The following is a 71,349-nucleotide window of genomic DNA, read 5'->3' as shown; positions in this document are numbered from 1 at the left end:
GCCAGCAGCTGCTTCTCTTCCTGTGTGGGAGCTGTCACCTTGTAGCTCTCAGTCTGTGGAAACAGAACACAGGGCTGAGTGTCAGAAGAGGAGCACTTGGGCAACAAAGTCCTGTGCTCCTGGGCCAGGGAGTTCGGAGGGCCCTCTTCTTAAGGTCTCATCATTTTGGCTTATGGCATGGGATGCTGCGCTTGAAAGAAATCAAGGCCTTCTTGGAAAGGCCACCTGATGAAAGGTGGAGAAGATGGCCCTCCCACTTGCTGGTCTCAGCAGCTGGAAGCCAGGGGACTGCAAAGGGCCCAGAGCTGCCGGCAGCAGGGCTGCCTTTGGGAGGGTGTGGGGAGCGGCGTCTCTGTGCGAGTGAGCGCCCTGCGCTGCTTTTGTCTTTCAGGGAGCATTGTGAGTCCGGGCCAGCCAATGAGCAAATACACGGCATTTGAAGAACTGGGACGAGGGTAAGCGTGGCGTTGGCTCCTTTTACAAAACTGTGGGCCAGGTCTTTGGCTGGTGCAATATCAAGCGTGAAGTCAGGCAAGCTCCAATCACAGTCAGGCTCTGGCTTTACCTCCTGTCGCCTGCCTGGACTGCTGGGGCAGAGCAATCCGAAGGCCTCATCAAAGACAAGTTGATGCTGGCATTGTCTTGCTTGCAGCAAGGAGGAGCAGGAGCTGGGAAACCCTCTGCCCCTGCTGCTTTCTGGCCTGAAAGAGCACCTTGCCATTCAAGAAATGTCAGATTCTCAAGGACAGTCTTCTGACTCTAATTGTTCTCACTCTTTTGACACACACATGCATGCACACCCGCACAAGGAGGACTGTTCCCCTTAGGTTTGGAAATAACCTGGCTGGGCGTGCGCCTTGGAGATTTCCAGCGGCCCTCGGTCTTTATGCTGCACCTTAGTGTTCCCTTGGACAGGCTGCCCCGCAGGGCAGAGGGCTCACGGGCCGACGTGCTGTTGGCCGAAGAGACGCCGCAGCCAGGCGTTTTCTAAGGAAGGCGTGCAGGCAGCCTGGGGAGATCTGCTGCCTAGGCTTGATTTCAGTGCCAAGGGATAAAGGGCTCTTTCTGCTGCTTTTGTCTTTCCAGGGGCTTTGGAGCTGTTTATAAAGCCCTTGACACCAGCAGCGGACAACAGGTAAAGTGCCAACAGCCCCATGCCATTTTGCAGCTCTGGAGCGCTTTCCCCGCTGCTGTGAGCCCTGCCTGGAGGTTTGGGTGGCAGCTCCATGTCTGCAGCAGAGGCTGTTCCTCTGAAGTACACTCTAGGCTCAGGGGGCAGAATGCATTTGGGATGGCCTTTGGTGCTTGTGCTAAGCTCTGCTGTCTAGTGACAAGGCCCTTTGGCCCAGCCCGCTGCCTCATTGCAGCAGCACTCGCTCCGTGCTGCTTGTGATCTCGAGCAGGGGGCGTCTTCTCAAGGTAAACGGTGGCCAATGTCATTTCAGGTGGCAATCAAGATCATGTCGCTTGAGGAGGAGATGTCCGAGGAGCTGGCTGCCAATGAAATCCTGGCCATGAGGGACAACAGGAGTCCCAATATCGTTACCTACTTAGACAGGTTGGCGTATTCTCCTGTCAATGGAGCTTTAGCTAGTGCAAGCCCGAAGAGACGATGCCCTTTGGTCACTGCCAGAGAAGGGAGCTGGTGGTGATTTCTGTGCTGGTCTCCAGAGCGTGGCAGGAGGTGGAGCTGGTGATCATGAATCTCTTGTGGCACACGTAGCTTGGAGAGCAGTTGCTAAAACCTGGCTCGGGCCCTCAGCTGACTGAGGCTGTGCCCATTGCTGTCTCTCCATGCCGTGGTTTTCTTCTTTCAGCTACCTGGTGGATGCGGAGCTCTGGCTGGCCATGGAGTTCATGGACAGCGGCACCTTGTTTGATGTGCTCAGCGCAGTGTACCCGGAGGAAGGACAGATAGGCGCTGTCTGTCGGGAGGTGAGGGATCCCGCTTGTGCTTCCCCAAGCCTGCCCAGGATGCTGCTTGCCAGCTGGAGGTTAAGGACAGCCGGGATTTCTTGCTCTCACCTTTCTTTGCTGCTGCTGCTGCTGCTGCTGCTGTCACCACACACAGGAGAAGAGCGAGCATAGGAAGTGAACTGCCTGCCGCTGTGCCCGCACTCCTCAGGCTCTGTTCTTGCACTCTTCCATCCTGTCTGTCCTCTGGCACTGGTGCTGGCTCACTCGCTTGGTTTCACTTGCTTCCTCTTCTCAGCTTTGCCTGGGAATGTTAGCCTGGAGCCTGTCTGTCTGTCCTACATTCCTTGCCACGGGAAGGCAGCATGCAGGCGGCAGAATTTCAAGCTAAGGGCAAAGAGCCGTCCTCAGCTGCAAAGGATAGCATTGCAGCCCGCATGGCGATGGATTCTGGAACAGCTCTAAGGTGCTGCTTCCTCCTCTGCTGCCACTAGGCTTCCCCAAAAATCTTTGCCGTGCCGCCTCCCAGCCAAAGGTGACGCGCTTCCTACCCAAGGCCGGCAGAACTTTTGGGAGCCCGGATGCCTTCGCTTGGAAATCGAGAAAAAACTTCCAAGAGTGTTGAAGCAGCAAGCTCTTCTTCGTGACAGCACCATGATGCTGCACCCTCGCTCACAATTCTCTGAGAAAGCCGTCAATCCCGTTGAGCTCTTTCCTTTCTGGTGGGATGAAATCTGATCCTGCACGTTAACTTTCCCTCCCTCCTTTTTCTCTCTCAGTGCCTGCAAGGACTGCATTTCCTTCATTCCCGCCAAGTCATCCACAGAGATATCAAAAGCAACAACGTCCTTGTGGGCATGGATGGATCTGTCAAGTTGGGTGGGTATCCCTGCTGGGCTGCAGCATTTCCAGAACCTGCCGTGCGCTTGCATTTTGGTGACTGCCACTTGGGCAGAAGCGCCGCTTGGCCAGTGCGTGAATGGTGAGGGTGTTGTGGAAGTGGCCGATGCCTTCTTTGCCTAGCTCCAGGCACGTGGAAGGAGAGCTCAGCTGCTTTTTCAGCTCGATTCAGCATGGCCTGGTCAGGCTTGGAGTGGGCAATGGTTTTGGCCGCTTTGCCAGTGGGAGCTGGCTTTGACAGGCTTTGTTTTTGGCCTCAGGTGACTTTGGCCTCTGTGCTCAGCTCAGCCCTGAGCGCAGCAAGCGCAGCTCCAGCGTCGGCACTCCCAGCTGGATGGCACCGGAGGTGGTGAGAGGAGAAGCCTACGGCCCCAAAGTGGACATCTGGTCCCTGGGCATCATGGGGCTGGAAATGGTGGAAGGGGAAGCTCCTTACGAGCGGGAAGCCCGTCTCAGGGTAAGGTGCAGCTTAGCAAGAGGGCTCTGTGTGGAGAGAGCTGATGTGGCTAGCAAAGGAGCAGGTGCAGTGTCCTCTTGCATCCATGTGCTGTAGGTTTTTGAACTGATAGAAAGGAACGGGCCCCCAAAACTGCAGAACCCCAGGCACCACTCGGCTCTCCTGCATGACTTCCTCCGCTGCTGCCTGCAGGCAGACGAGGACAGGCGCTGGTCTGCCCAGGAGCTCCTGCAGGTAAGAAAAAGCAAAGGGGCAAAAAGCCCTGTCAGCTGAGGACACCTGCATGAAGGCATGAGGAGGAGTGTGGGCCATGTGGCACAGGCAGCTGCCAGCACAGGAAGGCGCAGGGGGACATGCTGCCCTCGGTGCTCTTTGTGTGTCTTCCTGGTAGCCAGGGAATCCTGCTTGAGCCCGTGAGGATGGGATCCTGGAAAGTAAGAGTTCCTTTCTTTGTTCTTTTTCCTCTGGGCAGCATCCCTTTGTTACCTCCGGCGATCCTGCCTCCAGCCTGGCTGCTCTGATCACCTCAGCCAAGCAAGTGCAGGAAGACTGGAGAGGAGACACCTGCGCCTGAGGAGGCCCTTATGCCCCGCCAGCCGAGAGGAGGGAAAAGGGGATGTGTCATCTTTGGGCAGAGCTCCAGCCATCCCCCGCGTATTAAGAGGAGCTGTGCCATAGATAGGAAATATGATTTTTTTCGTATTTGCTCAGTATAGGTGTTTGGTTAGGTAAGGTAAGGTAAGGTTAGGTTAGGTTAGGTTAGGGTAGGTTAGGTTAGGTTTGGTTAGGTGTGTGCTAGGTTCAATTTAAAGCTCTGTTGTTTTTTCTTTCTCAAAGAGATGAAAGTTTAAAAGAATTAGGATATATAGGGATCAACATTGAAGGGCTATGGAACATAGATAGCTTAGATAATAGAGGATTGTTTAGCTTAGAATAGAGTGTTGTTAATTTAGGCAAGCTCTGAGGTATCTTTGAAGTAGAAATGAAAGAATTGTCATAAGAAGAATTAAGCTGTGAGAGGAAAAGCTGGGCTGCAGCCGAACTGGAGCCTGCAGGCGCTCCAAGCTGTCAGCCTGAACAGGCCACCTGCAGGACAGAAGGATGAAGATGGAGAAGTAGCGAGGGGATCCTTTGTTTCAGCCCGAGTGAGAATAAAAGTCTAAAATATCCAGAGTGTTGTAAGACTCCCTTCCTTGCCAGGCTGTAGCTAAGTGGACGGTCCCCTTCAGAGGCCCAAAGAACATAGTGAGGTAAGCAGCTTTGCTTGCCTGAAGCGTGGAATGCCCACGGGAAGCTGCCAGACTTGCGGGTAATGAACGCCAGGTAATGAGCTCCCATTCGGGACAACACCAGGAGGCAGATGTGCACTCCTTTCTGGGCCTCTTGTCGTGAAGATGTCAGGGTGATCAGCGGGAATGACCATTTTGTTCCCAGCCTCCTCTCACTATGTCCCCTATGGGATGGAATGGCATTCTCATAGCGGCATCTGGCCCTTCCTCCCGGCTTCTCTTTTCCCCCCTTTTCAGCCCAGAGCCCCAGGGACCATCTGGGCCAGCCTGATCCCCCACAGCTGTGTGCAACCACCAGGGCCTCCTGCACAGCCCCATTGCCACTCTGCTGCCTCCTTGGCCTTTTCCCACATCTGGGCCAGCCGGCTCTTGCCAGCTGTTGGGCACACACACACACAGCATACCGCACCTGTCAGGGAGCAATTTGATGCAGGAGCCCCTGCTAAGCACGGCTCACCAGCCCGGCACTTTTCCCACCGAGCTGTGGCTCCATTTGGACTCCATCTGCAGGGATACCCACTGTGAGGGACCGCTCAGGGACTGGATGCTCCTTGACTGGTGCCCACAGGCCTGATTTCCACGCCTCCCCATTCCTCCTAGCCCTAAGGCTGCCTCAGCCTTCTAAACACAATTTTTCTTACTCTAATGCCTTCCTGTGCTTTACTTCATACTCTAAGCAGGAGTACACAGTTTTGATGGTCTTTATTCTAGAATTAAGAACAATAAGTTGGAAGTGCTGCTAGAGTTTGTCATTTTGAACTTGAAGCAACTGCAAAAAGTAGAGAAGCTTTCGCTGCAGCTTTTCAGTTAATTTGAAGTCTCCTTCCTCTTCACTCAGTTTCAGCATATCTGTTGATTTTCCTCTGCTGTCATCTTTTAAGCTTCATCACTTGTCTACGGATCTGTAAAAAACCCCTGTCAACCCAGCGCAAATTTACTAGCCTTTGTATTTTTCCTCCTCTGGAAAAGCTGAGGCTCCTGTGATCTTCTCCTGTGATCTAGACTTTGATTCCCGCCTTGGCTCTGGCTAAGAGCAGAACTAATGGAATTTATTCCCTGCTAGTAAGATCTGCTAGCAAAGGTCGCAGTTAGAGCTAAGCATAAGGCTTCTCCTCCTCCGCCGAATACACATCTTTGTGTCTAGGCCTGGCGATTTCCAGGAGCACCTGGAAGCTACTGCCAAGGACAAAAGTCTCACTCTTGCTGGTTTTGACACGGAGTTTTTGGTAGGATTTTGATCTACATCTACAGTCATCTACAGGAACTGGATTTTTAGATACAAAGTGCCTTCAAGCAACATTTCTAAGCATAGTGGGCAAGGAAGTCCAGATACTAATGAGTTGTGGTTGGTTTTAACTCTGTGGAACATCTGGTACAATATCCCACAACGTGTTATTTTTGACTGTTTCAGGCATTTAAAACTCAGGCTTATTCTTGTCAACACTTTTCTTTCCTCCCTTCAGAAATCTGCATGCCCAGGTACTCAATTCTTTCTCAGTTTGTTGACAAGCTACCTGTCAGACAATACTTGTCTCTTGACCCAGAGATGGGCAACTGTCACCATTAACCAGGGTTAATTTCAAACAAAAGATATGGTCAAAGGCCTTTTTCCATGCTTTATTTTCCTCAGTTATTATTAGAATTCACAACTATCCCATTGTCGATGTCCACACATTTCGCATTCGCAAGTACACACTTCGCCTGTTTGTACCTGACACCAAACACAGCTTTGCATCTCACACCCTCAGCAAGTCTGCAGACAAAACAAAGCTGGCAGGAGCAGCTGAGAGCCCAAATGATTGCACCATTCAGAGGGACCTCGGCAGGCTAAAGAACTGGCCTGAGGGGAATCTGATGGAGTTCAAGGATGGGAAATGAGAAGTCTGGGACCTGGGCAGGAATAAGCGCAGGCATCAAGAGCTGCAGGAGGCTGACTGCGAGAGAAGCGGCTGTTTTCTCTTCCTTGTCTTGCTGGTTGGGGGTTGTAGCGCAGGGCCAAGGCAGAAGGATGCCTGCAGGCAGAGAAAGAGGGGGTTGGCAGCTGGCCCTGCCGAGCCGAGCGCGGCCAGCCCCGGAGCCGCCCCGCCCGCGCTGTGCCCGCAGCCCCGGCTCTGCCGCGCTCGTCCCCGCCAAGTCCGGCCCGCGCCGGGGCCGCGCTGGGCGCGCGCGGGCCCGAGCGCAGCGCCCCCCTCAGGCCGCGCGCCGCCGGCACAGCCGCGGCCGTTGCTCTGCGGGCGTTGTGGCCACAGTCGGCGATGGACGCCATGGCGGAGCTGCCGCTGCCCGCCGGGCTCAGCGCCGGCACCTTCCCCGCCAAGCTCTGGCGCCTGGTGAACAGCCCCCGCGTCCGCTCCGTGCGCTGGGACAGCCGCGCCCAGGGGCTGCTCATCGACCGCTGCCTCTTGGAGCGAGAGCTGCTCAGCTCGGGCCACGCCCACAGGGGCCGTGGCCATGGGCCGGCCCCGGTGCCGCACACCTTCAGGGCCACGCAGTTCCGCAGCTTCGTGCGGCAGCTCTACCGCTACGGCTTCCGCAAGGTGCCGGGCTGGGTGGGCTCGGCTGCGCCGGGCGATGCCGGGGCCTGGCTCCACTACTGCAACCCCTGCTTTCGCCGCGACCGCCCCGACCTCCTGCTCCGCATCAAGCGCCGCAGCGCGGCCAACAGGCAGCGGCCGGCGGCGGGCCGGGAGGGCCGCAGGCGCCCGCCCTGCGGCTCCCGGCAGCTCCCCGGGCCGCGGCCGCTGCCGGCCGGGCGGCGCGGGCGCGGTCGCTTCCAGCCGCTGCCCAGGGAGCGGCCGCCGCTGCCGGCCGGGCGCCCGCCCAGCGGCTTCCTCCTGCTGCACAGGGAGCGGACGCTGCCGGACGGGCGGGAGCTGCGCAGCCCCCGGCCCGGCCGCCTCCAGCAGCCCCCCGGCGAGCGGCCGCTGCTCGCCCGGCGCCCGCCCTGCGGCTTCCACCTGCTGCACAGGGAGCGGCCGCTGCCGGCCCGGCGGGAGGGGCCGAGCCGCTTCCAGGAGCTCTACGGGGAGCGGCCGCCGCCCGCCGAGCGGGAGGTGCTCGGCATCCCGCCCTGCCACTTCCTCGGGCTCCACGGGCAGCGGCCGCTGCCGCTCGGGCGGGAGGGGCCCCGCAGCCGCTCGCAGGAGCTCTACGGGGAGCAGCTGCCTCCGGCCGAGCGGGAGGTGCTCGGGCTCCAGCCCTGCAGCTTCCAGCAGCTCCACAGGGAGCAGCAGCCCCCAGCCTACGACGCCCGAGGTAGGAAAAGAGCTGTAGCCTTGTTTTTCCGAAAGGTCATTTAAAGTGACCGTTTCAAGTCGTTTTCCACAAGGCTCTGTCATTCTCGGCCAGAGGCTGTCAAGCCTACTAGCAAGGGGCACCTAGGAGGCCGAAAGATTCTCTGCCTGCTTTGCCTGTGTGCTTCCCGTGATGTTTGATCCACAGCAGCACCAGAGCTCAGTGTCCCACAGCCACGTTGTGGAGCCTGACCAATGTGTTTGGATTCTTGCAGCCAGCCCGGGCACTTCAGGGCCCAGCGCTCCCGCTGGCAGTGCAGCTTGTGCAGCATGGACGGCCTCCAGCTCAGCACAGAACGCGCCTGGGGAGGAGGAGGAATGGCCACCAGCAGATCTAGGCCTTGCCGTAGAGAAAATGATTCGGGAGATCAGGAGGTCCCTGTCTGAAAGATCTCCCTCTGCTCGGGTAATTCCATTGGATGGGGATCAAAGGGGCTGGACTGAGAGCTTTTGAACCTTGTGACACGGTTGAGAAGCAAAGGCTTCTTTAATTGAACTTATTTCATTATTATTTAGTTATTGAATTATTCTCGGTTAAGAAAGATTTCTAAAAGAGGGGATGAAGAAGAAATGAAGAAGAGATTTTACTTGCTGGGAAAGAGGAGAAGAGTGTTTGGAGAATTGGCACTGAAGGCCAAGTGTCCCGTGCAGGGAGGGGCATGCCAGAGGTGCCTCTGTCCCAGCTGCAGCAGATGTGGGCTGTGCCTCTTTTGGGTGGGAAGGCCAAGGCAAAGCAAGGGCTGGGCTGCAGCTGCTGCTGCTGTTGTTAGCGTTCAAAAACACACAATCACATAAGCGATTATATGCGGTGCTTTTTATTTAAGAGCTCTGGGAATCGGGGTAGTTTCCACCCAAATCTGATTCCGACCATACATTCGAGGTGAACGTGTTTTATACTCTATCGTTATATAACTTTCGTGTTAATTATTAAACTTATATTGTTCTATTGTATGCACAGATTTCAGCTAAACATAGCTTCTCATGGTTCCCCCTTAAATTTCTAACATAGTTTCTCCTGATTCTTCTTATGATTATACAATAATTATATTTAGTTAGTAAACAATCATCACATCTAACAATTATATCATTTATCCTACTGCTTACGCAGGTGCAGTGATCTGAGAAAACACAAAGCCCAACATTTTCAAAGTCTATCTTTAACATTTTCCAGGGCTCCACTATCACTGTGTGAGCCCTGCCGTGCGTGTAGGCACTCCCAGAGCCGTGGCTGGGGCTGGGCTGCAGCTGCAGCTCTCTGTCCTTTTGCACATTATGACACGTGTTGGCCAAAGAATGTCTCTCTTTCTGTTGATGTGCTGACCCATTGCCTGCAGTACATTTGTGATTATGACTCAAGGGGGGAGTGGGATTTTTGGATTTACCAGTACCTTATTCTCAAGTGGCATGACTTTTGTCTTCTGTAAAGTCACACATAGCAGTTTAGAGAAGCATTTTATTCCATAAGAAAAGGAAACATTGCAGGCTCTGAACCATCTTTAGAATCTTTAGGGTTCTGATGGATGAGCTATGGCAGAAGAGATGAATATTCTGAAACTGGTCATAGTGAGAATATCTTTGTGACCAAAGGTAATTTGCTTCATTGTGGACACTTACTTCCTCAGTGGAATAGAAACACTACTTGGTTGTCTGGCTTTTCCTGTCTTTTGGGTTGTTTTTTTTTTCCCTACCCTAACAATGTACAGATTTTTGCCACTGATCCCAAATGTGATCCTGGCAATACCCAAGGTGCATAAATGTTTGCCTGGATGACACCCGTGGGGCAGCAGCAGAGGGCTCCGAGAAGCAGCACCTTGTGATGGGTTGTGTGAGCGGTTGGCTGCGGGTGCTGAGACTCCCAGGCAGAAATGTGTGCTTTGCCTGTGGGTTTGCAGCACACAGCCCTGGGCAGGGCTGGGAGTGAGCTCTGCCCTTGCTGGCAGCCGTGCTGGCAGCAAGGAGAGCCCCTGGCTTTGTGCTGGCTGATTTCTCACAGCTCTGGGATAAGGCAGGCTCAGAGCGTGGGGGCACGTCCCCTCACTTGGTGTCTTCTGGTTTGCTGTGTTCATGTTTTGTCTCAAAGGTCATTTTGGAAGAGCTTCAGTTTCACCTTGGCCCCCTGAATCCTGAGTTTAAAAGGCTTGTCATGTGAACCGTGGGGGCAGTGTTCCCTCCTCTGTGCTCCATGTCCTTTGGGAGTGGAGAAGGAGAGTTATTGTATCTCTGATATGATTCCAGCAAAATAGTCAGTGATCTTTGGGTTCCTTTCTTTCTGTTTTTCTGCTCAGGACAATGTTGGTGCTGCCCCTGATTCTTCAGGAGGGGAGCCTGTGAACAGAGCTGCAGCAGAGGAAGCTTCATCTGGCACTGAGAGCTGCAGGAACAGTTCCCAGGAGCCCCAGGAGCCTGGTAAGGACAGAGCCCACACTGATTTAGAGAGCTGTGAGATGGCTGCTCTGAGCAGGGTTGGTGCTTCCTGGTGCCTTGAGTTCAAATCCTGCACTGGCACAACCTCCCTGAGCCCTGCCCTCCACGCTTCTCCAGAGGCTCTGACACTGAGTCCTCTGCTGTGGCAAGAGAGCAGGGAATAAACCCGACCTTGTGGGAGTTGTGTCACCAAGCCGGGTGTCCCAGTTTTGTGCTGAAGTGGGTGGATAAATTTGCTGCAGGGTGCCAGGGGAGGCCAGGCTGAGCGACTCTTGAAGGAACAGGGGGAAAAAAGAGCAAAAAGTCAGGGTAGAAGTCCAAATCACTGACTAAATGTAATACCAGTCTGCTGGTATTGGGCCTGACCCACAAGATAAACAAGGAGCACAACATCAGAGGCCAACCAATAGAAAAATCACAGTAACTCCAGTATCAGAAGGAAAAGCTGGAATGCCCCCTGATTAGGGAGGCCTAAGAGGAGAGAGGGAGCACTGTGGATCCATTCCTTAGCCAAGCTGGTTCAGCCTGCAGGCCTCGTAGGGAGCTCTGTCCCTCCCAGCCCTTCCTGCCAGAGCTGATGGTCGAGTTGGAGCAGCTGCTGCTCACTGCAGAGGGCAGTTTGTAGATGCCAGGTAATGGAGCTGGTTCATGACTCAGCTCCCAGCACCTTCAGCTTCAGCCATTTCAGTGAAGACTGAGGTCTCTCTGTCAGCACAGAGAAAGAACAAGGCTGGGCTTCCTTGTGGCAGCTGGGACTGTCTGTGTTTCAAGCTCTCCTGGGTGTCCTTTGCACTGTGGGGGCTGAGACTTTATCAAGATACTTCAGTGTTTTGAAACACACTTTTGAACACTTGGAATGGTCCCTGTTCTTTTAAGGGCAGATTGCTTCAAATTGCCAAGTGAGAGTCTGCCTTTCAGGCCATCTTTGACAGCCCCTGGTCGAAGGACAATTGCTGCCCAAGGGAAAGGGGCAGAAGGGCCAATATTGACTGAGCGTTGCCTTTGCTTCCCAGACGCCATCTGACCAACATCTCCAGGAGGGTTGCCCTGCATGGCAGGAAGAGACAGGGGAGAGCCTGTGACCATCGGGCAGGTAGAACTCCTCTGTTTGTAGATATGTTTATAGATTTCTATGGTTCTGCTTATTAGTGGTTATAGTTCCATTTATAGATGATAGTGTTCTATTTATATGGACATAGCTTGATAGATCTGTATAGTTAAATGTGGATATGTATAATAGATGTGATATATTTTATTATACATTTACATTTATAGATTTTCAGAGTTAGTTTTTTATATGTGTAGAGTAAAATATTTATATATATATATATACACATATGTATGAAATTACACTTATGAATGTGTATAGTTATCTAGTAAGAGCAATAGGAATGTTTAGGTGGAGAGATTGATGGATAGATTGCTGTTTGTGTAGGCCTAGGCTGCATTTTTAGCTCTTTGCCCCCTCGGCTGCCTTTTTCACCTCTTGCTTTTGCCCCGGTGCCCCCTGTGTCCCCTGTCCCTGTGCTGGGTCCGAGCTGGCGGCCGGGCCGGGCGGAGCAGCACTTCCAGCCCCGGCTGTCCCTGGAGCGGTGGGAGCTGCCACTGGCCCCAGGCACTGTCCCCTGAGGAGCTGCTGAAGGACGGTGAGACAGAGGGGGCTCAGGGGGCGCTGAAGGGACGGTGACCCTGAGCTGCTGCTGGGGCTGAGGGCTGTGGGGCAGCCGAGGGCCATGGTGGTACTGAGGTGACAGGCAAGTGGCACAGGCTGGCAGGGTGGTGGGTCTCAGGGGACGGGATGGGTCAGAAGGGACTGAGGGGGGTGAGAGGACTGTGAGGGGCTGAAGAAACTGAAGGGGGCTGGGGCTTCACCGAGAGCATGGCGGGGCTGAGGGGATGGAGGGGGCCAGCAGGGAGCACAGAGGGCTCTGGGACTGCAGCTCTGCCAGGCCTTGGAAGCAATTCCAGAGCCTCCACTTTTGCCACAGCTGCCATGAAGACCTTGAGGACAGCCAGAGACTGACGGGAGCCAGCAGGGAGGAGCTGAAGGCCAGCAGCAAGAGCAGTGAACGGGGACCTGCTGCTGCCAGCCTGGAGAGAGCCCGGGTGAGGCCACAGGCCCGAGGAGGCAGGTGGGGCTGAGGGTGCCGTGGGCTGTGGCCGTGGGCACTGCCCGGCGGGGCAGGAGCAGGCCCTGCCCGTGCTGGGGCTGCTCAGCGCAGCTGCCCCGGCCGGCACAGGGGCTGTCCTTGGGCAAGGCAGCTGTGCCGGCAGGGCCGGGAGCTGTGCCGGCTCTGCCGGGCTGCCGGGGCTGCGGGACAGTCCCGCCGCGGCTGCGCTCACCACAGCCTGGCCCGCTCGGCTGCTTTCTCTTTCTGACCCCCCTGGGAGGCTCTGACATTTCCTCTTCCCTGATGGAAGTGCAGCTGCTGCCAAGGGAAACGTCCCCATACTCACTCCGTGTTCCCTTTGCTTGCCAGGTGTTCCATCTGCTGTCGCTGTCCAGGAGAGCCTGCTCTGCACGGGAGGAGGAGATCGAGCGAGAGGCTTTGAAGATGGGGCAGCTGGGGTCCCTCTGCTTCGAGTGCTCTTTAAAGATACACAGACTCGAACGTAGCCACAGTTTATTATATGTGTATTTCTATATGTGGACTGCTATTTGTATGTGTTAATTTCCATGTGTATATTCTTATATTTATGTATATTTATTTTGTTATGAATGTATGCTATGTATATATATATATATATATATTTGAAATTACATATCTGTGTATAAATTTATCTATGTAGACATGGATATTGTTATATCTGTGTTAATTTCTGTTTCCTGTGGGTAAAGTTGTGTAGGTATCTCTTTTGATACAATTTTTTTTATATGGCTTTTAAAATAGGAATACTGGTATTTGTATAGGTATATGGGTCTATTTTTAAATGCATACTTATCTGTTTCTGGATGTAATTCTATTTACATATCTATGGAGATTTTTTTGTATTCCTAGATGGGCTTAATCCTTGTAGCAATATGTAATAAATTAAGCTGTTAAACACCTAATTGATCTTTGTGTATAGTGCGTTGTTGTGGAGGTTGGCAATAAAGTAACTGAAGTTGGTATTTGTATATTATTACATAGAAAGGTTGTAATAATAGAATAAATTCCCGTTTTTAACCTAAATTGAGATTTGTATAGTTCTGTATTGTCGGCGTGGGTGTAGCACGTTGTAATAAATGACATTTTTCAGCTGCAATTGATTCTCGTGTATTTGTGGATCAGCAGTGCGGCTGTAGCAATCTGCAAGAAATGCCATTTGTCAGCTGCGATGGGTGTTGTGTGATTTGTGCTACCCAAAGCCATGAGCAGATGGAAATGCTGGAGGATTTTGGCCATGCAAGTCTCCGGCCATGCCCAGCACATGCCCCACCTGCACTCAGGCTGGGCAGGGGAAGCGCAGATTTGGGCTGGCAGCAGAGCCCCACCTTGGCTCAGAACTCGCTGCAGAGGCCTGCTGAGAAAATTCCGGGGCTCCACTGAGAGCAGAACTCCAAGCAGGAGCAACCCTGGCAGGAGAAATCATTCACAATGAACAAAAGAGAGAAAATGTGGCCAAGCAGATGTGGGGATACTCTGTGAGGCTGATAAAATGCTCTGAATCACCCCTGCCTGGGCACGTCTTCTGCAAAAATGTTTTGTTAAAAACTGAACACCTCCCATGAAATACAGATTGCACTTTCCCCTTCACTTACCTTGCTGAGTGAGTGGAGACACTCTCTCCTTAGCACTGAGAATTTTTGCCCTTCAGCACCTCACATTTAATCAAAGATGGTGTACTACCACTTGGCACCATCAATGAAAACAGCCCTGCCCTCGTGGCAGCGTTTGCAAAGTCTTCCCTCCTCCTGTCCCCACATCTGACAGACGGAACCATCCCCTCCTGTCCCAACTGTGCCTGAGCTGAGTGAGGGCTCCAGGAGCTCAGGAGGCTGCAGGAGCACCGCACGGGGGAAGGTTTTGCAAAGCTTCCTAAGCACCAGTAACCTCTGGGTTTGCCAGTCTTCCCCTGCAATATTGTCCTACTCAAGAATGATCCTGGAGGACACTGTGCCTCCAGCTCACTCAAGTGAAGTTTGTTTTCTTCAAGGCTTGAAAAGAGGAAAATGAAACTTGTGGTTTTTAGAGTGAAATTTGGGGGTTGGTGCGGCTGGGTTTGCTCCACTATTTGCTGTGGAAAGTAGGGTAAAAGCTTTAAATTGCCAGCAGAAGCTGACTACCAGCCCACACAGAGCTGAATGAGGCCCAGGTGGGCTTGCTGCATGCTGGTCCAAGGGAAAAGCTGGAACAAAGTCCCCTTTTATTGCAGATGGAGTCTGTACTGGTGTCTCCAGGGCTGTCTGTGGTAAGACACAGCAATCCAGCCAGAAACTGTGGATAGGAGAGTTCCAACAGCAACCTGCTTCTCCAGGGTGAGGGACGAGGCCAGCCCAAAAGCCTGGAAGGTGCTCTGGGCACTGGAGAAGGCCAGGCTGTCCTTGTGCAGGGACGGCCTTCAAAGGGCACCTCACACCTAGTGCTGCTGACCAAGGGCAGCTGGTGGCCTTCCACAAAATGCTTCTTTTGTCCAGCTCTTGGAAAAGTTCCAGCCAGCAACAATTCCTGCTGCTCACACCAGCCCTTTCCAAGCAGGAGGAATTTCAGCAGCAGCCTGACAGCTTAGTGGCAGGAGAATAAAATAACTGAGCGTTATCAACTCTCTGTCAGAAGCCACATCCTCAGCCCCTCATCTCCTCCAGTTGTCTCAGACGTGGAGGAAGCAGCAGGAAATCTCTGATCCTGGAAGGGAAAGCAGAAGGAGGAGAGGCAGTGGCTGGTCCCTGGGGCCTTGGGAGCAGTGAGAGCCATCCAAAACAGGATCTCTGCTGGGCTGTGGAGATAAGAGTGACCAACCAGCAATGCTCTGTGCGAGACTGGAGCCAGATTACCAGAAGCAGTTACACTGATTATTGAGCTCCACAATTAGAAATGCACAACAACCACTTAGGTGACTTCATCTGGCCATGATCTTTAGCTGCAATGCCAAAATCTCATCAAATATGTTGCTATCCTTTAAACAAGGAAGGAGAGCACAAATACCAACAATTCTCATCAGCCTTCTGGCTTAGAAAGACCATTTAATTTATGCTCCCTTAGCTGTCAGCCTAAACTCTGCTGTGCAAACCTTAGGTCTCTGTTGGACCTCATAAACTTCTTGAGCATCAACTTAGGTACAAACCTGCTACAAAACCCTTCAGGCACCACACTGATTTAGAGTGGCAGGACTTCACTGTTCCAGCAGAGAATTTTATTTACTTGCTCCTGCAAGTCATTTCCAGAGTGGAACTGAAATCAGTGCCTTGCTATCTGGATGTGATAGGATTTTCCTCCTGTCCCAAGAGACAACAGGGGAAAAGATTTGTTTCTATTATACCATTACATCTAAATCTTTGGTTTGAGAGCAAACGGAAAACGTTCCTTTAAGAAGTAAGTTCTGCCTGGGCTTTTTGGCATGAGGACAAACTGGGGTGTGCTGGCAGGAGCAGCACTGTCCCTGTGGGTGCAAACCCCCTGAAGGATGAACAGGCTGCTGTCACAGGGGCCACACCTGCAGCATGAAAAGCCACCGTGCCATTAACTCGATGCAAACTAAACACAAGTGACACAGCTCTGCATCCTCAGCAAGGACTTGCCTCTGCAGAGATGTTGCTGACAGACTCAGCTCTTGTTTGCAAGTGCTGTTAAATTGTCACACAAATCAACCACCCCTCCCTCTCTTGTCCTTCTTGGCGTCCGGCTGCTGAGCTGCTGCTGAGAAAGAAGAGGCAGAGTCCTTCAGGGCAAACGGGGACTTTGCAATGGGCAGAAACTTCCTCCTTCCTTTTGTTTTCAGTGACAACAGAGGGGTTTGTCTTCAGTGCCTGTGTCAGCAGGGAAACTGTGCCTGCCCGTCACACCTAGGATCTGAACAACCTGGATTTTTATTGGTGTAAAACCCACAGTGACCTGACCTTCTGCAGGAATATGGAGAGAAGAGTCAAAAGGGATTCCTGGAATGTTGCAATAAGCAGATAGTGGTCTTAAACATATATAGATAAAAAGGCATAAAAGCTCATAAAAGCATATGGAACTGATGCAAACCTAATAAAAAGTAGCATTTCATTGTAATAAAGAGTGAGGGTTGCAGACCACAGTGTGAGAAATAGCTACTCACTTTTCATAGTTTAGGAAGGTTTATTAAACCTTATCAAAAATACAACAGAAGACTGAATAAAGAAAAAAGGTTACAGCACCAGCAGCAAAAGATTTTCCTCGCCATGTGCTCAGCCCCCTCGCGCTGGAGGCTTTCCCTTTTGAACCCTTTAAGCCCTCCCAAAGTTCTGTCCATCAACCCCTTCTTCGCTGTCCAGTGGTGGAGATCTCTTCCTCAAATTCTGATTGGGGCTCAGGTGTCACCATAGTGACAAGCCAGCCCTCCCAGATGTCCCAACCCCAGTTTTCCCTTGATAACCAGGGCATGGGGTGCAGCATAACTATAAATCTATAAAACTTTCCTTAACTTATATACATGATATTTGTCTATTACTTGTGAGAGTCAATCATCACATTACTCATCTGTCACAACAGGAAAGGAAGTTTCTGGTGGGAGGAACACTGGTTTTCAAGGTAGGACCAGCTGTTGAGGTTTGATTTGTTCCCTCTTTAGATTACAAGGAAGTCATGGTGTTCCAGAGTAGAAGCTGGTGCCAAAAGTTTGAGAACAGGGTGTGATAAGATCACCAGAGTATTTTATCTGTATCTAGGAAGAAGCCCTGCAGAGCTTCTCTTTGGCTTGGACTGAAAGTAGAAGTCCTGTTTTTTCCAAGAATTTTGATCTCTTGGTGTTTTGGAGAAAGAAAAAGAAAGCCCCAAACCACCTGAAGTCTGCATTGAGGTGAGGTGTATCACAGAGGGCTGAGGGCTCAGCAAGGCAAGAGACCCTCCTGTAATTTAAACTGTTCGTTCAATAATAACAATAATTTCTCAGGACATGTTGATTTCAGCAGGCACCAGATTCCCTCTTCTTGTTCTGGCCTTTCACATATCACTAAGGAAAGGTGAGGCTGTGTCATTCCCATTTGGATTTTTAATTCTTCAGAAGTCAAAACTGAATTCAAGTCAGGTTCATTAACACTGCAATTTACATACTTCTAAAATCTTGTAGTCTTTTATATTTGCCTGGAGATTTCAGCTTGTTCCTTGACAAGAAGAAAAGACTACATATGGTAATAATCCTTTTTTGTTATGAAACAGTTTTCAACAGAAAACAGGGGAAAATGGCATTGAACACATCATGACTTGGAAGAAAGGTGGCTGCTGCAGCAAATACTTACCAGGACAAAAAGGCATGAGCTGTCATTCTTTATGTTATTGTGTGTGCATGAAATACTGTTACTAAGCCTCTGTTTTCAAGAGTATAAAACACACAGTGCAATGAGAATCTCTATTTAATCTCCTCACCAGTACAACTTGTGCTAGATACTGAGAGCCCTGTTTAATTACTTTAATGCTTTGACCATTCCTGTCAATGTTCAAAAGCCATTAACCATAGCATTCAGTCTCTGGCAGATATTTGGTCTTGAAGGAAAACTTTTTACTAATTCTTTTCCTCTCTCTTTTAAAACTCACTGGGCTCAGTTAATATCAAGAGCTAGAAAGCCAAAGCCTGTGGGAAAGCACTATTTATTGTAGCAAACATCTATGTTGTCAGAAAATGTCCTTTAGATCAAATCAGAATTTCCAAGGCCTCGATCCTCTCCCTCTCTCCCTTTCTCTTTCCTTTTCCTCTTTTTTGACCTTTCCCTTCCCCTTTCTCATTCCCTCCTCACTCCTATTGTCTCTTCTTTTCACAGAGAGAGGTTTTTATGACCCGTCCCCTTCAGAGGGATTTACCAGCCCTTCATTAACTCTGCCAGATGCTGTTCTAAGGTGTTCTCTGCGTTCTCTGAGAGGCATCTCTGCACCATCCTGCCCCTGCAGATGCTCTTGCTTGGTGGCAGAGGCTGCCACAGCAGTGCCAACAGCAACTGTGCAGCCAGAGCTGCAGAATTTGTCACTGCTGGCCTGAAAGTGCCAGCCCTGGATGGAAATATCAGTAGGAGCTCACGCTCTGCCTCCCCGTGCTGACAAATCCCTGGGATCCCTCCTGCTGGGCTCTGTGGCAGCACTGCCAGGGGAGGCAGAGGATGTGACAAATCCTCAGGGACCCCTCGGGCTGGCTCTGGGCAGCAGCACCTTCCCTTGGCCCATGGTCAGTTCTGCAGGCAGGTGCGGCCCCGCTCCTCAAAACACTCCTTGCTTTTTGGGGGAAATCCCTTCAGCTTCAGTCATTCAAGGCTCTGAAAGGGCCCAAAGACTCAACCCTCTTTTTCTGAAAAAGCAGATGATGGGCAGCTCTTCTGCCCATGGAATTAAAAAGAAATTCTTTTGACCCAAGTAGCCTCCAAGCACATATTTTGTGAGGGAATTACTTTGCCACACATGGTGCACTTTCCCTCTTTCACTGCTAACAAGATCCCAGTGTTTGATGCAAACAGCCCCAGAGTATTTTCATGAATAGCTCACAAAATTGCTCACAATCAACCTCTGGAGAAAAGCAAAGTGTGTTTTCTAATGTAACCAATTAGTTTGAGTTTTGAATGTTTTGCATTTGCAGCTGAGGCCCTGTAAGCAATTCTAATTGTTGTCAGTAGGTGAGGTACTTCTCAACAAAGAAATAAGTTTTACATGGCATTTCCTAATGGATAATGGTCATAAAAAAGAATGGATGTTTGGAGAGTCTGTTAGTACAATGTGGTATGTTCAAGGTGTCACACACACACTACAACATCTCTTCTTTATACTTCTGTTTTATAAATACATAGGCCTAAGAATTTATAACTTTTATTTGGCTTAAAAGGTCAAAGACTCAGTAGTAAACACCTGTCTCGCCTCCTGGACCTCCGTTCTGGCCATCCAGGGCCATAGGGTGCCACTTCAAAAGGTATTTTCCAGTCAACAGTAGCAGACATAGGCCCCAAGGCACCAACCTGCCCTCTTTGTGTATCATCAGCAATAGAAATTAGTGCCTTCCAGTTCCCAAATGTCAAAATGTATGTATTTTTGCATGGAAACTATGATGACTTTTGCTGATGTTTGTAACATTTCACAGGGCCAAAGATGATTAAGATTTCTGAAGTTTTACAAAAGAGAGATGCAAATGTCACAGCAAGCATAGCAAGGATGAAGGTTTAATCAGCCTGAAAAAACCCTCTCTTGCTGAAGTCTCCATAGAATCACAGCTTGATGCAGAGTGCACGGGTACCACCTCACCCTGTCCATGGGCCATCCTGGAAATGCAGAGATGCCAGCCCCAAGTCTGGTCCTGTGCCCGTTCTTATGCACAATTGTCTCCAAAATCTGCAGCAGCATGTTAGGAAAATTAATCCACAAACACCAGAGGTTTATGTCTAAAAAAGGAGACAGAGGAGTCCTTTTACTTTATTTGAATAAAGGGAGAGGCCATGGGGCATTCCCCTGGGATCTCTCGAATTTTTGGAGGACACAGCCTCCTTTTTATCCCAATTTCCCGGCCCCATTTCCCTTCTCTCTTTCCCCACTGGCTGAGGTACTTGAGAGGGACAGACTCCCCAATATGCCTGATACTGAAGATTTCCCTCTGATGTATAACCCTTCCTTTTCATTTTTAATTCTTATGGAATGGAGGGGTTTTTCTTCCCCATTGTTTCTTTCATCTTTCAATGTCCAGTTTCATTTATCAGCAAACCTAAAGTTTATTTGTAAAAGCAAATCTCTTTTTCCATTCACCAATCAGTGGAACCCTTCCCATTGTTAGTTTTATCTCCCAGCAGACCCACAGCTTGTCTGTAAAGACAAATGCACTATTCCTCTCACTAGCTATCCCATAACTTGCCTTTCTGTGCAAACACAGAGGTTTCAGTTGCCCACCTTTCAGAGACTGGAGCCTGCCAGACCAGGTTGAGCATTCAGCAATGTCTACTTGAATTATCTGAAGTTTTCAATCCAGAAGCCCAAGCTTATGAAGTGTGATTCCTCATTTAATTTCCTATATTCAAAACTGATTTTCCAGATCTACTCATGAGATTGTTCTCAAGGTCTGCTGAGGAAATGGAATGGTTTGGAAAGCAAACTAAGGAACAAGGCACAAAAAAAATGTTACAGGGCCAGGGAGAAAATGCTAAGGGGGGAAAAGGGCAATTGTGTTTTTATTGCACTGTTATTAGCTTGCAACTATATATATATATATATATATATATATATATATGAATATATAACTTGCAAGTACTGTGGGGTACTCAACAGTTTATTCAGGTTGAGAACCTAAGTCAAAAGTTTATTACTTCATTCCTGAAGCCGCACACTTGAAATTCTTCAAGTTTGTACATCCCCAGTGAATCCTGTATGCAAAATACTTGAAAACACATTCTTTATCTGAAAGGAAAAATAGATTTAGGCATCATTGCAAGCATTTTGAAAATTCATAGATTCTCAAAGTACTAGGTTAATTCCTGAGACTATTTTTATCTTTTGCTCTTGTGCTTTTTGTTGTCTTATTTCATATTCTGTTACTACCTGTAACCTACATTAATCCTATCTCACTTCAGTGCAGTAATAAAGCAAATTATTACTGCAAGGGATGAAGAATCTATTCCTCACTTTCTTGCATAAGGATGAAAATGGAACATTTCAGGGACATCAACAACTCATTTCTCTTAATAGTACCCAAAAAAACCTGCCCCCCAAAAAAAGCAGCAAGCTTTAAACACTCCACAAATTCTGGCTGAAGTAAGAAGCTCACAAAGGGCACTAAGCCAGGGAGACGTGCACACCATCACCTCATCTGACAAAAATGAACCTGTTCCTCACCACCAGCCAGTTCATAGACCCAAACTCCATCCCCAGCCCCATGTGGAAGCAGTGCCAAGGCACAGGAACCGGGAAGTGTCCCAGGATGCAGAGATAATGCTGCCAGCAGCACTGGCTCAAGCACATTGAAGTTAAGCTGCTGCTGTACAGCAGTTTCTTCAGACTGCTCGGTTCCATGGTCCTGGCTGCATTGTTCACAACAGCCACTTCAGTACAGGACCTGGTGTAGTGAAAAGTTCTGGAGTTCTGTTTCCTGTCTCGTAAATTCCTATTTCTCTTCTTCTTTAAGACACCCGCAACTTGAGACACCTCAGGAGGCAACACTTAATTGCAACCAGTTCCCAAAGTGAGCTTGTAAATTATGCTCTATGTTTACATTATCTACTATGGGGATTTCAAAACTCGAAGCTGTTATTTTTTTCAGTTAAAAATGCCTGCCAATAAAAAGCTGAAACTTGGCCAGCTTTAACTCCAGAGGAGAATACTCTCTGTCCCAGACCACCATCCAAACACACCCTTGCTTGGGTACATACAGCTCTGGTACCTTTTGGGTATTTTGAGTGCAGAATTAAAAGATCCAAGAACAGGGGTACAAATACAAGCACTTGTGTAAACAACTAGAAGCAACTAGGAAATTGTTGGGTTGTTTAAATTTTATAGGAAGAATTAACACAGCAGTAGTAGAAATCACCTTTCTACAGAAGCAGCTCTCACAACTAGCACGCTTAAGACTGCACCACAAGTAGTTACTAGGGGTGAAATCCAGTTGTTACATGCCACCAATAGCATGTGGAACTGCTGTAGGAAAATACCACAGACACATTTTCTTCTCTTTTTCTTTCAGTTCCAAAGAGAGTCATAAAACCTGTCTGGCTCCCTGGGTAGCTGTGTTAACACTAAAAATACTGACCAGCAGAAATGATTGCAATCACACTCTATTAAATGATCAATCAAAATCCAAATTATCAAAAATGAGAAAAGATTTATTTATCTTTTTCTGTGACCAAAATACGGTCCTCAAAACCACCACAGCCAAAGAGACAGCGTCGAGCCCGGGGTGGGCGCTGGGTGAACCTGGATCCCACCTCTATCACATCGGACCCTGCCCGTTCATTGCTCATGAGAGCCACTTCTTGCAGGGATGCTTTGTACAGTTTATTATGCCCGAGGCGAAGGAGTCCCAGTTTCTTTTGTAACTCTGCATATTCATAGTTGGTTCTTTCCCTGTGCAGAGCTGGACCATCGCCATTTCCTTGTTGATGGCCAGCGCTGATGGATCAGGGAAGTCGGGTATTCACATGGACCTTTCTGGCGACTTTGTCCATCTTGATCGATGTTATCAACAGGGCAATGATCGCTCTGAGGTGTCTTCCCATGACTGGGATAATGGTGATCATTGTGCTGGGTGCCTCTATTCATAAGCTAAGTGCTGATTGTTCTCCTGCTGCCTTCAGGAATTTCGGAATTTGAATAGACATCTGCCTCTCGGGCTGCTTGTGGTAAGAGACTTGTTTGGATTTCACAATCTTGATGAAATACATGCTTTTAGAGCATGAATTATTTCCCAACATATATTACAACACCACTACAATCTTTCACAGAAGAAGGCAATCATACAGATCAGTGTATGGTCAAATTGCCCCCTAATTCTCATAAAGTCCATCTACTCTGGATACCCTTACTTTGTATTTTTGTTTCTCGGTCATCACAGAACTGAGAGCTGCAAGAAAAAGAGAAAGAAATATGAACACTCCTTGGGTAAGGGAAATACTGGACTGTCAAGAAACTAAAAATAGTTGATAGCATCTGTACCAGGCAATTTCTTTTACTCTCTACCAGTTTCCATTTCAGGCATCCTGTTAGCATGACTAAGAATTTTGCAGCTAAATGCAATGGGCTGCAATTTGAGAGGCCTACAAGGAAAAAACCTTATCAGACTTTTCTTCCCCTCAAGTGACAGGTGCAAATGACAAAATGAAAGGGCCTACAGAAATTTCAAATTTTCTAATTTTAGAAAAATATAGTATTAGCATCAGATTCCAAGGGGATAGAGATATAGGAGCAGCAAGGAAATGCTCCCAGAAACGGTTCCTAGCCTGAAGAGACAAGCTAGCCACAGGAACAGGAGAGAGCCACTTCTTTTAAAATGTGTGAATTACTGAATGCAAGAGCCATTGGCCCTTTCAGCTTCTGTTTTTAACAACAAGTAAGCTATTAACTTGTGTTTATGAAGACTTTATTTGGACTTTAATGTTTTTGAGACAGCTTCTGAGCAAAATACAAAGAAATTACATTACATATTAGTAAATGCAGCATTTAGAATAGCAACTAAATAGTCCTATCTCATAGTTCAATGTTCAGTTCTTCATAAATTGTGATCAAGTCCATGAAATGCAGTACCTAATCCAGTTAAATGCCACCTACACCTCAGATTTGCTTGTGTAACTAATATTTTCCACTCCACTCCCTATCCCTTCTTTCCCCACAGTCCTCAAGCCCTCAGCCAGGCACAAGCCAACTTCTCACCTCAACTGCTGTTAGCAATTACCAAGCACCTGTTGGTAATTACCTGAGCACCTGCCCCACCCACAGCAGCTGTAGGTCCCTGGCTGCTGGGAGAACAGGTCTGAAGTGCAGACCCGAACACCACCAACCCCCCACCAAAAAAAAAAAAAAAAATTACAACTTTTCTAAATAATTTGAGACTAGTAAAAGATCAGGACATGGAGGGACTTGTTTATCCCCTTTAGGCCAATCAAGAAAAAGTTTATATCCTTCTCTGGAAAGGGAAGACAGGGGTTTTTCTTGAAGCAGAAGCATGTTTTATCAGCCCCCTTCCTCATTTGTCCCTGCTCCCCAGGAGGCCATTCACTAGGCATATATAGAAATATCTAGCTCTGAAAACACATCTACATGAGTGCATGACTTGCCCTGGTGCAATTTAAAGCATAGATTTTATTGCACCAAGATGCAGAAATCTGTTCCAGAAGAGGCACATCTTGTGGAGCTGTAAGGACCCTGCCAGCACATCTGCTCCCAAAGCAACAATTCCTGCTCTGCAGTGGCTTAAGCAGGTTGAGATGGAAGTGTTTCTTCATCAATGCACAAACCACAACAAAGCAGTGGTGACAAGCCTTTTTTCCAAGTCTGACTGATGGTTTGGGAAGCAGGTTTGCCTGCAGAGGGCACACAGAAGCACGACACGTTTGCCTACTGTGCACCTCCAATTTCCACACCATCATATCACTCACTGCTCGGTCACTGAGCAAGCTGACAGTGTATGACAGGTTATCCATCCTGCACAGAAAGTCACAGAAAGAAGAAGAGAGGAAGAAAACATGGAAGATGACAATGCAAAAGAAGTTGAAGAAGTGTGGCAAGGATTGAGCATTAAGGGACAGAAATAAGAAGAGACCATACCCTTGAACTGTAAAATCCTGACAGGAAACTGCAAGTGCTTGCATCTATGAGTTCACCACCCGGACTTGCATGCTTCTCCACATTACCATTCTTTCAAAAATTTTGCTTCCAGGACAAGCTGCCAGGTCTCCAGTACCAGTCCTACCTCCCTTCCAGCAGTCTGCATCTGAGCAGAGAGTTGAAAATAGATCAGGGATTACCTGTTACGCTGTAAGCATTCAAGATAGCTAAAGAACTTTGAGGAAAAAGGCCATACTGAGTGCCCAGGACAAAGAGATCTTAAGAAATTGGAAGAAGGAAGTATTGATTGAGGGTCACAGTTATGTTGAGGTTTAGCCTTTCAAAGGTTTGTTGCTTTTCTACTGAAAACTGCAGGTGAGAAAGCCTAGGCAGAGAAGGGAAGGAGAAGCTGTGTAAACAAACCCATAGCTGTGTACAAGGACAGAAGAAGATTTCTTCTTCACCTGGCTGAAGAGAGTGGTTTTATTATTCGAAAAACAAAAGCCAAACTCCCCCAAGTCAAATATATATTCTCCCACTACATTTAGACATTACAACAATAAAAAAGCACTATAAAACTACTGCAGTAAATTAGTCAGTTAGGAACAATAAACAGGGCACAGTTTAATAGTATCCATATCTGTCTTTGGAAAGATGAGCAATTACAATCTGCATCCCAGCTCGTGCTCAGGATTTACTACAATCTCAAATAACAATAAAGTCAAACACAACAGATGACTGCTGTTCCTACCTTCTGCTTTCCAAACAGAGTTTTAAAAGATAGTTTATTGCAAAATCAGTCTCAAGTATGTTCAAGGCCTTGGGAGCTCTCTAAGCTTAATTAACAACAGAAATAAAAACTATATCTTTATAACAAAGTTATAAAGATCACAACTTTAACATCACACATATAGAATCCATTTTAATATTTGTGTAAAGCCAAGATTATAATATTATAATTTGTATATAACAATCCATTTGTAATATTGCTGAAAGAAAGCACACTTTTCTAAATACCTACTGGCTTTGGTAACTGCTCAAGGTAATGTAGATTGGGCTGTACTACTGTTTACTCATCTTTCTGTTGCACAGAAATCTTGGATGCTTTAGTGTGTACATCTGTAATTCTGACATTTTCTGAAATGAAAGCGAGAGGAGAAATGGGCTAAATTCAGATACCTGAAGTTATGTATCAACATTTGCAGACGTAAATCAAATACCCAAGGAAAGCTTTTCTATGGGAAGAATGCCAGAGCAAGTTAAAATATGTATTGATAAGAATAATCAACACAGTAGAAATGAAGAGCATCTGCACCATAGGAGAGAGGGTATAAAATCACACTCTGCATCAAGAGAACATAATTCGTATTTCTTCACAGCCTTCTCCCTTTGCATGCCCCTCTGCAAAGTGCAAGGGGCCCCAAGGACTGAAGGAGACACAGGGAGTCAAATGGAGACACTTGCACCGATCTCACTGGGGGCTCCTGGGGAAGCAGTTTCCTTGGGAATCAAGCCCCTCTCTTCCAAGGGCACCTCCCCAAATGTGTACATTTCCTGGGGAACACCATCACACCCTTAAGTGCATGGTGCAGAGGTTCACGGACATCACAACATAACCAATATGATCCAGTGAAGCTAAAGTTATTATTCCTAAAAAGACTTTTTATAATAAATCTCTACTGTCCACGTGTCTCTAGCTAATACATGATTGGTTTATCCTAGCTGTTCACACATCTAAAACAGAATGCTGATTGGATCATCTAATTTTTCACGCGTCTTGCTTTGGTTGTCTGGCCCACCCATGGCTCACTTTCCCAAGCTTGCTGACAAACTTGCTGAGTCCTGATGACTCTTCTTCTTGTATCTTTTTCAAGGATATACCGACCCCATTTCTGAGTATGTCCATAATTCATTCTTTGTGAACGTGTCCATTGTCCATTATTACAAGCAGGCTGGATTGTGCATCGGCTGAATATGGCCCTTGTCTTGCAAAAACTCCTCTGTTCTGTCTCTGAGCCAGCATTCGAGCCGGTTAAACAAAATCCTGCATCTCACGCTGTAAAGAATGTGGAATTAGAGTTGGAATGTGACCCTGAAATAGAAGCAGCTCAGAAACTAAGGTAGAAAAAAGTAATTCCAGAAACTATTGTAGAAGGGACTTTTCTCTCAAATGATGGAGAGGCTTTTCCTGTAGTAACTAATGCTGCAGGTAGAGTTTGAGAACCTTCCACTTGGAAGATTTTAGAAAAGTTGAGAGCTGCAATTTCACAATTTGGTTGAAAATCCTGACTTGCACAGTCACTTCTGCAGTATATTTTTACATCTAACACATTAATTCCAGCTGATGTGTATACCCTAATAAGACTTATAATGCCACCCCATCAGCAGGTGATGTGTCCTAAAAGCTGGGAGGAAAAGTGTGCTCAGGAAGCACCTAGAGTGCAGGGTGATCCTCTGTATGGTTTAACAGCACAGCAGTTACTTGGCCAAGGGGCCCTGGGCTACTGGACTGCCCAGGCTAGGAGCATTGATCAAGTCCTGCAGATGAGCCAACAACTAACATATAATGCTATCCTTGCACTTCCAGATAAGTTACACACCATGTCTTTTACACAAATTCACCAAAGAAGAATGAAGACTTTGATAAATTTTTAGACAAATTGCATGAAGCTATCTCTAATAATTCTGATTTAAATTCAGACACAAAGATACAATTGTATGGACTTTGGGATTATTACTCCATTCCAAATAGCTTTCCCTTCAGTCACAAGAGCCTTCCATCTCTTCCAAAAATTGCCTGCTGAAACTCTTCTGCTCCCTTCCAAATCAGTTCACTACTCCAGCATAACCCTTGAAGCACGGACAGATGACTCTTAGACTAATTATAGTAGAAAAGAAGGGTATTTATTGCAGTGCTGGATACATGTGAACATGTTTCCAAAGACACGTGCAAGGAGTTGCAGACTCCTGCTCGCTATTTCTACAGAAAAGGTTTTACATTAGGTTTCGAAGGACCCATAATACATAATTATTACCCGCCTGCTTTGTATTTTTATCAGCTGAATATCTATTTCAGCTGTGCAATTGTACTCCCTTAACTGGGTTGGTGGGATTTTGAAATGAGGGAGTGGTTGTATGGGAGGAAGAAAGCTGTCTTCCTCATGGTGAACTCTTCTCCCATGGCCAGTTGGCAAGACCTTTTGACCTGCTGGTCATGGTCCAAGCCTCTCCTAACTGTTCAATTATTCTCAAGGCAAGGTATTTCTATGGTCTCTGCTCCTTCACAATTGCTTCCTCTATCCCTGTCACTCCTAGCTTTATGTTCCTAATATATTTGGTACTCTTTAACTAAGGTGCGTGATTTCTGCTAGCTGTATTACTAACTTAGCTTCTTACCTCATTTTAAAATCTTAACTAAAATATGCAATTTTCTACTATCCCAATTCTATTTCCAGCTGGCCCCTTGACTCATCTGCACTTTTCAATTACCCTAATTACATTTTCAGCTAACCCCTTGACTCACCTCAGGCACATCCCTGACTCCCTCTCTCCCAGCAGCTCAGAGCTGCATTGCACAGCGCTTGCTGTGCAACAGAGAGCACAAAGCAGGCTGGCCTGGGGGGCCTGAATATTTCTGCCAAACACTGTGCATCTCAGCCCTTTGCTCTGGCTCAGTGCAGAACTGCAGGTTTGCAGGCGCTTCCTGCCAGAGCTGCGTGAGGCGCTGGCTCCTGCAGATGTGCCCTGCCAAGCTGTCCCTGCCTCACGCTGGCCTCGCTTCCCCTGGCACAAGTGCTGGGCCTGAAGGAGGCTGCCCTGGGCTCCAGCCTGCCGAGCAGCCCGGCTCCCTGCCCCGGTGCCCAGAGTGCTGCACACACTGCTGACCTTTGCCAGGAGTTGCAGGGCAGCCGGCAGGAGAGGAGGAATCCTCAGCCAGCCCAGCGGCCCTCGGCTGCCCTTGGCCTTTCCCTGCTCCTGGGCACACTCCGGACGGCCAATGCCTCCAGGCCGGGCTGTGCCCAGCACGGCTGCGCTTCCCCTCGGGAGCAGCCAGCTGCCACCTGGGCTCTGAGAGCGGAGGATTCGCCCGCTCCCAGGAACAGGCACCCAGGGCCCGGCTGCTGCCTCTTGCAGCTCCAAGGGCCTCCTTCCAGCCGGCCTCTGCCGGGGCTCAGGCTGCTCCGGCCTCTGCCGGGGCTCTGCTGGGGCTCCACCCCGGGCAAGGCCGGGCCCGCTCTCACCTCACAGGCGCTGACAGCTCCGCACCACAGGAGACCTTCCCGAGCACCCTCTCTGATCTTTCTGCTTTCTCACTTGAGCAAGGCTCTCCTCCCGCCAAAGACATTGCACCTAGGGATACAAATCCAAGTGGCAGGAACCCCAATGCTCTCCAGTCACAGCTGAAGGCCTGCATCTGCACAAGATGTTTGGGCTGCCTCATTCTTCCTTTGGTTTTGTCTTCAAATGCCATTGTCCTTTCTGCCTCAACTAGAAGGGTCACACATGAACCAAAACGGGCCAGTGTGCTGGCCAAGGGCAGTGTGCTCTGGAGATGATGAATGAAGAGTCTTCCCAACTTTCAAAGCACACTGCAAAAAACACCAATCACTTGTTTTAAAATTTTAAAAGTTTAATAGCAATAAAATGGTTATTAAGATAGTAATAAAAGTTAGAGTAATAAGAATTCAGACAATCAGAGTTAGAACAGTAAAGGACAATAAAAACAAAGACATACAGACAGTCCTGGTGCCTCCTGGGCAATTATGCCCCGAAAGCACGCAGGCTAACAAAGGATTAGCTCTTAAAAGCAATAGCCTGTTGCATATTCATATATCTCATCCATGATGCATAAATTCTTTTCAAACAAAGGGTGTTCTCTGGTTATTGTCAAGTTCTCTCCCTTAATCCAGTTGGCTCCTCAAAGTCGCGAAGGAGGTGGAAGAAAGTTGGTCTTTTCCAATAAGGACGCAAAAATTCTTCTCTTGGGGCTTTAGGTGTCCTGTTGCTGTTATCTCTGGGCAAAGAATTTCTTGATTATCCCATCCCTTTCTTGAGCTAGTTAAAAAAGTATCTTACATCGCATAGCTTCTATTTTACATAATGTTATAACCTAAAACTATATTTACCACTGAAATAATTACCAATATTTTTTTATTTGGAGGTACTTAGGAATAAAAAGAGGATGTATCAGCATTGGAAGGAGGATCAGGTCTCTAAGGAAGTATTCAAGAAGGCTGCTGGAGCATGCAGAAAAAAAAATAGGGAGGCCAAAGCTCATTTTGAACTTAGAATGGCAACTTCTGTAAAGGATAATAAAAACTGTTTTTACAAATACCTTAATGCTAGAAGGAAGGGTAAGACCAGCCTTTGTTCTTTATTGGACAAGGGAGGGAACTTAGCATCTGCAGATGAGGAGAAGGCAGAAGTGCTTAATGCCTACTTTGCCTCAGTTTTTAGTGGGAAGATGACTTGCCCTCAAGACACCGGCCCGCCTGGAATGGTTGATGGTGTCAGGGAGCAGAATGGTCCCCCCATTATCCAAGAAGAGGCAGTCAAAGAACCACTGAAATGCTTGGATGTTCATAAATCTATGGGACCAGACGGGATCCAGCCCAGGGTAATGAGAGAGTTGGCAAATGAGCTTGCCAAGCCAGTCTCCATCATTTACCAACAGTCCTGGCTCACTGGTGAGGTTCCGGATGACTGGAAGCTGCCCAATGTGACACCCATTCACAACAAGGGTGCAAAGGAGGATCCTGGTAATTATAGGCCAGGCAGCCTGACCTCAGTACCTGGCAAGATAATGGAACAGTTTCTATTAAGTGCCATCACACAGAATTTACAGCATGGCCAGGGTATCAGACCCAGTCAGCATGGCTTTAGGAGGGGTAGGTCATGTTTGACCCACCTGGTCATCTTTTATGACCAGGTAACCCACCTAGTGGATGCAGGGAAGGCAGTAGATGTTGTTTATTTGGATTTCAGCAAGGCCTTTGGCACTGTCTCCCACAGCACACTCCTAGACAAGCTGACAGCCCGTGGCTTGGACAGGAGCACTCTTTGCTGGGTTAGGAACTGGCTGGATGGCCGGGCCCAGAGAGTGGTGGTGAATGGTGCTGCATCCAGCTGGCGGCCAGTCACCAGTGGTGTCCCTCAGGCCTCTGTGCTGGGGCCAGTTCTGTTTAATATTTTTATTGATGACATGGATGAGGGCTTAGAGTCATTCATTAGCAAATTTGCAGATGACACTAAGCTGGGAGCATGTGTCGATCTGTCAGAGGGATGGAGGGCTTTGCAGAGGGACTTGGAATGGTTGGATGGATGGGCAGAATCCAATGGGATGAAGTTCAAAAAGTCCAAGTGCCGAGTCCTGCACTTTGGCCACAATAACCCCCTGCAACGTTATAGGCTGGGGATGGTGTGGCTGGACAGTGCTCAGGAGGAAAGGGACCTGGGCATGCTGGTTGACAGTCAGCTGAACATGAGCCAGCAGTGTGCCCAGGTGGCCAAGAAGGCCAATGGCATCCTGGCTAGTATCAGGAATAGTGTGGCCAGCAGGAGCAGGGAGGTCATTCTTCCCCTGTACTCGGCACTGGTGAGGCCACACCTTGAGTATTGCGTCCAGTTCTGGGCCCCTCAGTTTAGGAGGGACGTTGAGATGCTTGAGCGTGTCCAAAGGAGAGCAACGAGGCTGCTGAGGGGCTTGGAACACAAGCCGTGTGAAGAACGACTGAGGGAGCTGGGGTTGTTCAGCCTGGAGAAAAGGAGACTCAGAGGTGACCTTATCACTCTCTTCAGCGTCCTGAAGGGTGACTGTGGTGAGCTGGGGGTCGGTCTCTTTCTCCGGGCAACAACAGACAGAACAAGAGGACACAGTCTCAAGCTGCGCCAAGGGAGATACAGGCTAGAATTAAGGAGGAAGTTTTTCACAGAAAGAGTGATCAAATACTGGAATCATCTACCCAGGGAGGTGGTGGAGTCACCATCCCTCGATGTGTTTAAAAAAAGACTGGATGTGGACTTGGTGCCATGATCTAGTTGAGGTGTTAGAACATGGGTTGGACTCGATGATCTTGAAGGTCTCTTCCAACCTAGAAATTCTGTGATTCTGTGAATATAGCCGGACGGGACGTACATGAGCTTGTCTGGCCTTTGCTGCTTGACCAAATAGCAGCAACTGTGGAATTTTACCCCAGAGACACTTTTGGCTGGCTGGATGCTGCAGCTGGGCGCTTGGAGGCAAGTCCAGGCATGCAGGAGTTCAGGTTTACCTTTGGTGGAGAAGCTTTAAGGCGAGGTGAAGGAAAGGAGTTGGTTCTGATGGAGGGTTTCGATCCAGAGCTTTATTCCTGGCCCACAGGCCTCTGAATCCATCAACAGCTCCAGGAGAACTCCCAACCGCATGGTTTGCTCGCCCTTTTACCCGGGGGAGAGGGCGAGGGAAGGAACACGGGGGACCACCAGGCAGGTACGGGGCGGGGAAGTCTCAAGGGACTGAGGACACCTGGATGGCCCAATGTCCTTCCAGGAGGGGAGGGCATCTTTTGAATTCTGCCAATCACTCGCCGCCCTTCTGGAATGCCAGGATTGACAGACAGCGCTCAGCAGGGGTCAGGGTGTGGAAAGGAGGGATGATTGACACACCTGGCAGGGAATTATCAGGGAGGAACCTGGGGTTTCGGAGGCAAACCATGACATCACACCGCAACATACCACACTACTGAAAAAAATACAGTACTACTGACTAAGATAACATAACACATATAGTATATTAATTTATATATATATATATATGTTCATTTTAATATCTGTGAAGAGCCTATCCTGTAATATGTACTTTTCACAACACCAAAGAAGCCATTTGCACCTTTAATAGACAGCTGACAAGTCAGAAGGAAATGCTCACTTGTTCACAGGGTGAGAAAGAAAGGATTCTTCCAGATGAGTTAAAGTTTCAGAAACTTTATTTCTTTACAATCCTACTCTATAATCCTGTAGGGTGGTATTTGCAGAAAAATGGACAGGCACTAAATGAACCAGCCTAACCTCTGGAGCTAACTAAACTAACTAACCTTCTAGAACTAGGTCAGGTTTTTAATAAAGCTGCATTCAACTTTGTGGATAAAAAGGTGAAGCAGAAGAGTTGCTGACAGACAAAGGGGTAGCAACCCAAATAAAATGACCCTTACAGCATCTACCAATTAGATTAAGGAAAAGATGCGTGCTTGCCTCAGGACAAAATAGAGCTACCAGTCAAGAGATGCTGGACAAAGTGCAGCAACCAACCAAACAATGCATGTCTATAGAAACCTTTAGGATAGGAACTAATTATAAACTATGCTTAGAAGCACAATAAATGGCTTGTCCTTGATTCACATTGAATTGTGCAGTCTTTTGTCTTTTCTCCACATACTCCTACTCTAAATCCTACTCTACAGTCCTACTCTAAATCCTACTCTAAGATGGCTATGGAGAAAATGGTCCTGATATGATTATAGCACTGTTTGCTTCTCCATCCTCCTCTTCATTGAGATGATGAGTGGTCTCAGGGTGGATGCAGCCTCAGCTGATGTTACAAATGGATGCTGTTCACAAAAAAACCCCAAAAACCAAAAACAAATACAAAAACAAAAAAAAGAAAACAAACAAATTAAAAAACAAACCAAAACAAACAAACAAACAACAAAAAGACAAAGAACAGTGAAGAGTGAACCATTACTTTCCAAGCTCAGTACTTCACAGGCTCAATTGGGATTGCTCTGGGTCCTAAAAAGACCCAGAAAGAGGAGCAATGGCACCATCTGCTACCAGCAGTCATGTGCAGGACCCTGCCATCACAGGCAAACCTGGCCCAGAATCCCACTCATCCATTTATTCAGGTTTGTTTATCTTGTTGGGATCTTTGCCCTGCCAGTGCTCTAGAAATGGTGCTTTCTGTCCCTGGGTTATCTTCCTTTCAGGAAACTCCAATAACTCACATAGGTCCCTGTCTTTGAAAGACAGGCACTGTGCTAATTCCCACAGGGACAGAAAGCAATGTCTACCTTTCCATGCCCTGCCCCTCGTGTGCTGGATGGCACCTTCCTTCCCAGCAGGGCCAGCCCAGTGGCACTGGGTCCTGCAGTTCCCTCTCTGCCACACAACCTGGCAGTAACCCTGGCGCAGTTCCCGTCTGCTTGAGCGTGCCAGGCAGCAGATGGGGCTGGGACAAGTCCCTCCCAGCTGTCCCTGTTTGCGTGCCAGAAACCTCCAAGGGTGGGCTGGGGGGCACAAACCAGGGCCCCTCAGAGGCTCACAGTGAGCCCCCACAGCCCCTCCTGCCACAGCCAAATCTCTGACTGCTCAGCTGGGACTGGCTTCCTTGGGTTCCTCCACCACCATTTCATGTCTCTGTACCCTGCATTGCTCTGCTTCAATTCTTTTGCCATTAGATAAAACTGAACAGTCCACCAAATTAGAAAAGACGGCAACAGAAACAGTCAGAGGACAGAGCACCTCTCTGCTCAGGAAATGCGGAGAAGAGGTGGAGTTATTCAGTTTTGTGAAGAATAGGCCCCAGGGAGACTTTATTGCCACTTTCCAAGACTTCAGAGTAGCTTTGAAGAAAGTGGGGGACATCTTTAACAGGGTCGGTTACAATAGGATATGGACAAATATTTTTAAACACAAAGGGCATCAAATCAGAGTAGGTCTAAGGAAGAACTTGTTTACTTGGAGCATGGTGCCACCCTGGCACAGCTTGCCCCAAGAGCTTGTAGGTGCCCCATCCCTGCAACCATTCCGGCTCCAGTGGCAAAGGGCTCTGAGCAACCTGATCTCTTTAAAGATGTCCCTGCTCATTGCAGGACACTTGCACCACAGGACCTTTACAGGGCCCTGCCAGCCCAGCCCAGTCTAGGATTCCTCACTGTTTTCATTTGAAGAGCACCAAGAGTGGAGGTGAGGAGGAAGGGGGCTCATCTGATGCCTTGGACTTGAGTGGAGGAGGAGCCCGGCCCTCAGACCCTGTTTCACCTGCAGCCCCTTCACATTTTACCTGCAGGAGCTCCTTGGCAGACCAGCGCCGCGCCTCGTCTCTCTGCAGGCAGCAGCTCAGGAAGTCACGCAGGCAAGATGAGAATAGGTTGGGCTGCTGCAGCTTTTGTCTTCCTCCTGTGGCTATCAGGAGTTGAGGCTGGGGAAAAAGGAGACACCAGGCTACACCTGCTTCTTTCCTATCTGTAACTGCTCTCTTGGGTCCCATTGATTAAGCTCCACTCTGCAGTGGCAGTTTCTGCCCTGGCAGAGACACAGAGACGACTTTCCTTTACCAACCAAAAACCCAAACTCCAATGCAGCCACAGCTTTTCCAACATCCCACAGATCTTGCCTTGGCAGCTGATTTCATTGACTGACCTAGTTAGTGGGAACTACGTCACCACAAGCACATTTCCTTCCCTGAAGATTCATACCAGCTTGAGAGGCTTTTTGGAAGAAGGACTTTGCTATACTAACTCTACTATATCCAAGGATTAGTACATGGAAAAGTATCTCTGCAGTGCTTCTTGGTCCCTTAAGAGCAGCTGCCATAAAACAAAACTAATCAAGCTTTTTGCTTTGTTCTTGAAAACAATGGGAATTGGAAGGAAAGAAAGGAAATCCACCAGGTGTTCCTCAGGTAAGGAAACAAACATTTGGAATCTCATCTTCAACACAGACACATTAAGATGCATGCACAAATGTACTGGGATGAAGACGCCTCCTTGGACACACAGGAGCCACCTGCAGCTCTGTCTCTCAGCAGCCTGAAAATTTCTGCTTTCCTTACATGGAAAAGAAAAACTTTTCATGGTCAAATCAGAAGGAGAGGTTCCATCCCTACGGTCACCCTCTACTCATTTGGCTACTCAAGTCAATGCATTAATGGTAGGCCCATCCCAGAAAGTGCCAGGAAACAAATGGGAGGTTTTGGCAGGCTCTCCACATCACCAGGCTCTGGCTTGGTGACGTGCAGAATGTGGCTTGGGCTAGGAGAGAAACACGATCACTGAGTGTTTCAGCAGCACTGCACAAGAAGCAGAAGAGACTCTGTGGCCTTTACACCCTCATGCCCCAGTTTGAAGCATGTTTCCCAGTGAGAAGAAACTGCACAGTGGGGTAAGTTCCTCTCTAAAAACCAGGCCTTAGCAACTTTCTTGTGTTTGGGCTTCTTTTCTTCATTTCTGGAAATGTAACACCAGTTCTGAGAGGCTTGCCTTGTGGTTTTAGGGGCATCTTCACAGACAGACAAGTGGGAACAACTTGAAACCCAAAGGAAATGTTGCCTGAGAAGAGCTGGGGAGTGTTTGCCTGTGGTGAGGCTTGAGCTGTCTGGCAATCCCTTTCCATGATGTGCAGAAACATCCAGCTGCTCCCCAGAGCTCAGTCCCTCTGGGCACGCCGGCCTCTGGAAACACCTGACGATCCCAGCCTTTCTCCTGCTCAAGAGCATCTAACCTAAGCTGAGCTCCAGTTTCTTCAGCAAGGCCAAGGATGCTCACTTCCATGCAGCTGACAGTGTCCATGGAGCTCAGCAGGTCTTTCTGATACTCCTCAGGCCAAGGAATTACAGTGTAGATTGGCAAGACATTGGCTGATCGTTATCCAGTGTGGTTCGTGTGGAACCAAGCTCTAACATGCTGACAAGTCAGAGGGACAGAGCTCATTCTGCTTTTGCAAGATGGTATTTAGAAACATAGGACACCAACTTGGAACTATTCAAACCTCAACTTGCAGAATCCATCTCAAATAGACAAAAATATGAATGGCAAGAGGCCTTGGAGTCTCCATAAAAATGCCCACCACTGTAACGATAACTCTGTGCTTGTGGCACTGAAATAGATGGTGACCAAAGAGACTTTGCTATTATCCTCTTTAACCCAAAGGAGAATTTCAAATCCAGAAATGGCAATGCACTCCCCTTGTGTACAAATAATTTATGCGGCTTTCTTTCCTTTTCCCACATCACCAGAGGTGACAAAGAGGGTTTTATCCTGACTCTCAGCTGAGCTCAGCCACTGGCCATGGTGGGAAGCTGGAGTCCTCCCTGTCATTAGAACTGTGCAGGCCAGGGATGGCCCTGCTCCTGTGGTAAAGAAACACAGCACCGGTGTCAACTGCCCACGTTGGATCCCAGCCCAGGCACCTGCCTGCAAGCTCATCAACTTGTTAAAGTACCAAGAAACAGCCAAGGGTTTGGCAAACAATTCTAACTGCAGTCGGAGAAAAACACATCCTAAACTTATCCAGGCCACCCACACACATGACTGAACCATGTACAGATGACTTGAAAGCCTGAAAGTTTCAAAGACCCACAGCATTTGGAAAAGATGCTAGAGAATGGAAGAGAAGAGCTGTGTTTAAAAAATGAGAAAGCAAGCAGAACTGCTTGGGCATTGCTTTGGTAGTAGGTTTTTTCTCTTTTTCTTTTTTGTTTACTTTTCTTTTTCCTTGTTTTCTTATGTTTTGTATAAAATTGAAACTGGGAAGGTCTAACCTCCATTTCTCAGGATATTTATCACATGTCTACCCTCTCCACTGAAAAATTCTTGTCCTTCAGAAACAGAGTTCCAACATTGTTCAAAAAACAAGTGAGAAATGTCAGGCATGGCTGGAGGCCAAAATGGCAGGTTTCTGAACTGGTTAGGTTTCTGAACTGCCACTTCCCTTTCTGATACAACCAAAGCTACAGCAGATGCTGATGTGTTGCAGGGGCATTTTTAGAAGGAGACCTTGGTGGAAGTGGTGCCAGCAGATGGCAATGGGATTTTGTCCAATGGCACACAGAACATGGGACAGGTGAGAAAGACAGTGGGATCAGTGAGTATTTGCACCTTACCAAGACAGGAGTTGCATTCCAGTGAGGAACTTCTCGTTCCACCATTTCGATGCCCACGATTCCCAAAGACCATATGTCCACTTTGGGGCCATATGGTTGACCTGTCACCACTTCAGGCGCCAGCCACCCAGGAGTGCCGGCCACGCAGCTCCACCTGCCCTGCTCAGGGGTGAGCTGAGCAAAGAGGCCAAAGTCAGCTGTGGAGAAAACAACAAACCATGAAAGCCAGCTCCAATTAGAAAATAAAGCAAAAGAATTCCCCACTCTCAGGCTAAGAATGTGCTGTTGAATCTCCTGGAGAACTGTGCACGCTCGATTTCCTTGGGGCTTTAGCCAAGGGAGTATGGAATTGGCCGTTTCCAAAAAAACCCAGGTTTCTTAATGCTGCTCACAGCAGTGGACTTTATGCCCCTGAAGCTTTAGATTGTAGCTCCCTCTGTCTGGAAGGGACACACACAGAGCAACGCCACTCTTGACTGCTTGTGGTTCCTTATACCTCTGTGCACGTTGCAACTGTGCCTTCAGCTCGCAGCAGGGGTCCCTGCACTGCCACCAGCACCATTTCTGGGGAGCTGGCAGTCACTCCAAGCAGCCCCACACCCACATCCCTGGAACGCTGCACCTGACCAAGAATATACTGACCCAGCTTGACAGAGCCGTCGGTTTTGAGAAGGATGTTGCAGCTCTTCACATCTTGGTGGATGACGCGGTTTGAGTGCAGAAAATGCAGTCCTTGCAGGCACTGAGCGAGAAAACAGAAACAGGAGGGCAAAAATGAGTGATGTGATTTCATCACACAAGAAAGGAAACAAAGAATCTAAAAGATTCCCTCTCCAGGGGAATGGGGAGTAATGGCAGAACAGTAATGGCCACTGAGAGGAAGAGCTTGCTGCTCCAACACTTGCAGAGCAGGACCTTTCTAAGGAAAGGCACGTCAGCTTTTGAAAGAGCAACAGCACCTGCTGTTGTAGGCTGTGCCCTGCAAACCAGCCAGGATGACTCCTGCTGCAGTGGACGTGCTTTTTCCATGCAGAGGACAAAGGAGGGGTTTTGAAAGGAAGGGTCCCTCCCTTTGGTGTGAAGTGGATCACTTTTGGGTGGGAGGCTGCATGACAAAGATTTTCTTGCTGGCCTCAGCACAGGCTTGGAAGTATCCCACCAGTCACTTTCCGGGAGCAAAGAGCATTTTGGCTGCACTACTATCCTTTTCAGCGGAGGACTGTGAGACATGAGTCTTTTTTCTTTGCTGATCATTTCAAATCCTGCCACCAGCACCTTTGCTTTTACAGGCAAGGAATGCAGTGAAGACAGACTCCAGGCAAACATTTAGAGAGGCAAGGTGGAGAACAGCAAATACAAATACAAGAGACAGAGCGAGAATACAACAGCAGGAGATAAGAGTACTGGCACTGAGTACAGGGAGTGCAGGGGCACTGGCAGGCCTTTCACTTGAGATGCTTTTACTTGCCCATAGAATAGCAGCAACACAGAAACAAAGCTTGGCACAGGAAATCACTCCAGCTCTGAGCCCCTGTTTCCCAGACAATCCTGCCCAAGCCCTTGGAAACACGGATGGGATTGCTGACCTCCCGACTGATGGCTGCCATCTCATCTTCAGACAGGTAGGTCTTGCTGATGACATTGCTCAGAGTGCCTCCATCCATGTACTCCATAACCAGCCAGAGCTCCTCATCCACAAGGTAGCTGAAAGAAGGAAACAAGGGCGTGGAGATGAATGTACATGGCTAGGTTGCTGTGTGGAAAAGACAGGTTGATTCTTCTTTTCAGGTCCCTTTGAGACAAAGACAAAATAAAGGAATAGACATTCCCTCTTGGCTGAGCATTGTTTGCCATCTGTGCAGTCTCAAGGAGAAAGGCACAGCTGAGAAAAAGGAGATGTCTTAGATGGGCAGCAAGCAAAATGTGCAGTTTAGTAACAGCCCAGATAAAAAACCTGTCACGCATGGTGTTTCTGGAAAAAAAGCACCTAGTCTTCCTGGCATGCATAGCAATGGAAAACAGTGGCAACAATCCAAGGGAAATCCTTGTTAGTTTACCTGGACCTAAGAAGACACTTGAAAAAAATCAAGCTCCAAAACAAAGTGGTGGCTGTGAATATAGAGATCATTGATTTAGTAAGACACGACTCATCCGGGTTTTTGAACAATTTTCAAATACCATGTGCCAGCGAAGACTCATGCAGACAAAATGCAATCTCTTCCCATCCACTGGAGATGAAAAGAGCAATAATAATTAGCCAATAATTACAGCTCTATTTTCTGCCAGTGACCAAAGTGGGATTTTACCTTGCATGTTTGCAATATGTGAACAAACATTCATGGGACAAAAGCACAACTCACCTGTCTAAACAATTGACCAGGTTGGGATTCTTATTCACCTTCATGACCATGAGTTCATTGACTTTTAGTTCCTTCTTCCTCAGTCCTTGAAGATGTATTTTCTTTATGACCACCTAAAATGACATTGAAAATCAGTAACTTGAGAGGTTGGTGGCACGAGACCACAAGGCACATGGAGCGAGTGATTTTGCAATGACACAGCTGAGCTGTGCCAAACTGCCTTGTGATTAGGCACTGCAGTAATTAGGAACTGACGTTCCAACAGCCCATTTCTCTGCTCCCTTGGGAGCCAGTTACAGGACACGTGGGGCCACTGACATTTTGCTTTGACCACTTGGTAACAGCAGTGTCTCAGTTATCACCCACAAAGCTCTGACCACACTCTCTGCTGCTTTGTTTGCGACTGAGAAGAAGCAATCCATGCCTTAAAACTCTGTGGATACATCCTGGGCTATGGGCAGGGCTTAGGGCTTTCAGGGACGCCTTGCAGATCTCTCCCTGTGTGCAGTTCCCAAGTGCAGCAGGTGGCTAAGGAACCACCAGTAACTTTCAGATGTATTTGCTGGCAGCCAGAAATGAGAATTCAGGACTCTGAAGCTGTAGCCCAAAGAGCAGTGAGGTGCTCGAAGGCACCACCTTTGTTTCAGCAATGGAGAGCGAGTGAGCGCGTCCTTCTCTGAAAGGAACCGCTGCCCTCCGTGCCTTCCTTCCGGCAGCTGAGGAGGACAAAGTCCCAAATGCATTTTGTGGGCTGGCACCAGTCTGTGCTTCTTGTGCCTTTTCAGCACAGCTCTGCCCAAAGCTCCAGCCACAGCTCACACCAGAGGGGAAAGCCCTCGAGTGCAGCAGAGTCTGCAGGTGCTGTTGACAGTTACCTCTCCTCCTGTGGCAGTGTCGAGTGCTTTACAAACATCTCCAAAAGTCCTAGAAACAAAAGAGAAGCAGAGAAAGGAGAAGCCATTTAGATCTTGCAGTGAAAGCCAGCCCACGCAGGAGATCTGTGCTGTAAATGCCTAAGACCTGCAGGACACTGGAAGCATGGAGATGTCTTTGACAATGCCTTCTGAGCACACTTAGAAATTCTGATCAGCACTGACAATCTAAGCCCAGTGCCTGAACACATTTGCAGCTTGTCTGACTTCACACTTGATACCTATTCCACCAGCAAAACACCTGATGCATAGTTTGGTAAAATTAACATTGCTTGGACTCACCCACTGCCAATATTTTCCAGTTCAATGTATTTTATAATAGGATTTTCCATCTTCGCCATTCTCCCTGAGGGAAACAAAATGCAAGATGTTCACTTTAAAGCAGAGATCCCAGCTTCTAGGAGATACAAGAGGCAGCCCCACTGTCTGGGGCTCTGAGCCCTCCCTTTGTGGACAGCTGGCTAAGAACAACAGGAACAGGAACTGGAACAACAAGAAAAGAACAGCAGGTCCACAGCACAAGTGGCTGGCACAGAGACTGATTTCTAGCATCCTTTGAAGTGAGAGACCTCTTGACAGCAGACACACAGGGAAGCACAGGGAGATACATCCAGAGACTGAGACCAGAAGAGAACACCTACCAAGGCAAGTAAGTTTGTCATCTAGAAACATTAAGGAGAGCTGGAACTAACAGTGCCTTTGTTTTCTTGGGAATAAACACTGTGAGATTTAGAAAAGGTTTCCTACTTGCTAAGATTAAATGCACCTGGACATCTAGAATCAATTCCTCTGAACAGATGTCAAGTTCAGAACAGGAGGAATTATTGCCAAGTGTTCCCATCTTTTCCAGCTTGCAGCAGTTTGCCAGAAGAATGCCTCTGCGTTTGTAAACCAGAGCAGCTCATGCTAGAAGCAATCCCGACGGGGCTTTCAGCATCAGGGCCCTCACCCTTTATGAGCAGGCTGAGCTCAAAGACGCCCTTGCCCGTGCCCCGCGTGAAGAACCACGCCGCTTCTCTCCACCCCGACAGCGCGGATCAGTCGCTCCCATTGCACTCGCCCTCTCGGCACCGCACACGTCCCCATCCTCCCAACTCGGCACGGCGGGCATGGGCACAGAGGACAGCAGTGCTCCTCAGGCGCCCTGTGACACAGAGAGCTGCCCAGAGGAGATGCTGACCCTCTTGTGAGTCCGGGCCGTGCGACGCAGCAGCCGGCCCAGAGAAGGGGCTGCTGCCTCAGGCAGCTCCGCGCTGCAGCAGCCGGGCAGCAGCGGGACCCTCCCAGCTAAGGAAGGCTCCAGCCTCTGCACTCCCACCAGCCCTCAGGGGCAGGGCAGCGACCACAACAAGGCTGGCAAAGCCCAAGCATGAGCACTGACAGGCACTGACTGGAAGAAACCAGAGTGAGCCTGAGCCCTGTACAAGCTGTTGCCCCCATTCAGGACACAGCAGGATGGGCTTTGAGATCAGCCACACCGAGGCGCAGATCAGTGCCCTTTTTGTCCCAACAGGTGATGGTAGACACAGAATCCACTGGGCTCTCTTCTCAACCCTACCAGATCTTCTCTGAGAGCACAGCACTGGCAGCTGTTAAGGGCAAGAAGCAGATTCATTGGGTTGTGCTGCAGAATCACAAAGGGCTTGATGTGTTCTCCTAGAGACTGATCTCAGCAGGGATTCTGCCAGTGGCTAGGACTCAAGCAGTCACAGCCTTCTGCTGATCCAGGAACAATGCCTGCTTCTGCCTTTGGCAGAGAGGGAAGCCCAGGCAAACTCCAGCCAGTCTAAGCTGCCCTCAGAGGCAGCAGGAACACCCAGAGCTCTCTCTTGCTGCCTCGGAGCAACGCCAGCACTTCTGTGACACTAAACCGAGGAGAACCCTTTGGTACAGCTATGCTGACACATGCACACAATACACTGTCCCTCAGATAAGAAAGATACCAGACGTACTCAGTTGCTCCAGGGAGTCACCCGCCATCTCCTGTTGCTGAGCAGCAGCTGGGTCAGCATGGGAGGTGAACCAAGTGCTCAGGCCCCACTTCTTCAGCTGGAGAGCAAAGGCTCCTTGGGATGGCACTGCTGCTTCTGCAGCAGCTTCAGTGTCAGAGTCGGTGTAGGTCTGAGACAAGAAATGAGTTTATGTCAGGAAGGTGTGGCAGAGATTGCCCTGAAATGCAAGAGAGATTGCCATTTGAAATGTAAGCCCTTAGGAAGCTGCTGTCAGCCACATGCAGAGCTCTTCAACTGGATTGCTTTGGATGTCCACTTGTGAAACCAAATGGTCAAAACCAAAGGCTGGTTTTACTCGAGGTCATAGCCAGTTTCTTGTTCTAAAGGATGACTGCAGCAACGACCCCTCCGCTTCCTCCCAAAGACTCCTTTCCCCCTCCTAGGTCTGCAGATACATTTGCAGCTCCTCATTCTAATGTTCTACCTCCTGCCATGAAATTCTCTTTTTCTGCACCTTCCTCGGGATGTGCTCATCCTGCAGCATCTCTGGATGGTTCAGTTCCTGGGCCTCATGCCAGCCTCGGGGCTCTTGGTTGCCCATCATTTGCTGGAACTCTCTGCAGGCTGCCAGGTAGGATGGCAACACTTCCACCTCAAGTCAAAGAGAACAAAGCAGTCAGAGACTACAGCTTGTCCCCGTCAGCCAGGAGTCATCGACTGGGAAGAAAGTAAAGAAAAGGACAGGAGCAGATTCACAAGGGATACAGACAGCTTGTAGCTCGTATTCCAGATCTATGTGAGTGACCATGTTCACCTGCAAAAACACCTCAAGAAACAAGGTCACCTGGAAGAAGCCAGCAGGAGTTCATTCGGATGAGTGCTGGCTAAATGGCCAAGGGAGTAATGCCACTGTCTAGAGCATCAGCTGAGATTCAGCAGACCAGGAAGTGCCCTTCAGAGCAGCTCTGACAGAGGCCTCATCAGGATGGCCTCAGAGGCATCACCCACCCCCTGCTGCTCTGCACTGGAAAGGCAAGGAGGGCAGAAACCACCCCTTGGGTGACTGCAGTGGCTATTGCTGTTTCACTCACTTGCTTTTCTAGAGCCTTTTGTTCCTGAAGGAGGCGATTAATTTTCTCTTTGGTGATTTTAATTTTTTCGTCTAGCCTCTTCTTCCTTGCCTTGATCCTAGCCTCAGTTTCCTGCAGCTGTGCCTGCACCTGTTCATCAATTTTCTGTAAACAACAACGGAAAGGACTCTCTTTCATGAGTGGAGTGGCTGCCATTCCTTCATTCACCTGTTTTTGTTGATTGCCCCTCTGCATAGGGAGATTCTTCTCCTCTTGGATGTCTTCATTCCTCCTCTTTGCTGCCATGATGTCACTCTGAGCTTCAGGCAGCTCTGCTTGTGGCTCTGCCTTGATGTTCTGTACACACAAAAGCAGAGCAAGTGACTGAGAGCTGCCATCAAGATCAGCTTTTCCCTCTTTTAGCCTCAAAATCACATTTATTCAGCCCCTTCTTTCTGCTTCCCTCCCCAGCTCTGCTTCCACTGTAACCATCCTGTCCCGGTGCTGGTCTCTGCAGATTCCAAGGCTCTGTCCTTTCAGTGCCTGTGGGACTTCCTGGCCTCCTCAGTCCCAGGAGCTCTGGTTTATGCCCCTCTTCCTGCCCTTCCCTCTGTCCCCTGGCCAGTCAGGCTTACCTGGCCATTCTCCTGTGGCTCTTCCACCTGCTGCCTGAGCTGCTCTTCCTGCTCTCGGGCAGGGAACAGCTCTCCCTGAATCTGGCATGGCATCTCAGATAAGGCAGTCTGCTCCTGCTCTTTCTCTAGAAGCACCTGCACAGAAAGCAAGAGAAGATGGGTTTCACCTTCCCGTACGACCTTTGTGGGCCAAGACTCAAAGACTGCTGGGCTCACATGCTCCCAAAGCACTGTGCTGCTGCTCTGCTGGGTCCTTCTCTGCCCGTGGGGAGGCACAGATTCCAAAGTGACCCTGGCCCTACAATCAGGGGCCATCTGGGGCTGAAGCTCCAACAGCCTCTCAGGCAGCTGACAGGGAAGGTGTGGCATTTCTCAAGGGTCTGGTGAGGGCCTCCCTCTGCTTCTGCCATGTCCTCTTTGTCTTTCAGTGGTGACTGACACCCCGCCCTGTCCCACAGCTCCATCCTGGCCCTGCAGGTGGCTTCCTGGGTGAGCTCACTCCTTGTGAGAGACACTTCTGGAGTTCACATTCCCTTCAGGCCTGCACCAGCATTCCTCCTTCCTGACATCTACACTCTTGTTAGAAAATGGGTCATTCAGGAGATAAGGATGCATGCAAAGATCTCTGATGGAAGTCAGAGAACCTCTATGGCCATCTGAGTATATGGAGGAGGACCAAGGTGTTTCTTCTCCCTCTTTTGTCAACTGAGAATTCTGACCAGCAGTAACAGAGTTTCTCATAAGGCCCCATTAACAAATGCACTTACACAGCCCTGGGGATGCCAGCGAAGGAAACCATGTGTCATGTAATGCATGTATGGGCAAAGTCACCAGACCCCAACTACAGCATGGGATAGTTCCACTCCCTTAGGACATGCAAAAATTTAAAGGATAAAAAGAAGGCTTCAGGTCAGAAAAGGCTGGAGTAGGAAAACATGAGGGGAAAAAACAACCATCTCTGGAGGGGGAAACATCTCTGCCTGCTCAGGATCAGTCAATGGAACTTGTCTCTACTCCTCTCCTGAAGGGATGCCTTTAGGTGAGCTTTGCATCTTCCACTGCTTTGGAGCAGAGCCAGGAAGATTCAAATAGATAGACAGACAGACAGATCTCACTTTTATAATCTCTCTTTACTGTACTGTGGTATTTACATTCTTTGAACACAGAGAGATATAATTCTCTCTCCTAGGTTTTTTTTAAGGGGAGGTAGTGAGAAACTTAGAGAAGAAGAGAAAACAATTATTATCTCTACTTGCTGTTCTTGTTGTTTAGTACATGTAGAATGTGTTCTAGTGATTGTTTACTGAAAGTGATTTGTTAATTGGATTTTAGTGATAGTTGTTTAGCTTGATTAGCTAATTAGATAAAAGCTGTGTCATGACTGTCTGGAGACAGTCACAAGTTTTTCTTTAGTAGCTTTTTAGTATAGTATCTCTTTAGTATAGTTTTAATATAGTACTAGTGTGATATAACGTAGCTTAAGAAAGCATTTGTTTAACCTTCTAAATCATAGAGTCAAAGCACATTATTCACCACGTGGGGGGTCCCCCTGAATCAATACTGTCCTTTCTGTCGCTACACACATCAACACTCGGTAGCAGTGCCCCGATCTGCAGCCATCCTGAACTTGCTCTCCTGTTGCTTCAGTAACCCACACTCTTGGGGAATCTGGAGCGTGTGGGTCCTTATGGAATGCAATCAGACCCAGAGCGTTGCACTGGGAACTGCACTCTTTGTGCATCTGTGCTCGGGCAAGTTCTTCTCTTGGACTCGAGCACACTGATGGTGCTAAAGTGGCTGGAATCAGAAATGCAGCCCAGCCCCTCCCAGCTCCTCTAATCTCTGAGCACCAGCTGGAATGCAAGGGCATTGATTTCCTGCTCAATTCCCAAATACAACACACACTGATTCCCTGGGCTGCCAAAAGACACGGGAGCCGTTAACCTGAAAGTGATGTGTTTCCACCAGTGCTGGAAAAGGGCAGGAAAGATTGAGAAAAAGCTCCCTTGCTCCCTGGAGAAGGAGAAATTACACAAGGCTTCTCCTTCTAGCAAACAAACAAACAAATAAACAAACAAAATATGAAAGTGTTACCTACTCCAGTGTCTAAAGCACTTGGATGCAGTGAAGGGATGTTTGGCAGGGAAACAGCCCTTGTGCTGAGCATTGGATCTCTGGATCTAAGGCAGGGATCTATGGAAGTCTGCCTGAAGGTCCCTCATGAGCCCCCATTGTCCAGGCTAAAGCTCCCTCAGCACCTCCTCGCTGGCCTTGTGCTGCACCCCCTTGCCCAGCTCCCCTGTCCTTCTGTGCACGCGCTGCAGCCCCTCAAGGACTTTCTGCTTCCCAGGGCCCACAGCTGCACCCAGCACTGCAGCGGTGGCCGCAGCGCTGCCCAGCACAGGCCACGCTCGCTGCCCTGCTCCTGCTGCCCCCCTGCTGCTGACACGGCCACCGTGCCCTGGCCCTTCTTGGCCCCCTGGCCACACGCTGCCTCATCTTCAGCGGCTCAAGGCCGCCAGCCCTGCGTCCTTTTGGCCCACGCAGCTCCCCAGCCACAAAGGTGCCCATTTCACTTCAGATACAGCAGGCATCATTGCAAGGTGTACATCCTGGTTTTAGCATTACAAGACAGCAGTCAAGGACTTGCAGCTTTGCTCCCACTCCAGGCTCCAATGCAGTTTTCAAAGCAAACTACACAATAGAAGGTATCAACAGACACATGCAATGTCTGGTTTTTGCCTCAGAAGAAGGGTTCAGAACTACTCACTTTGTTTCTTTTGCCACACTAGACAAGAATGCCCCCCCCAGCTTCATGGACAACACAGTCATCTCCTTGCAGCTTATCAAAGACCAAGAAACAGGCAGACTCAGAGCACCTATCTGCTCTGCTACTGGCTGCTCTGCCTGAAGAGGCAGAAGAGCAACCTGACAACAAAGGCACCAAAATCCCTGACTTCAAGCAGCAGCTCTACATCCCCAGCGTGTCTCTGAAATAGTCCCAAGTAAGCACACCCAAGAAGTTTGTGGGGACAAAGCACCACAAAGAGCTTGTGTGGTCAGATCAGCATTTTTTTGTGCCTGCAGCTACTTGGCCAGTCCGTGCAGGGGGACAGGTCCCTCCACGCCACAGTGTCCCCTGGGTATCTGACAAGGCTGAGCACAGTGTCTTTGACATGCTCCCTGCTCTGGGATCAGGCAGCATTCATGCTCCAGGCTGGCCCCTGTCCAAATGCCAGGAAGCTGCTGCCTAAGCATGACAGATCAAAGCCCATTGTCCAGCTGTCACAGGCTGGGGGCAATCACCAGGTCCTGGCAGGACTCCAGCACTCAGCATCCTCAGCCAGCAACAGCAAGTGCCGGCTGGTCAGAAACTTGCAGCTCTGCCTTGCACCAAAGACAGCAGCACACACAACTGGCACTTACTGGCTCAGAATGGTCAGGCTGTGGTGTGACCACAGCTGGAGGCTGGCGCTCATCCACCTCATTTGCCTCCTCTTTGGCCTCCTCTCCATGAGCAGAGGGAGCCAGAGGAGAGACTGCTGTTGGTTCTGTGATCTGTGGACAGACAGCAGTGTGAGGGACAGAAAGTTACCTATAATTTATAACCTTATTTCTATTCAGCACTTTATTCTATTCAGCTCTATTTCTACAACCAGCTGTACTAAGGACAAATCAGAAACTTTGAGAACAATGGGATTCTAAGTCACTGTGACTGAATTTAAATGGGCTAATTCAACAGAATTGCTAATAGTTCTGAATTAGACATTATGCCCTGGCTACTATCAAGAAGCAACATTCTCTCTGCAAAATGAGCTTTTCATTCCTTGAAAGTTCTGAAATGGAAAATCAGGAAAAAGCCAGCGATGCCTTTGTTATTGCTGCTGCAGACATGGAAATGGATTTTCTTTCAGCCTACCCAGCTGGCCCTCTACACTCTGCGGCCACAGGCCAAGCTCACAGCTTGCTCTACAATTCTTAAGCACCAGGAACATGAAATGTTCCTTTCTCACTCACCTCAGGATCAGCACCTCTGAATACACGGATCATGTGATCTGGAGTGGGCAAGGGAAAATGAACAAGGGCTGTGAGAAAACTGCCTGGGCTGCTGAATCCCACAGAAGAGAAGAAGTCAACCCAAACAGAGAGTATTTTTCTTTATCAACATCCCTCCACGTGACATACTTCTTTCACACAGCCAGCAAGAGATCAGGACAATAATCTTGGTTGTGCCTACACTTCGGCCTGTTTAGCCAGTAAATGAATACAAACGTGATCAAGAAAACGCAAATTGTTCTTCAACACTCAATGCTTCTGTTCTGTTCAACAGATAAAGCAGCTCTTGTTCTCTTGTCTTTCAGGTACTTTTTTAAAAAACAGAAGTTGCATGCACTAATTCCCATTAAGTTGCTGAAAACAGTCACCCAGAAAAGCTTCCCCAAAATCCCCCTGAGCTGTGGCAGTTCTACTGTGAAACAGCACAGCAGCAGCTCCAGGGCTCAGGAGCAGACACTCATGGCTTTAGAGTTTGCACTTCACTGCAAAGGGAATCACTATTTTAGCATTCAGTCAAGGGTCAAAATAGACAGTCAAATCCTTTCAATACAAAATTTAGAATAAAAGAAGCTGTCCCTCAGTTCTGGGGAGAACTACAAAGTCTTTAGAAGGCCTTCTGAGAAGGCCTCCCAGTCTGCATTTTGGAAGTTGTCCTGCTTGATCCAGCAAACTGAGGAAATGACAGACTCTGCTGCCACAGACTCTCCCTGGAGGGAACGGAAGCCCTGCAGGTTCCCTTGCAAATGCTGCCCCTGTGGCTACAGGCACCCCCTTTTTAGCTGAACGCCCTGACAGGAGCTTTACCAAACCACTGGCATCCTAATGCTCTTTCTCTTTCAAAATCAACCCAGTCACTAAGAAAGAGCAGGAAGACATGCAAAAGCCAGGTTAGCTTACACCCTAACCTAAATAGAGTTGAAACCTCTACTTACTTGCCAGGCTAGTCATGAAATAGGCGGAATAAACAGTGCCATACATGGTGCAAACTGCAGCAGCGAGTTGCTCAATCATTGTAGCACTGTTGTTCAAGTTTACCCCAACACTACAAAAGCCAAGACTCCTGTCAGTGTGCAGCTACACACTGACAAAGGCCACAATCAGGAGGATGCTCCTGATCTCAGCAAGCCCTAGGGCTGCTCTGGCACTGAGGCCTTCCGTGCAACAAGGCAACCTTCTGATGTCACCACGACGATGTGGCAACCATGCCCTGATATCACAAAGCAAAGTATGACAAAGCAAAGCATCACAAAGCATGTTAGTCTGTGAATTTATGCAAAGCAGTAACCAACCTCCCCTACAGCAAACACAAAATGGCCTCGGAAGTTCTCCTCTGACACAAAGCAGGACAAACTCCCCCCGTGGGCCAAACCCTGTTGTTGAAGGGATCCAAGAGGAACTCCAAGAGTGCCCCAAGCACCTACAGCCTGTACCCCAAGTGAGCATTCAGATGGGACCCAAGCAAAGGAAACCAGACCAAGAAAATGGCCCAAAGCATTGTACAGAACCAGGAGAGAAAGCACTATTGGCATAGCAGCTGAAGTAATTCCTAACCAATCACCCCATATATCTGCATGTTTATTGGATGTTCCCAGGGCTGCTGTGTATGTACATCTCTTCCCCTGCTCTGCCTTTCTTCCCCTTTGGCAGCAGTGGAACTGGCAGCATCTGCCCGCCAGCAGCAGCTGCTCCAAGCTGGGAACGCGGCTGGCGGTGCTGATTTCCAGAGGCTCCTGTGTCCCAGGGAAGCCAAGGCAGGAGCAGCTGAACGGCGCTGGCGCTGCTGCTGCTCTGTGCCAGAGAGCCCCGGCTGGGCAGGGCACGGTGCCCACTGCGCTGCAGGCTCCTTCTCCTGCCAGAGCTGGGCACACCTGGGAGCAAGGCATGGCAACCTTTGGGCAAACCAAGGGGTTTCTGGGGCTGCACTGCTCTGCACACACCCAGCTCACCTGCAGCACAGAACCTTGGTCCCCCAAAAGGTAAACAAGATGGAAACAGCTGGAAAAGATCTCATTTCAACCATTCTTTATGCTTCAATAGAAATGACCAAAATGAAAGTTACCGAGCAGGGCCCGATCCACACTGCCAGCTCAGTGTGAGAAAAGAGGCATTACTTTATTTCAGTGCTGGGTGCGTGGGGAATCACTTCCCTGAAACATGCACACCCACGTGTGTGTATCCATGGAACTAAGACATTCCTTTCATTACTTTTATTCATTACTTTGCTCAAACTCACAGGCTAAACATTCTCACAAAGTATTTGACATGTTTAAATCACTTCCCCAAAATTACTGACATTTAGAGTAGGGGTCTCTTGAGGGTCTCTGCTGGTCATGTGGTGAACATCCCATTCCTCAAATTCTCCTTCCATGGTTAAGAGCCTTCTTCTCCTTGAATGCATTGCAGCTACCTCCTCAGTAGGCCCACTGTCTTTATTCTCAAGGCTAAGATATCCACTTGCACACATTAACCACTGGTGTGAGGGAAGGTATGACTCAGCACCGCCTGTTAAAGCTTAACAAATTCACCATTTGTTGCAGGTAAACACTTCCCCAACGTCTCTCCTTCCTTCTCTGGGAATCAAACACAAGCATTTTGTGAGCACTGAGCCCAAGGCCGCCTCCAACCCTCCTGTCACCCACCAGCCCTTCTCTCTTCACAAACAGCAGGTCCAGCAGTGCCTTCCCTCACTGGCTCAGTCACCAGCTGTGTCACAAGTTCTCTGTCACACACTCCAGGAACATCCTGGGCTGTTTGCTCTCCGCTGCACTCTGTTGCCAGCAGACATCCCCACCCTGTTCCATAGCCCTTGCAGAACCCTGCACCTGCTATCCCCGGGCACCTGGGAAGGGGAGGCAGTCACGGAAGAGATGCACCAGCTGCACCGGGCAGGAACCAAAACCCTCTCGCGGCACAGCTGCTGGCCTGTGTCTGGCACAGCTCCGGCTGCCCCACTCCTCATGGGCTTTTGGCTGGAAATGCAATTGCACTTTCTGCCTCATGTAGAAATACCAGGGCTGCACAAACAACGGCCAGCAGGCCACATCCCAAAGGCACTGCAGCATGGAGTTGAGAAGGAAGAAGACCCTTCCCCAATTCCTAACCATACCAAAAAATACCACCATAATTGGGACTTTTGTCTTCTAGCAAACAGTACTGAGCACTTGTTTCAGATGAGACAAAGCACATGACAAGCTTTACATGTCTCTTCCTCAGGAAAATCTTCCTGGAAGACATGACCAGTGCCACAGATTGTTTCCTTTCCCTACAAATGCTCTAGGATAAAAAATGTCGACTTCTGCATTGTGCTGAACACAACTTCTCTGGAGGGGTTTCCACAAAAATGGAGAGACAAAAAGACACCCATTGGTTGCAGCTCAGACGATGCAGTGCAGTGGCAAGGGCAGTGTTGTGGAGGCTGGGAGAGGGCCAAGTTTCTGCTGCCTGACTTGGGACAAGTAAATTCAACCAGGGCTTTTTTTCCATCTGAGTGGAGTCTTTTTCAGATGGGTGTTTTGATGAGAAATCTCAGTCTGGATGCAAGATGCCATTCCACAAAGATGCAGTTCTCATCCATGGGGTTTGGCCTGGCTGAATCATGGTTTTCTTACCCTCAAACAGTACCAAGTTTGAGTAGTAAGGAGCAAGGCAATTTCTGAACAACTTCAGTCAACAGGTGTCTGAATGTGCACTTTTTGTCTTGATATTCCTGTCCTTCATGTAATTTGCTTGATGGACAGCATGTGTGATTTATTTTCCCCTGTTCTGCAATCAACATTTAAGACAGGAATTTGCTCCTTGCTGTCTCTTCATGCCACTGGCAGAGCTACTTGTACCTGTTCTCCTCTGATAACAGAGGGGATTTCTTTAGCTCTGTCCTGCTCAGCAGTGGCAGGAAAGTGACCACATGCCTCAGTAGCACAGCTAGCATCTTCCTGTGCTCATGGAAGAGACAGGTTGATCAGGAGAATTGTTCCCAGTGGGGTTGTTAAGCTGTGCATCTAGTCTCTAGGGAAGCAAATGAAATGTGAGTGTAGTTCTGGCATGTCAGGCTTCTGTTTTTATCTCTGTTACTGATTTTCTGAATCCTTCAAATATGGCCCTGTTTACCTGTTCAGATGCATCTGAGCTGCTTTTCCAGATTGTCATGCCTGGTTGTAGAGACACTTCTCCAGAGTGATGAGTTTCCTTATTGTAAGACACACACATCCCATATGAGGAGGCATTTAAACTTGGAAGTAGTGTCTCTCTTTCTCCACAAAGCAATGTGACCTGTGGGCCCTGGCAGCCATCTGAAGATAGATCAGATGCATCTCATCCTTGGTTTTCCTGAGTGAGCAGTGCTGAGAATGTCACTTGCAGATTGTCTGCCATAATGATTGTCATGAGGTCTCCACGTTGTTCTTCAGAGCCTCATGATTTTCCAGCTTGAAATCACATAATTGGGAAAGCTGCTCAAGATGTTTTGCTCACAATTAATTGAAGGTATTGTCTGTGGCTGCAGCTCTCTCCACAGAGAGCAGCAGGCACAACTTTCCCAGGCATTGTCCTGGGGAAGGCTGTGAGAAGATCAGAGAAAAGAATGAGAAACAATTCTTATCTGCACTTGCTGCACCTCTTGTTGTGAACATGTGGAATGTGTTATGGAGATTTGTTTACCAAAGGGTAGTTTCTTAATTGGCCACTGGTGATGGTGTTTTGGATTCAATTGACCAATCTGGTCTGTCTGTATCAGACTGTCTGTAAGGGCAATGAGTTTCAGTATAGTATAGTATAGTATAGTATAGTATAGTATAGTATAGTATAGTATAGTATAGTATAGTATAGTATAGTATAGTATAATAAAGTGATTGATCAGCCTCAGCCTTCTGGAATCATGGAGGCAATGCTAATTATTTCCTCGACAGGGATGCCATGCTATGATAATGATCACCACCAGGTCCTCATTTGGTTTTATTTTCCAGGGTGAAATCTCCCTCTGATGGGCACCTCCTACACCGTGCAAAAGCCCAGGTCACGTCACCTCCAGCTGTGGAAGAAACGGAGCTGCTCCAGAAGCTTTACCATCTCCTGGAAGCCAAGGGGTTTCAGACAAGGATGGAAGGAGTGGAACTCCTCCAAGACCTGTGCAGAACAAACCCCCAGCTCATCTCCACTAACATTGTCCAAGTATGTAGGGTATCTTCACTGCTCCTTTCCTTTAGCTCCTTTCCTAAGCCTGTAGCAGCAAAGTTAATTCAGTGTGTCTTGGCGCTCTGTCCTGGCTGTTTGGGACATGCTGGTCCCTCTTACCCAGACAAATGTAATTCAGATCCAGGCTTCAGGACAAGTTATTTCAGTCCAGCTGTATTTGTCTGGCAGGTGCCTATTGATGCTGTTGATCAGATGATGGCAGAATTTTCTGCTGGTGTAACTGCTGCTCTCTCCTACTCCCAGTTGGGTGAAGTGAAGGGAATCCAGCCCCTGAAGGCAATTGTTCTCTAGACCAAAAATGGATTTGCATAGGGAAGAGAAGTATCAGGCTTGGTTGATTTAAACCCAGTTGTTTTTTTTTAAAGAATACTTCTATATACTCCATCTTGTCTTACACAGGACCAGCTCTGGCTTCTCATTTCCACCCTTGTTCCTATTCCTCTTGGTAAAGACAGTGCTCACCCTTTTTGGGGGTCTTTTTTACTCTTTGGAAAAGGAGGAAAACAGCAAAGGACTCATCTCTGCCTTCTCCTCCCAGTAGCTGCTTTTTCCCTTTTTCCAGGAAAAGGTGCCTGACAATGAGGCTGTCAAGGGACTGAGCCTGCTCTAATGAGAGCTGTACAGCACATGACATTTCAGAAGTCCACCTGTTACTTAGAGAAATGGTCTGGATCCTGGAAGAGTTGATCAGAGCCCTGCTCTTCTCCAGACACAGGCTCTGAGACAAACAAAAGAAAACACAGATCTCCTCCAGCCATAGTTTTGGCAAAATCATAAGTGCCCTCAGTACTTGAGGCAACTGCATAGAAATCCGGGCATTGTAAACATCTGCTTCCATTCAAAGCAAAGGTACTCTTTAGCATTAATAAATGGAATTGATTTAATGATTTAGAGATGGAGAGAAATGCCATAGGAACTATTGTGTCCCCAGCCAAACCTCCTAAAAACAGAAGAAAATCTTTCAACCAGCATGAGGTTGTGCCACCATTCCAGTGAGTGGCCCACAGGAAAACAGTGCAATTGTGCAAGCGAGTGCTGGCCTGAGAGAAAGGATCACTTTCATCTTTGACATTGCTGACTGCTACAGCCACTCTTCAAACAAGGACATTTGAATCCAGCTTTCACGTTGCTTGTTCTCTTCACAGATTTTTGATTATTTTGTCCTGAGAATATCTGACAGCCACAAGAAAGTGAAGCAGAGGGCGCTGGACGTGCTGGCTGAAATCACAGGAGCCCTGAAAGATGCCTTGAACCCAGTGATCATTGGTTTGGTGGAAGGAATAACAAAGAACCTGAATTCAAAGGATGCCAGGGTTCGTGGGGCAGCTGTGAAAGCACTGGAAGAATCCATTGCTCATTTGGGTAAGGCTGAGCCCTGGCAGGGACTCTCCTCAACTTCGTCTCTGTCTCTCCTGCACAAGAGAGCGCTGAGTGCCTTGACAGCTGCTCTTGTCTGTGGAACACTGCAGCTGACACCCACCAGAAGCTGTGCAGCTGCAGTCCTTATGCACCATCCCCAACAGGCTGGAGTGTGATCAGCATTTCCCAACAGTCCCAGGAGCCCTTGGCTCTGTGCTGCTTGTCTGAAGAGCAAGTCCTGGGCTACGGCTTTGCTGCAGTTCAGAGGCAAAGGGGGCTTGGAGTTTGCTTGGGCCCCGTCTGACTTCCCAAATGAACAGCTTTGCTGTTGGCATGAAGGGACACTGACCCATCAGAGCTTCTGCAGAGCAGCCACCTGCAAGGCTCTACATTAGAGGCATCAGCTGCCTATTTTCCACTTTTCTTCTTTGTCTTTTATTTTCAAAGGGGAACTGATGATTCACCAAGTTCATTTCTTTAGAACAAATGGGTATAAACCCAGCTGTCAATGATGCCTTTTTCCACATGTTGTTTTGCATGGGGCAAGATGGCCACAGCAATTAACTACATAGGCAAGGGCTGCTCTAAATTCCTCTGCCACACAGATTTATGTCAGCTCTGAGAATGCTGCACTGGGGAAATATGCCTGGAAAAAGGAGTGTTGAAGAGGCAGGTCTTCAAGGGGAGTTTGCACTTTCTCCTCCCCAGTTGCTCTGTGAACTCAGGAACTGCCTGACTCAGTGCCTTTCTGTGACCCAAGTATGGGCTTCTTCCTTTTTGCTCTGGGATGCAAAACCTTTTCACTGCTTCCATGTGACTGAACTCTTGAGGTCCCTGATGTGAAATGTTTTAACACAGCTCCTGCTACAGCAGACAAGTTTGCATTTACAAATGTGAAAGGAGAGCTTTTCTTTTGGAATTTAAAACCCTGCCAAGGAGGCTGGAAGGAATGAAGAAAAGGATTCAAAACCCAGCAGAAATGTACTTGATTTTATAAAATGGGGTTGGCCCTGCCCTTTGCCTCCCCACTGTCCTTTCTCCTATGACCTGAGAAAAGTGAGCAGAACCATGTGTTTGCCTTGTAGATCAAGTGTCACTGCTGAAAGAGTTCAGCTACCAATGGAATCACCTGAGTGGCCAAGCTCTGCTGGATGTCACCGAGCGTATCACAGGTATGGCCTCCCCTTCTAAGGCAAGAGCTCTGCCCAGGGAGTATTGACAGGGAATGCCTGTGAACAGACAGCAGAGCAGCTCCTCCACATCAGGAGGTGCTGAGCTTGTCCCTGCTGCCCAATAGCCCAGGCAGGTGGATTTGGCAGGTTTGCCCTGGCTGCTGCAGAGCTGGGCAGCATCTGAGATGGGGGCAGCGCTCGGCCTCGGGGCTGAGCTCTCACTGGGGCATCTCAGAACCACCTCCAGCAAAGGGAGGGGCTACAAATACCCCAGCTGGCTCCTCTCTGGGAAGCTCAGGGACATCTGTGATCTTTGAGGGGAAATGGTGGCAAATGCTCTTTCAGGGCATCAGTTTGTTTTGTCCTCACGGAATTCTTGTTTTTCTCTTGGAAAGTTTTGAGGCTGAACCGTGCAGAGCCTGGGGGTCACAGCTTAGGTCAAAACTCAACAGAGGCATCAGAGGCACGGGTTTAGTGCAAGGCAGCCTCTGGGGCACAGGGACAGAAGCAGAGGGCTGAGGCTCCCTGCCTGTGCTGTCCAAGTGGCCTTGGACTGAGCCTTTCAGGGTGTGCAAACAGTGTCTGCCTGTGCCAGCACTGTCCAAAATGCTACAAATGCAGCTGATAATTGATTCCTCAGAGGAGCTTGCTATGTCAGCAACAGCCAAGGAATGGAAAAAGGATAATCTCAATATATAGAAGAGAAGACGATTGATAGCCTTGCTTTACCTGGGGCTAAATCCACTGCTAATGATGCCAGCATCTTTGAATGCAAGGTTTAATACACTTTGTGTCTTCATTAGGAATCTCAAAAGGGCATGTTCAGCAATTGGGAATGTCAAAGGCCCTTTAAAGAGCATTTGAATAAAGTAGATCTCCAGCAATAGGGAATTTAGTTTAGCAGTTCTTTTGATCTCTTTTTCAAATAAAGGAATTAACCATAAATTAGGAGTACTTTAGAAAGAGCAGATGTTCTCTCTGAGATTTAGTAGGAACAGACAGCTGTTCCTCACGTTCAGTAGTCACCAATGTCTTTAATTGCATTTAAACTCAAATGAATTCCCATTTTAAAATGGGTACCATAACTCTTTCCTGCTTAGCAGAATTGGTTTTGGGTACTTGCAGGAGCTCTTTCAATGTTGATGACTGCTGGTGGATTAACAGCATTGAGAAAATGAAGTCTCTTCCACCACAGAATATTAAATGGCTGCCAGATAACATTTTGTCTGATCAGAAAATAAGAATGGTCTCCAGAGCATTTCAGGTTTTGATCTCTCAGCCAAATCTGCCATGCAAGGAGCCTGTTGGTAGTAACTTTTTGTCTGTGTTTGATACAGTTCAGTTCAGAAAATGGGCAGAGAGATTTCAGAGACAATATGAGAAAACACTCGTGTTTTGGCTACATTTCAGTCCCCTGTGTAGCATTTTTCTTTCTCTAGGCCCCTATTCCAGTGGACAGTATAAGAAAAAATGCCATTAACATTGAGAGGGGAAGTGGCATTTAAATGTGGAGATGCCCAAATGCCACGGCAATGGGGTCTGGGTAATTCTCTAAGACACCCTGAGGTTTGAAACAGCTCTTTGTAGGAAGCCCCAGAAGCATTCTGCCAAAGACACCAGCTGGTCCCTGATGTTTCTCATCCAGCTGTCAGGCAGCAGCCATCTCTGGTGGGCTGGAGTTTTGAGGTGTGTTCTAATCCCGCCCTTTGCTGTGTGCCACTGAGCACAGGGAAGAGCCAGATTAGGCATTTGGCACTTGGCATCAAAGGTACAAAAGTGGAATCATCCCTTTCATTAGAAATCTCTCCATTTCCTCTCTGTGGTGCAGTTCCAAATCTTCAGGGTGGGGTTAGAAAAGTTCTTAATGGAAATAAAAGGCAGTTGGACATTTCATTCATTGTTCCTGCAGAAAGAGATTGTGAAATAATTTAGTAAAGGTGCAAAGTCTGCCACAGGAACAAGGCTCTGGTTGGAGCAATTAGTCCTGAGGGGTTGGTGGTTCTGTTTCCAGGATGATCAGCTGCTTTGCCCGTTTCTGGATCAAGGGGCTCTGTGTGCCGTTTTGCTGACCTTGGCCAGAGAGGCTTGCCAGAAGCAAAAGCAGAGGTAGATGCTTGTTTGCATTGAGGTTGTGGCTAAGGAGCTGTGTCTCTGTCCCGGCAGTGCTTGTGCAGTGGGTCCATGCCAGGAGCCCTGCAGTCGTCCAGCGCGACGCCCTGCCCGTGCTCTGGTCCTTCCTGGAGAACAAGGCGCTGCCCGTGCGGAGCGCCAATGTCCGCACCGTGGCCACCAAGCTCGCCTCTGCCCTCTACAAGGTGATGGGCACCCAGCTGAAGAAATGTGCTGCCAGCAAGCCTGCACACGTGCGGGAAAACCTCTCCAAAATGCTGGGCTGGTGAGGGCGAGATGTTCTCCAGAAAGCTGAGGAAGCGCTGAGTTGGACACCTCTGGATTTGCCTTTTTAGCTGTGCCAAAAATGACCAAATCCAAAGGAAGGGTTTGCATCTGCCCCCGCTCTCTCCATTGCCCTTCCTGGTCATGGCATGGGAGGCCTGGAGCAGCTCCAGATGGAGGACAAGGTGAAGGGAACCATGGCTCAGCCTCACACAGAGGTGAGGGGGGAGCTGGGCCAGTCTCTGTTGGGAGGAAGGGTCTTGTGGCAGCGCAGAGAGGCTGTGCACATTGCCAGGGAACAGCTGTGCCCTGCATGTGCCCCTGCAAGGAGCTGTGCTGCTGCCAGTGCCCCTGGAGCTGCAGGGCTGCTGAGCTGTGGGGCAGGCAGAGGAGCAGGAGGGTGCATGTGCAGCTGAGCCATTCCTGGAGAGCACAGGGCTCTGGGCTCCCTGCTGTCCCAGGGCAGCCCAGAGGCCAGGCTGTGCCTGTGCTAGCTCTGGGCAAGTGGCTCAGGGTTTTGCCCTGGCCTGCCTCAAGTGTCTGCCAGCAGGAGCATGTTTCCCAGTGCAGCTGTTTAGACATTTCCAGGAAATGTGTCCCATGAAATATGGAGCTGCAGCTGCTTTAGGTTTGCATGGTGGCCTCTGTTAAACTTTGTGTCTCCATTTTGCAGATCTGGCTGGTTACAGTCTTACCGAGAAGTTTTCTCAGGACACTTCCGATGTTCCCTCACCCACAAAGTCCTCGCCTCCCGTCCAGAAGAGCTCTCTTTCCTCCAAGCTCAGGAAGAAGCTGCCACCTGTATGAAGAGTGTTTGAAGAATAGGATTGATGCCTTAGGCTTCATAGTTAAAGCTGTACATATGTTCTGATCTTTAGATGTAGTTTTGAATTAATGTGTTTTGATTCTGTCTTTAAAATTTGATGACATATTTTTAATTGTATATATTTTATTTTGATGATGAAAAAAAAGTAAATAAATAAATAAATAAAATTTAAATAAACCAAAAGGAGAATGTGAGACCAGGACCTGCTAGCCTAGAGATTATGGGAGTGCAGCTCACTCAATGTGCCAGTGTCTCACCACATCCTTTCCTCATTGGGCCTCTCCTCTTCCTCTTTGGCCATGTTTTCTTTCTGTCATTTGTGCTGCTCTTTGTTACTTGGCATTACAACAGGGTCTCCTGTTGACCTGTTTGGGGGACAATGGATCCAAAAGATCCTGTCTAGTCAAAGGTTTTCTACCTAGGTGTGTTCTGGGCTCACCAAAGGCCTGAGCAAAGAAACCAAGAGAAGTGTGCCCAAATGCCAAAGCTTTGCTCCTTTGCAATCTCCCACAGATCTGGCTCACAGGTGTCTTCAATCACAATTCCATAGGTAAGAAGAGGTCATGTCTTTCCCTGGGAAATGATGCATGGCTTTGGCAGAGTCACCTGTATGTATATTTACCCAGGACAGCAGTCCAGCTGTGTTGTTTGCACCTTGCTTGCAGAAGGGTGAGTGCCCTGGGAGGCCAATAACAAGTGCCAAGGGTTCCTCCAATCTCTACTGCAGCCTGGGTGCCATTCAGCCCAGAGCCTGGGGATCATTTGTTCCCATGGACCAGTGCTTGCCAGTGTAATGAATTCCTGCACAGCTGGAGGAAGCAATTCTGGATTCAGCTCCAGCTCTTGGTGGGCTGCATGGTCATTGACAATGCTGCCCTCCCAGAAATGATTCTGCAGTTTCCTTTCATAATCATTTGAAGCTTTTAAACTTCACATTTCAATGTGCTTTGCCTTAGGGAAGAACACTTCTGGGCCCAGTGCAAACTGTAACCTTTTGACAGCAAAGTCCTCATGGTTGCCAGCTTCTGATGTCACACAGTGTCACCTGGCTGCAGGTGTTTGCTTTGCTCTGGGTCTAGTCCTGGCCTAGTAAAGCCCAGGCAGGGTGGAATGTTGCAGGGAAAACGGGTCCATGAGCTTATGGGGTTGCCATCAGCAGCAGAGTGAATGTGCCCTTTGGGGATTTCTCTGGAGACAAAATTAGGGACCTACTCCATGCCCCAATATTCTCTTAGATCTTTCTGAAATATCCTAGAAAAGGCTGTGAAACTTCACATCTCCTTGCACACCCACTGTTTGAAGAGGGGCATTTTTGTCCCTCCTCAAAGCCATTGCTCTTGCACACCAGAAACATGAACATCCACCAGCAGGAATGATGCACGGTCCTGCTGCTGCTGCTGCTTCAGAGCACTGGGCAGTGCAGACCTGGGTATTACCAATATGAGCACTTAATTAGCATTTCATGCTTCTTCGAGCTGTCCAGATCTCAGGGCTTTTTGTTTCAAAGCAGCCACTGCACCATCTCTAGGGAAGAACAGGAAATGGGAACCAGCGACTGCCAGCCTTGCAGGGGTGTTGGGGAGAACCTGAAGTGTCTGCATCCAAAGATGAATGGGAAGAGTGTAATTGCCAAAGCAAACGCTTCATTAGCATAGCAGGACCAGTTCTGGACTGCATGCTTGCATGAAGATCATTTGGGATCTCCTTTTTGTATCTCATGCAGAAAAGGAGCTCTTAATAATACCACGCTACTTAAACCAGATTGGGATGTAGCTCTGTAGTGGTTCACAATGAAGCAGACTGCCTGCTTTGTCACTGCCAGCCCTGGTGAGCCTGCGAGGGACCGTAGTGAATCCCATGCCTGTTTTGCCTCCAAGAAAAGCTTGGTTTTCCTTATTAGTGTGGAGTAAATACAAGAGTAATAAAATGGACAATTAAACTGGCTACTTTGGAGGATATGTGCATGCTTTTGCATGTCAGTCCTGTACCTCATGCTCCCAAGGCTTGTTACTCCTCATGAAATATTTTAACAAAATATCTCAGCTCTCTTGTTACATTTGAATAAAATTGCATCAGATCATCAAGAATTCTGCTGTCAGGAACAAGACAAGAGCCTTGCGACACTCCCTTGCAGCTGTCCTGGATTTCTGCAGCCCTTTGTGAAAAGCTGCTGCAGACAGAGTGTTTGGAGTTGGTTTGGGCCTTTCTGGGAGATCTGTGGAGCAGTGTGCAGGGCTCTCCTGGCAGAAAACTGTTTGTCCAAGCCCAGGGACATGGTGCCGGCAGAAGCGGAGCGGCCCCGCTCCCAGCCCGAGAGTCTGTGAGCTGAGCCACGCCAGGGAGAAAAGACAGCGAGGGGCTCCAGCCCAGCTGCTTCCCCTGCCCTGACCGTTCCATGGAGCTCTGCCATGGGAGAAAGTCAACGCCGCACGAGCCACCGAGCTTCCATCAGCTGCTGGAACTGCTCCGTGACAGCTCCTGTTCTTCCCGAGAGAGAACCCGGCGCCTTCTTGGAACGCGTGTCATGGGGGGATTCTGTTTGTTAATAAACTGCTGGGGTTTTTCCACTTTCATCTATTAGTACCAATTTCCTATTGCTGGAAAGGGATTGCGGGAACACTTTAGAGGAGATGACTTATTGCACAATATCCTGTTTTAAGTTGTCTCAAACTGTGTGAGACAGATGGCTTCACACAGGAGCATCCCCAAGGCTGCTGAGGGGAAGGCACAGAGGAAGACAAACCCAGTATTTCTGAGGGAAACTCCTTGACACCAAACCAACCTGAGTTGTCAAACAGCAGACCTGACGTTTCGAGTCATGGCCCAAAGGGGAAACCTTTCAGTGTGTTTGGTCCAGGCTGGGTTGTGCTCGAGGCAAAGGTGTGTCAGTGTGTTGGATAATACTCTTTTCTTGACCTAGAGATGGGGACACTGAGAGGTGTTTTAAAAACTTGTATTCCATTTTCAGTCTCATGAGAAGGGTGAGACAATACAGATGTTATAATTCAATCAGAAGCTGACTATTTCCTAATTACAGTACATTATAAGTGTTTCTTGGTCTATCAGTCTTTTGCCATGCCATGTTGTAGATGCCTTAAAGCCAATTATTTAAAACTACCCCTTGTGGGTCCCTCTACAATGCATCTTTCCTAGCTCTATTTTTCCAAAGTCTTATTTGCAAGACCATCTTTTGAAACTTTTTTCCAGCTCCATTCCTCTCTCAACAATATCTGTCCTAGTCCATGGCATTTTTAAGTTAGCATTTCTTGTCTCAAGGTTTATAAACAGATTCATACTGTGTGGGCCTTCTATTAGGCCCTGAAAACTTTCTACAAATCCATTTCCCACATCAGTGCACTTGGCTCCTTCTCTGCTCATTGTGCCTGGCAAGCACAGGAGCCCAGAGCTCCTGCAGAACCCATCACAGCACTCAGTGGGAGCAAACTTGTGTCCAGTCCTCACCTGGAGCTGTGGTGCCCAGCATTCCACCTCACTGGAATGAGGAACTGTTCCTGCTCTTTCAGAAGGAGCTAAGGAGGTTTGGCCTTCAGATCAGCTCCTTCCCAGCTCTTGATTTGCTGCCCTGGGGGAGCTGCTGCTTGTGGCAGCACTTGTTTCACAGCTGACAGCCCTGCTCTGCTGGCCTTCAGCCACTGCAGGAGCTTTTGCTGGTGACATTGAATGTTTCAGATCTTCTTAAGGAAAACTCAGAGCAGAACTTGTCAAAAGAGCATTGCCTGGGTGATATTTTTAACATTAGATCTTTCCTTCACCAGTGTTGATGTCCATGGGCCTGTGACCCCGAGTGGGTGCTGCCTCCTGAAATCCCAAATGGGGCAGGATGTCTCCCAGCTCCAACCTGCCTGCTCCAGGGGCAGTGTGCTCTGCTGGTGACGGGCACTGGCAGGGGCTGTCCCTGCAGGTCTGTGCAGCAGCAGGGCACCCCCCAGCTCGCCATCCCCACCTGGGGCAGGGGCACGGCTCTGGACAACCCGGGGACATTCTGCTGAGGAGGTGTCCCTGCAGGGGATGGGGTCCCAGGAGCTGGGTGATATTGTCCTTCTCCCCTGTTTATACACAACTGCAATGGGGTCCGTGATGGGGAGGGGATTCCTGACCAATGGGGGGGCCCTGGTGTGGGTACACCCATCAACATGGGGGGAAGGGGGGAGACGAGAGCAATGGAGGGCACAGAAAAGGGAGGAGGAGAGGTGGGGAGGTGGCCACTTTGGGGTGTAAGGGCAGGAAAACTTGGAAATGGAGGCAACAAAATGGTGGGGCTGGATACGTTGCTGGCACTGTTTAGTGGGGAATCAACAGGAGGGGGAAGTGGGTAAAGGGGCACAGGAGGGAGGATGAGGGGAAGGTCCAGGGCAGCAGACGCTTTGCTGTCCAGGCAAAGGGAGAGAGGGGATCGGGAGGCGTCAGGGGATCGATAGCAACCCTGGGCCAAGTGACAACGACTGCCAGCCCATTGCCCCTCAGGTGAGGAAGGGTTTTGGGTACATGGGGACAGGAAGAAGGGGAAGTGGTTTTGAACTGGGGACCAAAAACTTTTCCTGAATTTTCCCCCAAATTTTTAACTGAATCATAAATAGAATGAAAATAAGGATAAATGGAAAAGAGGATAAAACTTCCCCACTTTAAAATTTCCCTCCATTTGTAAACCAAATAACTTGATCCCAACCACATCCAAAACTCAAGCAATAAAACCGATTCCCTTGTAACATTCACAAAGTATTTGGAAAGAAAATGAACAAAAGCTTTCCAATTTCCCTTAGAAAAACAAATTCTCCAATCAACAAGGGCACCCACAACCTTGGAACAGACGTGTCTTTGAGGAGGACTCAGCTTAGGGTGATTAAGGTTGTTGCCCATCCTTAGACTTTGTTCCCACACCCAGCAGAACAAGGAAAATGAAAAAACAGAAGACCCTCATATATATATATATACATATATATCTATAACTTACAGTTGCTCTTTGGGCCATTGCCCATTGGGTCAATGAAAATCTGCTGGGCAGGTGCTCAGCCCCTCAATTGGCCTCCGCTACTCCGGGAGCTCTTTGGCCTCTTCAGTCTTCGGAGGGTCCCGGTCGCCCTTCGGACAGCCCCCACTAAAACGTGAGGGCTTCTCCTGGGGAAAGCGGCTGCGCCAACAGCGACTTTTGTCCTGCAGTGGGAGGCTGCAGGAGACACTTCTTCAGGGATCTCTTTGCAGAGGCCGCACGCTGGGCGCCACAGGTTGTGGCAGGTGGTGCTCAGAGCTCTGCAACCTTCCCGAAGAAACTTCTTGAAGAAGACACCTCGGGGCACAGGCAATGTCTGTGCTCATGCCGAGGGATTTCAGCTCTTCTGTGATCCCGGCAACGCAGGAGGAGAGACGGGGTCTTCATGTGGGGTTCCAAGGAGAACCTTTCCTGAGCTTCATCCTCAAAAGGGTCCAGGGACAAAAAGCCACTCAGGCAGGGAAAGCAGGGCTTTATATTGGGATCTCGAAGGGCAGGACAGAACACTAGAGTGAATGGGATCAGGGCACGGGGGCAGAGCAAAGGGGAAGGACCAATGCAAGGGATCAACATAAAGCAACAAAGGATTTTGGGGGTGATCTTTTTGCTCTCCCTAACCAAGAGGTTATGGCTTAGGGGTTGGTCCTCCAGGCGAGTACAGCAGGCTTTTCCTTGGCCAGTTCTCCAGCCTCCACACAAAGTACCTTAAAAATCTTGAGTATCTCAAAGTATTAATGAGCCCCACTGAGTATCAGTACAAAGCCCTCAAGGGACTCCTTAAAGCAGATAATTGGGGCCATGATTGCACAGACCTCTCAGACACTCCAAGGCAAAAGCAAAACCCAAAGTCCTTTGAAAAACCTGCAGTCCCTGCAGGGAGCATTCAGGAGTCCCCAGGGCCATTCCTGAGCAAGGCTCCCCTGGGACTCCTTCCAGCAGATCCTTGAGGCCACTGGGATGTGGGCTAGGGGGGGATGCTGAGGGCAGGACAAGGGGCTGACAGTGCCCAGCCTGTCTGGGGCTGTGCCAGGAGGCCCCAGGGCCTCAGGACAAGGTGTCTCCTCACAGCCCTTGGTGGCACAGACCCTGCTGTGCCCCAGGGCACCAAGACTTGGCTTCTCTTTGTCCCCACCTGCCATCACTGCCTCCAGTTCTCTGCTCTGCCTGGGGCCTGGGGACACTTGCTCAGTCCTGTCCCTCAGTGGGACCCATTAAAAGTCAAAGAAACTTTGGAGTTGGATTCTGACTCAGAGTTCTGGAGAGATTTCTTCAGCTCCCCCTCAGGGACTGATGTTCAGGGCCTCAGCACAAAGCCCCAGGGGCTCATTCAAGTCCTGGTGCTGTGTCTGTGCTGCTGAGCTGGGCCGGGCTCCTGGCCCAGAGGCAGCTCCTGGCAAGGGCAGCAGAGCTGCAGAGAGACAGCTCTGGCCAGGAGCAGCTCCTGTGCACAGCCCAGCAGGGCTGGGGCACTGCCTGCAGCCAGCCCGGGCACAGCACAGAGGCACAGAGAGCTTCAAGCACTCAGGGCTGGGAAGGGGCTGAGAAGTGCCTGGGGCACAATCACTGCCAGCCCTTGGCACAGCAACCTCTGGCTGCAGGACAATGCAGCTGCAGCTCCTGCAGTGATCTCCTAAAGCTGCAACATCCCAATGCCTGCAGACCCTGTGAGTACCACTCTGAGTATTTCTGGTGCAGGGGAGGTGAAATGCTCATGAAGCTCTGATGTACAGAGGGGTTCTGATCAATCACAGAATATTCCCAAGACAAGGATTTTGATAAAAATGAGGAAATTTCCCAAGAGTTTGTATTCAGTTTCCTACTATTGGAGAATGGCAGGGAGGAGGGATAACTATTAAAGGATGATTATGGATTTTGACAAGTGCCTGAGACACCTGAACTGTTACTTTTAGTGATCAATAGGTTCACAGGAGATCCCTAATGTGCTTTCAGCCACTCCTCTGCCCATGGCCAGACCAGCATCACCTTTGCTGGACCCATGAGATTCAGTCTGAGCTGTCCTTTCTCCAAGCTGCAAACAGAACCTGCCCCCAGCCCATGCCCTGCAAACAGGCTGTAGGGGCACAGGGAGTGCACAGAGATTTGGGGTCTGTGAGTGCTGGTGTGGAGAGATCGGGCACAGGGAAACACCTGCACGAGGAAAGTCTCCAGGAAACAGAGAGAAGGTCAGGGAAGGAGAGAAAACAAAACCCAGCAATGCTGTGGCAGGCTAAGATTAGAGATGTGCACAGGATCCCCTGCAGTGCAGCCCCTCCCTCTGAACAAGCCCCCTCCCTCCTGTGCCCCAGCCAAGCCTCTGCCCTCAGGGCCGGGGCTCCAAGGCGCGCAGCCCCTCCTGTGCAGGCAGAGCTGCAGCAGAGCCGTGGGGCAGCTCTGCAGCCCCGGGCCCAGGTCCCTCTGCAGAGCACAGGGCTGGGAGCAGCTGCCCGGCCCTGGGGGCTCTGGAGGGGGCACAGCTGGCTCAGGGTGACGCTGTCCCCAGGGCCCAGCTCTGGGCAATGCTGTCAGGGCAGCCAGGGAAGGAGCTGCATCTCCCACAATCCAATGCCATCAGAAGGACACTTGGGAGTCTCCCTGAGATTTCAGTCCAAGCTGGGAGCTTCAGTCCAGGGTGCAAACCTGTCCTAGAGCATCTCTGAGTCATGAGATTGATGGGGAAAGGCAGAGGTGTTCTGACTCTGAAAATGCTGCTGGGTTGGTGAAATGAGCAATGTGAGTCCTTGGCTACAAATGTGCAGCTGGGCTGGGGTGGATCCATCTGCTCTCAGCAGTACCTGGTGACATTTTAGGGGAAGCATGGGAAGGTGATCACCCTCCACCTGAGACAGGTTAAAGCCCAGAGAAACTCTGAACAGGTCACAATGACAGACCATCTCTCCTCAGTCTCCACTCATCACTCTGCCTCACAGAACTTGCTCTGTTCTCCCTGAGTGCAGCAGAAATGCTGAGGGCTTCTGATATCCAAAAACACCAGAAGAGATATGAGGAAACTTATAAGAAAAACCCCAGAACTCTTGAACACAAAAGGATGTCTCTGTGTGTGTTTTGGGGAGAGTGTATGGGAAATGGCTTTGATTTTGGTTACAGGGATCTCCTCTAACTCTTCACTGTCCTTTCTCCATGAACAGGTCCCCATGGCCAGCCCCAGCAAATGTCCAACAGCAGCTCCATCAGGCACTTCCTCCTGCTGGCATTGGCAGACACGCGGCAGCTGCAGCTCCTGCACTTCTGCCTCTTGCTGGGCATCTCCCTGGCTGCCCTCCTGGCCAACGGCCTCATCATCAGCGCCGTAGCCTGCGGCCACCACCTGCACACGCCCATGTTCTTCTTCCTGCTCAACCTGGCCCTCAGCGACCTGGGCTCCATCTGCACCACTGTCCCCAAAGCCATGCACAATTCCCTCCGGGACACCAGCACCATCTCCTACTCAGCTTGTGCTGCTCAGCTCTTTTTCTTTCTGTTCTTTATCACAGCAGGGTATTCACTGCTGACCATCATGTGCTACGACCGCTACGTGTCCATCTGCAAACCCCTGCACTACGGGACCCTCCTAGGCAACAGAGCTTGTGCCCACATGGCAGCAGCTGCCTGGGCCTGTGCCTTTCTCCATGCTCTCATGCACACAGCCAATACATTTTCCCTGCCCCTGTGCCATGGCAATGCCCTGGGCCAGTTCTTCTGTGAGGTGCCACAGATCCTCAGGCTCTCCTGCTCACACTCCAACACTCTCAGGGAAGTTGGACTCATCACAGTTAGTGCCTCTTTGGTATTTGGTTGGTTTGTGTTCATTCTTTTCTCCTATGTGCAGATCTTCAGGGCTGTGCTGAGGAGCCCCTCTGAGCAGGGACAGCACAAAGCCTTTTCCACCTGCCTCCCTCACCTGGCCGTGCTCTCCCTGTTTGTCAGCACTGGCATATTTGCTCAGTTGAAGGCCCCCTCCATGTCCTCCCCATCCCTGGATCTGGCCCTGTCAGTTCTGTACTCAGTGGTGCCTCCAGCCCTGAACCCCCTCATCTACAGCCTGAGGAACCAGGAGGTCAAGGCTGCAGTGTGGAGACTGATGACTGGATGCTTTCAGGAACATTCATCTGCTTGCCAATTTCTGAAAATCACTTGTAATAAAAGTCATCTTTAATACTTCTTGTTGGTTTCAGTTTGGCAGTTCTTTTTCTTTGTTTTAGTTTTTTTTCATATTGTCCACAAAGAAATGTCATTGTTTGTGCTGTTTCTCATTTTGTTTCTCTCCGTCTTCCCTGTGGCCACAGACTGTGTCAATGAGCTCTTGGTGCCTTTAAAGGAACTGAAGGATCTCCCAGCAGAGTTTTCTGCAGAGATGCCCTTTTGTTGCCTTCTCTGGAGCTGCAGCAGCAATGTCTGTGTGCAGAGCTGGGGCAGATCAGGGCTGGCCCAGCAGCTGTGCCCAGCAGCAGCAGCAGCAGCACTTGGTGTTGCCAGTGCTGCTGCCGTGGCCCTGCCCCGCTGCCCTGGTGGCCCTGGTGTTGCTGCAGGGCCTGAGTGCTCTCGGGGCCGGGCACAGCCCTGGGGGTGGCAGTGCCGGGGCTGCAGCAGGGACAGGCCATGGGCACTGCTGGGGCAGCGCTGACGCCTCAGCCCAGGCCCTGGGGGCTCCAGGCTCCTTGCCCAGGCTCTCTCAAGAACACGGCCAGGCCAATGCTCAGCACAGAGACCCCCGTGAGCAGCCCCAGGCTGGCCGTGGGCAGGCTGGGGACAAACAGCATGGCTGGGACTCTGCAAGGGCCCTGGGGCAGACGGGAAGGAGCAGCAGAGCAGGGGCTGATCCATCCCCAGTGCGCTGCACAGCCCAGGGCAGCATCCCAGAGCGTCCTCATGCAGCTGCCAACAACATCCCCCCTCTGCAGCCCTGGCCTCTCCCCCAGCTCACACCCGTGCCCCATCCTTGCAGGCACAGACACGGCAGCACTGCCTCAGCAGCCCCTGCTTGCATTGCACACAGCAGGGGGAGCACCCCCATGCTGTTGCTGTGGGGACATGAACCTGAGGGAGCACAAATGCCATCAGCCCTGGGGCCAGCAAGGGCTGGGGGACACCAGGGAAACCACTCAGCTTTGTCCTGGCCTCTGCACTCAGCCAGAAAGTTTGTTCCCATCAGCTGGGAGTTTCCTGTGCCACTGCAGACGCTGTTGCTCAGAGCCAGGGCTGCCTGGCAGCCACCCCCAAACTGCCCTGAGCATTTCCTTGGCTTCACCTTTGCTTTCTTTCCTCTTCCTGATACAAATGTCTTCCCGTTGCCCACCCCCTATTCCCTCCCCTGCAAACAGCCCATCCCTGGTTGCCCTTTCCTCTCTGGCCCCACTGCCCATTGCAGTTCCTGACTTGGCCCCATGGGAACGTCCCTTGGGCAGCAGGATCATCCTACAAGTGCTGCAGGAATTGTCTGCAGGCTCCTGCAGTGCCTGCTGCTGCTCCCTTGCCAGAGGCAGCCCAGGCCAGGGGGGCACATCTGGGCTGCTGTGTCTGCCTCTGGGGCTCCCTGTTCTGGGCAGCGAGGAGGAGCTGCACAGGCTCTGCACGACTGACAGGATGGGCTCTGGGGCTGCCAGGAGAAGCTGAGGGACCTGGGCTGCTGGAGCTCCTCAAGAGGAGGCCCAGGGCTCATCCTGCAGCTGCTCCAAGGGTTCTTTCAGAGAATCCCAGAATCAGCAAGGCTGGAACAGGCCATGGAGATCATCAAGTCCAACCTGTGCCCTGACACCGCCTTGTCTCCCCTGGGCCTCCTCTTCTCCAGGATAAACAAGCCCAGCTCCCTCAGCTGCTCCTCAAAGCTCTTGTGTTCCAGACCCCTCCCCAGCCTTGTTGCCCTTCTCTGGACACGCTCCAGCCCCTCCATGTCCTTCCTAAATTGGGGGCCCAGAACTGCAAACAGCACTCGAGGTGCTGCCCAGGCAGTGCTGAGCACAGGGGAACAATCCCTGCCCTGCTCCTGCTGCCCACACCATTCCTGAGCCAGGCCAGGAGCCATTGGCCTTCTTGGCCACCTGGGCACACGGCTGGCTCATGTCCAGCCTGCTGTCCATCTGTCCCTGCAGGTCCCTTTCTGCCTGGCTGCTCTCCAGCCCCTCTGTCCCCAGCCTGTAGAGCTGCAGGGGTTGTTGTGGCCAAAGTGCAGGACCCGGCACTTGGACTTGTTCAACCTCACCTTGTTGGATTTGGGCCCTGGATCCAGCCTGTCCAGGGCCCTGTGCAGAGCCCTCCTACCCTCCAGCAGATCCACACTCACACCCAGCATGCTGTCATCTGCAAATTTGGTGATTTTCTATTCTTTTTCACACATGTCGTAATCATTTCCCCAAAATCATTAACACATTTCCCCTCCTCTTAACCCATGTGTTCTTCTGTCCTGGGGGTGTCTCTGCTGGTCCCTGGTGCTCGTGGAGCCCAATGTTCCCGTGGGCCTGGCTGAGCTGGCAGGACACTGAGGCTGCTGAACTTCCAGTTCCCCTTCTCACACAATGGGCATTGTGTGCTCTCCACAGGCCTGGGGTTGTGGAGAACAAGCTCCAGGTGTCAGCTCAGCTGGTGGAGACAATTTATCATCTGGTAACATGAGGTCACAGAGTGGGCTGTGACATCACAGAGTGGATCATGTGAGGTCATCGAGCAGCTGTGGCATCATAGACTGCATCTGTGACATCACAGAGCAGGCTGTGACATCACAGGGCAGAGGTCTGACATCACAGAGCAGACTATGACATCACAGACTCTGGTGTGACATCAGAGAGCAGCTCTGTGACATCAGAGAATGGGATGTGACATCCCAGAGGGGCTGTGTGACATTAGAGAATGGGCTGTGACATCACAGAGCAGGCTGTGACATCCCAGAGGGGCTGTGT

At 49.4% G+C, this 71,349-nt stretch overlaps 1 pseudogene; it reads right to left on the bottom strand.

Annotated features, from left to right (window-relative positions):
- Positions 1-32,624: 32,624 nt before the first annotated feature.
- Positions 32,625-49,764, bottom strand: LOC139604245 (serine/threonine-protein kinase PAK 3-like; annotated as a pseudogene).
- Between the last annotated feature and the right edge of the window lie 21,585 nt (positions 49,765-71,349).

The sequence above is a fragment of the Agelaius tricolor genome, unplaced genomic scaffold, assembly GCF_023055355.1.
Source record: "Agelaius tricolor isolate 1412-34295 unplaced genomic scaffold, bAgeTri1.0.p SCAF_48, whole genome shotgun sequence".
Lineage (NCBI taxonomy): Eukaryota > Metazoa > Chordata > Aves > Passeriformes > Icteridae > Agelaius > Agelaius tricolor.
Note: the sequence above shows the minus strand (reverse complement) of the source record. Positions and strands in the feature narration are given on the sequence as shown.